The sequence below is a fragment of the Ictidomys tridecemlineatus genome, chromosome 12, assembly GCF_052094955.1.
Source record: "Ictidomys tridecemlineatus isolate mIctTri1 chromosome 12, mIctTri1.hap1, whole genome shotgun sequence".
NCBI lineage: Eukaryota > Metazoa > Chordata > Mammalia > Rodentia > Sciuridae > Ictidomys > Ictidomys tridecemlineatus.
The window spans coordinates 18,128,226-18,194,967 of record NC_135488.1 but is presented as its reverse complement, the minus strand read 5'-3'; the positions used below and the strand labels follow the sequence as shown (position 1 = coordinate 18,194,967).

Genomic DNA, 66,742 nt, shown 5'->3' with positions numbered 1-66,742 from the left:
CTCTATTCTGTACCATTGGTCCACCCGCCTGTTTTGGTACCAGTACCATGCTGTTTTTGTTACTATTGCTCTGTAGTATAGTTTGAAGTCTGGTATCGCTATACCGCATGATTCACTCTTCCTGCTTAGCATTGTTTTTGCTATTCTGGGTCTTTTATTATTCCATATGAATTTCATGATTCTTTTATCTATTTCTACAAGAAGTTCCATTGGGATTTTGATTGGCATTGCATTGAACTTATAGAGAACTTTTGGTAATATCGCCATTTTGATGATGTTAGTTCTACCTATCCATGAGCAGGGTATATTTTTCCATCTTCTAAGGTCTTCTTCTATATCTTTCTTTAGGGTTCTATAATTTTCATTATATAAATCTTTCACCTCTTTTGTTAGGTTGATTCCCAAGTATTTTATTTTTTTGGGGGATATTGTGAATGGAGTAGTTGTCCTCATTTCCGTTTCAGAGGATTTGTCACTGATATATAGGAATGCCTTTGATTTATGCGTGTTGATCTTATATCCTGCCACTTTGCTGAATTCATTTATTAGCTCTAATAGCTTCTTTGTAGACCCTTTTGGGTCTGCTAGGTATAGGATCATATCATCTGCAAATAGTGATAATTTAAGTTCTTCTTTTCCTATTTTTATGCCTTTAATTTCTTTTGTCTGTCTAATTGCTCTGGCCAGTGTTTCGAGGACTATGTTGAACAGAAGTGGTGAGAGAGGGCATCCCTGTCTTGTACCAGATCTTAGAGGGAATGCCTTCAATTTTTCTCCATTCAGAATGATGCTGGCCTGTGGCTTATCGTAGATTGCTTTTACAATGTTGAGGTATGTTCCAGTTATCCCTAATTTTTCTAGAGTTTTGAACATAAAGGGATGTTGTACTTTGTCGAATGCTTTTTCTGCATCTATCGAGATGATCATATGGTTCTTATTTTTAAGTCTATTGATGTGGTGAATAACATTTATTGATTTCCGTATATTGAACCAGCCTTGCATCCCAGGGATGAATCCTACTTGATCATGATGTATAATTTTTTTGATATGTATTTGAATCCGATTCGCCAGAATTTTATTGAGGATTTTTGCGTCAAGATTCATTAGAGATATTGGTCTGTAGTTTTCTTTCTTTGAAGTGTCTTTGTCTGGTTTCGGAATCAGGGTGATGTTGGCCTCGTAGAATGAATTTGGAAGTTCTCCCTCTTTTTCTATTTCCTGAAATAGCTTGAACAGTATTGGTGTTAGTTCCTCTTTAAAGGTTTTGTAAAACTCTGCTGAATACCCATCCGGTCCTGGGCTTTTCTTAGTTGGTAATCTTTTGATGGTTTCTTCTATTTCCTCTATTGTTATTGGTCTGTTTAGGTTGTCTATATCCTCCTGACTCAATCTGGGCAGGTCATAAGACTTAAGGAATTTATCTATGCCTTCACTATCTTCTATTTTATTGGAGTATAAAGATTCAAAATAATTTCCGATTATCTTCTGTATTTCTGAAGTGTCTGTTGTGATATTACCTTTTTCATCCCGTATGTTAGTAATTTGAGTTCTCTCTCTTCTTCTCTTCGTTAGCTTGGCTAAGGGTCTGTCAATTTTATTTATTTTTTCAAAGAACCAACTTTTAGTCCTGTCAATTTTTTCAATTGTTTCTTTTGTTTCAATTTCATTTATTTCAGCTCTGATTTTAATTATTTCTTGCCTTCTACTTCTTTTGCTGTTGTTTTGCTCTTCTTTTTCTAGGATTTTGAGATGAAGTATTAGATCATTTATTTGTTGGTTTTTTCTTTTTTTGAGGAATGAACTCCAAGCAATGAATTTTCCTCTTAGAACTGCTTTCAATGTGTCCCATAGATTCCGATATGTTGTGTCTGTGTTTTCATTTAACTCTAGGAATTTTTTAATTTCCTCCTTGATGTCTTCTAAAACCCATTGATCATTCAGCAACCTATTGTTCATTCTCCAAGTGATGCTTGATTTTTCCTTCATTCTTTTATCGTTGATTTTCAGTTTTATTCCATTATGATCAGATAAGATGCATGGTATTATCTCTACCCCTTTATATTGTCTAAGAGTTGCCCTGTGACATAATATATGGTCTATTTTTGAGAAGGTTCCATGTGCTGCTGAGAAAAAAGTGTAACTACTTGATTTGGGATGGTATAGTCTATATATGTCAATTAAGTCTAGGTTGTTAATTGTGTTATTGAGTTCTATAGTTTCTTTATTTAACTTTTGTTTGTAAGATCTGTCCAGTGGTGAGAGAGGTGTGTTGAAGTCTCCCATGATTATTGTATGGTGGTCTATTAGACTCTTGAACTTGAGGAGAGTTTGCTTGATAAACACAGCCGCACCATTATTTGGGGCATATATATTTATGATTGTTATGTCTTGTTGGTGTATGGTTCCCTTGAGCAGTATGAAGTGTCCTTCTTTATCCCTTTTGATTAACTTTGGTTTGAAATCTATTTTATTAGATATGAGTATGGACACTCCTGCTTGCTTCCGCATTCCATATGAGTGGTATGATTTTTCCCAACCTTTCACCTTCAGTCTATGAATATCTTTTTCTATCAGATGCGTCTCCTGTAGGCAGCATATTGTTGGGTCTTCTTTTGTGATCCATTCTACTAGCCTGTGTCTCTTAATTGGTGAATTTAAGCCATTAACATTTAGGGTTATTATTGAGATATGATTTGTTCTTCTAGCCATATTTGTTTATTGATGTTTCTAAACCTGATTTGTTATCCTCTTTGACTATTTTTCCCCCTTTACTGCCCTATCTCCCATTGTTGGTTTTCAGTGTTATTTTCCATTTCCTCTTCCTGTAATGTTTTGCCAAGGATTTTTTGAAGAGATGGTTTTCTAGCTGCAAATTCTTTTAACTTTTGTTTATCATGGAAGGTTTTAATTTCATCTTCTATCCTGAAGCTTAATTTCGCCGGATACACGATTCTTGGTTGGAACCCATTTTCTTTCAGTGTTTGAAATATGTTATTCCAGGATCTTCTAGCTTTCAGGGTCTGTGTTGAGAGATCAGCTGTTATCCTGATTGGTTTGCCCCTAAATGTAATCTGCTTTCTTTCTCTTGCAGCTTTTAAAATTCTCTCCTTATTCTGTATGTTGGACATCTTCATTATAATGTGTCTAGGTGTGGATCTCTTATGATTTTGCACATTCGGCGTCCTGTAGGCTTCTAGGATTTGTGATTCTGTCTCATTCTTCAAGTCTGGGAAGTTTTCTTGTATAATCTCACTGAATAGTCTGTTTATTCCTTTAGTTTGGAGCTCTGTGCCTTCCTGTATCCCAATGACTCTTAAATTTGGTCTTTTGATATTGTCCCATAATTCTTGGATGTTCTGCTCATGGTTTCTTAGCAGACTTGCTGAGCTGTCTATGTTCTTTTCCAGTTGAAATACTTTGTCTTCATTGTCTGATGTTCTCTCTTCTAAGTGATCTAATCTGCTGTTAGTATTCTCAATTGAGTTTTTAAGTTGGTTTAATGATTCCTGCATTTCCAGGATTTCAATTTGTTTGTTTTTTATTACCTCTATCTCCCTGTGAAATTGATCTTTTACTTCCTGGATTTGTTTGTCAATGTGATCTTTCATTGTCTGATTTTGCTGTCTCATGTCCTCCTTGAGACTCCAGATCATCTGAAGCATATATATCCTGTACTCTTTATCTGACATTCCATCTGTTGCAGCTATTACCTCTTCTAGAGTTGAGTTGACCTGCATTGCTTGTGGACCTTTCTTTCCTTGTCTTTTCATACTGCTCGCGTTTCTTCCTGCTTGGTGCAACTGTTGTGTTTTTGAAATTTACCTCCTATTTATTTATATTGCTCTTGTATAGTTGGGAAGTCTTCCTTGCAGGGCGGGTAGTGGCTGTGCTCCTCCCCTAATTAGGGTGGTCTGTCTACCACGCTAATTGGTCGCAGGTCTGCCCCCACTGCAGGCACTGGTGGCTGTTCTGCTCTGACCCCACTCCAATTGTGGTAACGTAACTACCACACCCTGGGGTCGTTGGTCCTGATCTGGATGTGGGTGGCGGCTCTGCTGTGCCCCCACTCCAATTGGTGTGACGTGTCTACCACGCTGGCAGACCTCTAGGCCGGTGGGTCGCAGTTCTGCACAGCCCCCACTCCCAATGGGGGTACCTGACTACCTCTCCAACGGGTCGCTGAGCCCCCTCCGGACCCGGGCGGCGACCCTGCTCCACCCCCACTCCAACCAGTGTGACGCGACTGCCTCAGTGTTACGTGTCCACCACGTTGGCAAGCTACCTGGCCTGTCTTGCCAGTGGGTCGCTGGTCCTATTCTAAGCGTGGGCGGCTTCTCTCTTCAGCACCAGCTGCATTTGGGGTTTCATGGTACCACGCCGGCGGGTCACTTGGCCTGCTCTGGGCGCAGGTGGAAGCTCCACTCTGCCCCCACAGCACCCAGCAGGACCCTGGCCGAGAAGCAGTCACCGCCGGTTCCCTAGCCTTGGGCCAAAGCAGCTTAGGTAGCAAGAACCCGCCTTTCCGATCCAGATACACTCTCTCCGCTGGGAGCTGGCCCCAGCGAGCAACCCCCGGGGTTCCCCAGCCCCAGGCCAAAACTGTCCCGGGAGTCAGAACCCAGTAGCCCCAAGCTCAGCGCACGCTCCACTCGGAGCTCGCCTTCACAGGCAGTCTCCGCAGAGTCCTCAGACCTGGGCCCGGTTAGCCCCGGGAACCCAAGTCCCGGGAACCCAAGTCCCGCTGCTCAGTGCCCGGCGCACGCCTTGCCAGGCACGAGCCTTCAAGGGTATTCTCCACAGGATCCCCAGTCCCGATCCTGAGCAAGAAATCTGTCTGCTAGACGAAGGCAAATACCAGCCTGAATTCACCTGTTCCGTAGCTGAATGAGCTGAGATCAGCAGAACAATGGTATGATTACATCATCTCTCCAAGATGGAGGCCGCCGTCCTCCGTGGTCAGACCGGTGACTGGAACCGCCGCTTCTCTCCTCTGTCTCAAGCCGGAACTCCGCACCAAGCGCTGCCGATGTATCGCTGGCAGGAGCCCTCCGAATCCGTATCGCTGTTCTCCCTCTCCTCGCTGTTCTCCTGCTCCGGCTCCCTGCCGATCCCCAGCGCGCGCCGCAGACAACCCGCCGCGGAGCTTTCAGGCTATGCGACCCTCCGTGCGGAGAAATGGAGCTCCCACTGCCGAACCTCGCACAATGGAAACCTGTCTATTAGATTCTGTAGCGCCTCAATTTCACTGGAAATTCCCAACAAGATATCTTTCAGCCGTTTCATATCTTCTTTCACTGGCTCAGTGATGCGGCGCATTGGGGTGATGCACTCCCTTCGCCGCCATCAATTTTTTAAAAATTGATATGTTCTGAATTTATTCTTCCATTGGGGAAAAAATGTTCAACTACTTGTAATTCCTGAACAGAGTTAAATAAGTTCTTTGTTAAGTTTAGAATACTACTGAACCTATTCTATGTGGTTAGTTTTCCATGTCAGGTGAGGGACATTTTTACAAATATGTTCTTGTTTTAAAATTGTACCAGCATGGGGAACACCTGTAAATCCCACCAACCCTAGGGGGCTGAGGCAGGAGGATTGCATGTTCAAGACCAGCCTCAGCAACTTAGAGCAAAATCCCTTCTCAAAATAAAAAATAAAAAGGGCTGGGGAATGTAACTTAGTGGTAAAGCACCTCTGGATTCAATTCCCAGTTAGTGTATTACATGGAAAAATGTTAAGTAATTTGAGTGAAGCTATTCACAACTTATGTGAAGGGTACAGAATGACCACTTTTGACCAGTAAAGGTCTTAATTTTCTAAAAATGTAAAATCTGTATATTCATGTGTGTTTTGCAATTATTTTATTACAGGTTTAACAAAAATAAAATTATATAATTGTAAATGGCCAATCAAATGCATTTATGTTTTTTCAGTATTGTAATTGTGTTAATTACCATTACTATCATATCATCTAAAATTGTTATTGGCCTTTTTCCTGATTTTCAAAAAATAACATTAAATCAGCACACATGCTACCTTCAGTAAACATTCATTATTTTTGTAATATGTAATAGTTCCTCAGCTTAAGGATGTTTTCTAGTTTGCTGTTTGCCTTTTAATTTTAATGTACTTTCTGACATTTAAGTTGTACATTTGTATGTTGTCAAAGCTATTTATTATGCTAGAAAACACTTAATCCACCCCAAATTAAATGTTCATGTCATTTATATTATAATTTATGATTTTGTTTTTAAAATTTTAATTCTTGTGGAAGTTATTTAAGTTTAAAAATGTGTCTTTATGATTTAATAACTTTTCCCCATATAATTAATTTTTCAAGCACCAATCTATTGGTTCATCTATTCACACCTCATTTGAGTTCCTTCCTTGAATATATACATATTTACAACATCTGTTTTATCAAATTAACTTAATATTACTGCCATTTACATAACCTCTAATTACTTTCACTGGGTAGTACATTTGAATAACCAGTAAGGCAGCTTCCCTTTTGTATTCATTTTTCTTTTTTTTCTAATCTTGGTTTCCTGATAAATTCTTGATAAAGCATAGACTTCATTTATTCACATTCCAAAAAAATTCAGGTGAGATATTGGTTGGGATTGCATTGTTTATAAACTAGTTTAATAAGAATTGGCCTCCTCCAGCTCAGTCTTTCCAACCCATTTATGTGAATCTTCACTTATAGTTAAGTCCTACAAGTTTTCTTTCAGGAATTAGAAGAAGAATCTCATCCAGTGTCTGACCCAATTGCTCTAAAGCCAGATCCCTATCTTGTTACAAAAGAAACCAACATGCAGAGACGGTGCATAAGGCCCAATAGTATTTATTTCCTCAAAATCAGCTCCTCTCTGCCCTTCCTCCAGAGTATATACTCTCCTCTTTTTTTGTGTTTTGTTTTGTTTTGTTACATCAAGTTGAGTTTTTGTCACTGGCAACCATAGTCCTGATTCAAATTATTAGTAGAGAAAGATACTCATGATTAAAATAAGCAACCAGAGGCTCAGGTAGAAGGATGACAAGTTCAAAGCCAACCTCAGCAGTTTAGTGAGACTTTCAACAACTTTATCTCAAAATAAGAAAAGATGGGATGTAGCTCAGTGGTAAAAAGTGCCCCAGGGTTCAATCCCCTATACTAAAAGCAAGGGAAAAAAATTTGCAATGTGTGTCAAATTCATCCCTTTTCCCTCACCATTTGGACTGCCCTACTTCTGGAAGGCTGATCAGTACTTATTAGGCTATTTCCTTGCTCTCTGGATTCCTATTGTGCCAAGTCAACAAGAGGAAGGTAAGAGGAAGCTAGAAAGAAAGGTCAAGGTATTTATTCCTCTGGTTCCCTTCCTGTAAATTTGGGCTGATGCCGAAGATTCCTCTCAATACATCCTCCCCCATACAGTCTCCTTTTGGAGACTGGTAACTACAGTTCTGTATCTGACAGTGTTTTTGCTACTAACTATACTTACTGCATGAGTCCTTGTTCCCCTATTCTGCCCACCTCTTTATAAATATCTTTGATTTACCTTAGTTTGAGTGTGCCATCTATTCCAGTCAATCCATGACTGGTATTTGTCACAGGTATCAGTAGAAAATAGAAAACTTAATTTTTATAAAAGTGGCAAATTAAACAAAACAGCAAATTTTTCAGTACAATAGCAAAAAAGTATTTTTCAATTACATTTATGTATTTTTTAATCTGGTAAAACTCCATTAGAGTATTTGATTAGCTGTACCACTCCAATTAAAGAATGAATGAATTATTCAATTCATGGATGAAAACAATAGGAATAGGAAGTAGAGGTGATAAGAAAAGGAAATGGTATAAAAAGAAAAAATATATGTTGGTGTGTAAAAATTATTCGCAAGAATGGGCCCCTTAAAATTGGTCAAAAAAAAGGGGGCCCAGATCTCTAAGAAAGAGATGCTGAATATTCAATTTTAAGGTGCATGCTGGGTCTTCCTTACTCCTTCCTTCAAATTGGCTACACAAGTTATGGGTCAGGAACGGAATTACTAAGTACAAGAAAGGGTAGATTTCATGCCGTAGTTTAAAAGCAGTGAAGAAATAAACAATTCAGCAAAGAGAAAAGCTGATTGAGTATGAGAAAAAGAAATTCATTAAGTACTTTTCAGAGATCCTTAATGGGACACTGGATAACACTCATACATGGAAGAGCTTCACTTAAACCTTACAGGTCAAGTTAATTTGAGGAAGCTAGAGGACTTAGAAAATGCAAAGGAAAAAAGTGCCTCTAGACAATTTTTGATAATAGGGATGGCAGAAATAAGAGGTAAAAGTTGGCAGCCAAAATGATTGACAGTGACCCTAATAAAAATTAATATTTAAAGTGATGTGTTCCTTAAAGATTATCAAATTCCATTTACTAATAATTTTACTATTTTCAAGGAAGCTTTAGTCTCCTAAAACTAGGGAATATACTATGGAACTAGATGGCAGGTGAATATATGCCTTGCTGTGACAAAATACCTAAGAAAAACAATTTTAAGGAAAGATGTATTTTTGCACATGGTTTCAGAGATTCAGTCCACAGTTGTTGGCCCCATCTCTGTGGGCTTACAGTGAAGCAGAACATCATGGTAAAGAGAGTATGCTGGAGCAAAGCTGCTCACCTCAATGACAGGAAGCAGAGGGAGGAAGGGACTGGGGCAAAGATGTAGAACACAAGGGCACACTCCCAAGGATCCATTCTGTTCAACTATGTCCCACTCCTACAGGTTCCACCACCTCCCAGTAGTCCATTCAGCTATGGATTAATCTATTGATGAGATTAGAGCTCTTGTGATCCAATCACTTCTGAAAAGTTCCACCACTGTAGTGGAGTGGGAAGCAAACTTTCAACACATGAGCCCTTGGAGAACATTTCGTATCTGAACTGTAATAATTGGTTATTTCTGTAGTTATTAACTTGCTAGAAATTAGAAAAGGGTAGAACCAGCCTGGTAGAAATTTTAAGAAACTCTTAGAGCCTAAAGAAACCTAGTCCAGAGAAAATACAAGCCAGGTGCAGTGATGCTTGCCTGGAATGGCTTGCCAGGAGGCTGAGGCAGAAAGATCAAAAAGCCAGCCTCAGCAACTTAGTTACACACTGTCTCAAAAAGGGCTGAGGATGTGCCTCAGTGGTAAAGTAACCCTGGGTTCAATCCCCAGAACCTAAAAAAAAAAAAAAAAGGTATTAAGAAAATACAAGAGGAAATTCTTCAAGTACAATTCCAGAGATTTCAAACTTAGAATAAGCAAATTCAAAGAGGTTGAGGGATCCTTAAGAGAACTTTAAATTTTTTTTATAATTTATATATGATAAAATTCACCATTTTTATAACTTTTATTTATTTGTTTTTATATGGTGCTGAGGATTGAACCCAGGACCTTGAATGTGGGAGGCGAGCGCTCTACTGCTGAGCCATAACCCCAGCCCCAAACTTATCATTTTAAGTGCACATTTAGATAAGTTGACAAATATTTCAGTCACAAAACCACTACCATTCAATTGTGATATAAAACATTTCAGTCATAGCAGAAAATTCCATCATGTCGCTTTAGAGTCTTCTCCATTCACCTCTGAACCCTGGCAACCACTGAGTACTTTGTCACTATGGATACAAATGGAATAATATGTAATCACTATGTCTGATGTCTTTCACTTAGCATAATACTTTTGAGGTTCATCCATATGCTCAGTGAATGTTTCACCAGTTTAAGGCTATCATGAATAAAGCTGCTATGGATATTCAAGTGTAAGTTTTTACTGTAAATGTAGGCTTTAAATTCTCTTGAATACTTTGGAGTAAGATTACCAAGTTGTATGGTGCAATTAACTTTAACTTTTGTAAGAAACTGCCAACCTGTGTTCTGAAGAGTCTGCCATTTTGTACTCCTATCAGAAATGTATAAGAGCCCATGCTTGTCAATACCTGCTTTTGCTAGCCATTTTAATTGTTACCATTCTGGTAGAGATAGTATTGTTATGGTGGTTTTAGTGTGAATTTTCCTAATGATTAACATATTAAGAGTCTTAAGCATATTTTGAATTCATGTATCTTTTTAAAAAATATTTCTATTAGTTGTTGGATGGACCTTTATTTTATTTATTCATTTACATGCAGTGCTGAGAACTGAACCCAGTGCCTCACAGGTGCTAGGCAAGTGCTCTACCACTGAGCCACAACCCCAGCCCAAATTCATGTATCTTTTTTGATGGGGTGTCTCTAAAACATTTTACCCATTTTTTGGTAGTGAGTTGTCATTTCAGCATTCTGGGTACAAGTCCTTCGTCACATTATGTTTTACAAATCTTTTTATCCCAATCTGCAGCTTGATTTTACCCTGACTTTTACACAAGAAAACAATTTTGATGAAGTCTAATTTATCATATTTTTCCTGTTATGCTTTTTGTATCATAAGAAAATATGGCTTGGGGCTGGGGTTATGGCTCAGCGGCAGAGTGCTCACCTTGCACTACAAAAAAATATTAAAAAGAAAAAAAAGAAAGAAAAGAAAATGTGGCTTAATGGGGCACTGTGGTGCATTCTGTAATCCCAGCCACTCAGGAGGCTGATGCAGGAGGATCAAGAGTTCAAAGCCAGTCTCAGCAAAAGTGAGGTGCTAAGCAACTCAGTGAGACTCTGTCTCTAAATAAAATACAAAATAGGGCTGGGGATGTGGCTCAGTGGTTGAGTGCACCTGGGATCAATCCCCGGTACCAAAAAAAACAAAAAAAACAAAAAAAACAAAAAAAAACGTGGATTACAAAAATTCACAGATTTTCTCTTATGCTTTCTCTACAAGTCTTATCATTTTAACTCTGAGATTTAGTTTATATTCCATTTTTAGAAATTTTTTCATGTAAGTCTTGAAATCAAATAGCTTAAGTTCTTCAGCTTTGTTCCTCTTGAAAACTGGCTATTTAAATTTCCACACATATTTTTGTCCATATACATTTTAGAATTAACTAAAATGTCAACCTTTGTTTAAAACCCCTCCTGAGTAGGGGATGAGGATATAGATCAGTGGTAGAGGGCCTGCCCAGCATGCCTGAGCCCCAGAGTTCAATCCCCAGTACCACCAAAACAAACAAAAATCCTTCTGGAGATTCAATTACATTGCATCATATCATTAAATCTATACTGAATTTTCCAATAATATGAAATTTCTCCACATGTTTAGGTCTTCTTTTTGCTCAGCAAAAAAAGTTTTCAGTATACAGATCTTTTTTTTTTTTTTCTTAAGGAAGAAAGTAGAGAAGAGAAAAAGGAAGGAACACATTTTTTTTGAGAGAGAGAGAATTTTAATATTTATTTTTCATTTTTTGTCGGACACAACATCGTTGTTTGTATGTGGTGCTGAGGATCGAACCCGGGCCGCATGCATGCCAGGCGAGTATGCTACCGCTTGAGCCACATCCCCAGCCCAGTATACAGATCTTGCATATTTTTTTGTTAAATTTGTCCCAAGTATTTCATAGTTTTTATGCACTTGTAAGAGGCATTGGTTTTCGTCTGTTTTGATTTTGTTTTTAAGACAGGGTCTCAATACGTTGCCCAGGCTAGCCTTGAACTCCTTGAACTCAAGTGATCCTTCTATCTCCGACCCTCAAGTAGCTAGAACAGCAGACACACCCCACCACACCTGACTTGATGTATTAAGTTCTTATTTCAATTTCCAATTCTTGATAACTAGTGTATCAAATATTAATTGGAAAAGCCCTAAGTTCAATCCCTAACCCTAAATAAATAGACCCTGTATCTTGTGAACTTGTTAAACGTAATATTAGTTCTAGTAGCTTTATTTGTAATCTTTGTTTTAGTATCAGGGTAATATACTAACTTCTTTTTACTTTGTTTTTTTTCTTTTTACCAAAATCATAACAGAAACCACTCAGATGGTGTCCTCTTCCTGTTATTCCCCCAAAGGGAGAACAATGGTCAGCAGTGGCAAATAGCAGCTGGAATAAAGCAAGGGCCAGCTTCACACTCAGGAAAGGACACTTCATCTCTTTCTTGTCATTTCCCATACTCTACACATTCAAATTTCTCTAGAAACAAACTGTAGAAATGATCCCTGAAAGTATTGTCTTTTAACCTCTTTTTAAAAATGAGATGTCCCTCCTCTTGTATTTTCCACAGTTTACGTTAGGATTCAGTTTTAGTGTTGTACTTTCTATGGATTTGTAACCATATATGACATTAAAATGTAAAATCTCTGTTCTGCAAAAAACACTGCCAAGAAAACAAAAAGACAAGTCACTGACTTGGAGAAAATATTTGCAAAAGACACATCTAATAAAAGGCTTGTTATTCAAAACATACAAAGAACTCTTAAAATTCAACAATAAGAAAACAACCAACCATATTAAGAAATGGCAAAAGACCTTAATAGATAGCTCACTAAAGAAGATATACAGATGATAGGTAAGCATAGCAAAAAATGCTTCACTACATATCTGATCAGAGAAATATAAAACAAGTTACCACTACATATCTATTGGAATGGCCAAAACCCCAAACACTGATACAACCAAATGATGGTGAAGATGTAAAACAACAGGAATTTTCATTCATTGCTTATGGGATATAAAATGGTAGAATCAAGTTGACAGTTTGGTGGTTTCTTGCAAATGAAACATACTTTTTCCATGTACTCTAAAAATCCTGCTTCTTGGTGAATACTGAGAAGCCCATATGAGTTGAAAATGTATATTCATCCACACAAACACAGACACATGAATGTTTACAGCAGTTGTACTAGTCCATTTGTGGGACTATAACAAAATACCACAGACTGGGTAATTTATAAAGAACAAAAATGTACTTCCTCACAGTTTTAAAAGCTGAGAGTCCAAGACCAAAGCATTTATGAGGGCTGCTCGATGCTTCCCTGATGGTGCTTTGTTGCTGCATGCTCCAGAGGGGAGGAGGGCTCTGTCCCCACATGGTGAAAGGCAGAAAGGTATGACAGGCTAATGCTGCATGAAACCTCTTTGTTAAGAGCCTTAATTGCATTCATGAGAGAGGAGCCCTCATTACCTTCATCACCTCTTAGAGGCTCCACCTCTTGGGGGTCATCACATTGGCCATTAAGTTTCAACATCTGAATTTTGGAAGGTACATGTTCAGATTAAAGTAGTATCATTATTCATAATTACCAAATCTTGGAAGCAACCACAATGTCCTTCAGTAGGTGAATGGATAAACCATTGTACATCCAGATAATTATTAATCAGTATTAAAAAAATGAGTGGACCAGGAATATAGCTCAGTGGCAGAATGCACACTTAGCCTGCATAAGGGCCTTTGTTGAATCCCGACCACCAAAAAAATTAAAAATCAAAGAAGAGAAATATTAAGACAGGAACAAATACAGAGTGAATGCAGATGTATATTACTAAGGAAAGAAGCCAATCTGAAAGAGACTAGGTACTGGATGTTCGACCATATGACCTGGAAAAGACATAACAAAAGACAAAGTTCAGTGGTTGCCAGGGGTTAGCAGAGAGGGAGGGATAAATAGGCAGAATACAGAGGATTTTAAGGGAAATTAAAACATTCCATATTTCAATTTTCAGGTGCTAATGTAAATTGTGTTGTATTTATTTTCACATTCCATTTGTTCATTGGGACAAGTGTATAAGAAAGTGACTTTATATGTGAACTTTATATGAAAAAACTGTTATAATCATTTATTAGTTCCAGTAGTTTTTTGACTCAAATTTTTCTATAGATAATCATCATCAGTGGAACAAAGACAGTTCTATTTCTTCCTTCCCAACACATATACCTGCTATTTCCTTTTTATGTCTTATTAGATTATCTAGGTCTTCCAGTACTATGCTGGAAAGCAGCAATGAGAAGGGACATTTTTGCCTTGCTCCTTCCTGATCTTGGTGGTAAAACTTCTCAACACTAAATATGATTTTAGCTATAGGAGCTTTTGTAGATATTCCGTATCAACTTATGGAAGTTCACCTCTAATCCTAGTTTACTGAGTTTTTGTTATGAATGAGTGTCAAATTAGATTTGTCAAATGCTTATTCTACATTTATTATCACATGATTTTTTTCTTTAGCCTGTTAAATGATGGATTGATTTCCAGTATTGAACTAGCCTTGCACACCTGGAATAAAGCCTACTTGGTTGGGGTCTGTAATTCTTTTTGTTCATTGTTGGAGTGTTTAATTTTATTTTTAGGGATTAGGGATTAAATCCAGGACCATTTTACCACTGTGCTATATCCCCATCCCTTTTTATTATTTTGAGACAGGGTGTCCCTAAATTGCAGAGGCTGGCCTCAAGCTTTATCCTTGACTATCTTTCTTTGCTTTGAAGTCTACTCTAACTGAAATTAATATAGCCTTACTTGCTTTCTTTTGATTAGAGTTAATATGGTGTAACTTGTTAAATTTTTTAATGTTTTTTTTTAACTTTTTGATAGACTGTTATTTATTTATTTATATGTGGTGCTGAGAATCGAACCCAGTGCCTCACACATGCCAGGCAAGTGGTGCTACCACTGAGCCACAGCCCCAGCCCAATATGTTTTTTTTTTTTTCCTGTCTCAGTCTGTTTATGTTGCTATTACAAAATATCATACATTGGATAATTTACAAAGAACACAATTTATCTCCTCACAGTTCTGGGAGCTAGGAAATCCAAGACAAAAGCACTAGTCAGTTTGGTATCTGGAGAGGATGATGGTTTCTATTTCCAAGATAGCTTCTTTATTTATTTATTTATTTTTAAAACCTGGCCGCATGCATGCCCAGTGAGCGCGCTACAGCTTGATCCACATCCCCAGCCCCAAGAGAGCTTCTTGAACACTGCCCTCACAAGAAGCTGTGAATGCTATTCCTTCCCATCCTTTTACAAGGTTACTAATTCTACTCATGAAGGCAGAGCCCTCATGATTTTAACAACCTCCTAATCCCATGTCTTAATACTATCATATCAGTAAATTTCAACATGGTGGGGGGACACAGACCATTTACTTGTAATCTATATTTGTTTTAACATAGCCATTTCTGTCTTTTAATTGGTGCATGTAGACCACTTATATTCAGTTTTTATTAATATCTACTACATGTGTCACTATTTTTATTCCTTTCTCTGTTCTTTATTCCTATTTTTGCTTTCCATTCTTTTCCCGCCCTTTGTGAACTGAGGATTTTACATGATTGTATTCTCTTAACATACCAGTTATACTTTTCTTCCCCACTTTTTTAAGTAGCTGCCCTGGAGTTGGCAATATATATTTACAACCAATACCAGGTGCCTTTCTTTCACTAGCTGTAAATGGAATAGGTAATCCCTACTAACTTCTAATTTGTCCGGTGGCAAAAAGACTGAGGGCGTTTAACGAGATCTAGGGGGACTGGGGTTATATGGCTCAGCGGTAGAGCACCCATTCAAGGCCCTGGGTTCGATCCTCAGCACCACATATAAATAAATAGTATTTTCTAGTCCACTACCCTTCTGGGGACGTGCTGTCTGGAGCGGGGCCGAGCCACTGGCCCACACCTGCTTCCAGGTCGCACTTGGTTTCTCCCTCTCGGACGCGGCTCCTGGCAAGTCCCTTCCCTTCCAGTCCAGGCGGGGCAGGTGTGCGCTGGGCTGCCCGTGGGACACGCACCTCCTTCTCCCCCAGGGGCCATCTAGACTGGGAGGGAACCCCGGCATAGGCCGCGCAGGCCAGCCTGAACCGCAAACTCCAAGAAAAGCGGGCGAATCCGGGGGAGCTGATTGCAGCGCCCGCGAGGCCAAGTCCACGTGCGCGGCAGCACCCCCCCCACGGGTGACCAATCAGCGCTCGCCTCTCCGCGAGGCTGCCTCGCCCCGCCGCTCTTCTGCGACTCTCGGCTTCGCGACCGCAGCGGAAGGCTCCCTGGCGCCGGCAACATGGCGCGCGGCAGGATCTCCGGCCTCTTGGTCTGGGACGTGCGCTTCCCCACGTCGCTCTGGGGGCCACGGCTCAGACGCCAAGGTAAGCGTGACCGACTGCCCTCAGGCACCGCCGGGACAACACCCAGGCCCGCGAGTCGCGGGCTTTACCTGGCTTCAGTACAGTGGGAACTGGAAGCGCGGGGAAGGTGGACGCTTTTTCTATCTCTGAGGAAGCAGCCAGAAACTCTCCACCTTTCCGGATTATTTTTTTTCCCCTTTATTTATCGTATTTTATTTGCCTGCGTTTGAAATGTCTTGGTTTTACTTTTTTGATTCACGTTTTCTTGGAAAGGGGAGAGTGCTTATTATGCAATAAGTGCACAAATGATATTATGATAAATGACTTTTTGTAAATCTAGTTGATGATCCCCTGTGGACCTCCAAATAAATATTTGAAATTTTACTGATTTGTAAAAGTGCAAACACTTAATTGAGTGCTACTGCATTTGCCCCTCTGAAGCTTGACAGCTGTGGGTAAACCACACATTCTAAGCCTAGGCTTTCTCATCTATAAAATGAGTACAGTGGTGTCTACTTCATGCATGTAAAGTGAGATACCTGAAAAGAGCTGACAGAGAGAAGGTCCTCAATAAGAATTGGCTATAATTACTATTTACATAAGAGGAAACTGAAAGCAGAAAGAACTCTGTCCTAGCCCTGAGCTTTGAATTTGTGAAGTGTTATGATAAACTATTTTATTATAGGAGGGTTTAAGAAATAGCATTTGTTTCTGGGACTGAGTGGTGTATGACCCCTAGGTGAGGAATAATTATCTGATACCTGTATTGCAATTTCATAAACACATAAGCATTTCTCCTCAGGAGATAGAGTGTATGTTATGTGCTGACTCTCAAGTGTTTAGCAGAACACGCTGCTTTGCAGTTCTCCACCGTGATTGCTTCATTTGCCCTCTGGCCATGCTGAACTCAGCACTTCAGCTTCTTTTCAGCATTTAGCAGAGCAAAACATCCTGATGAGAAATCTGATATTTTTATAAAGAAGTCCTGAAACTCTCTTCAAAATCTGTTAAAGCTGAAGTTCCTGATCATTTCTTTCTGCCCTTATTGGAAACATGGAGCACTCAGCCTGCATGTATTTACTAATTTCTTGCTTCCCAACACTCATCAAGCACCCAGAAAGCCCCACAGCTGTGAGCTTGCATCTCAGCTCAGCTGCCCACTGGCCACCTCCTTGCAGTATTTTCCCTCTTATTTGCTCCTTATCTGTGAGCTCCCTTAATCCCTAGTCCTGTCCTCCCAGCAGTTAGAAGATGTTGCCTACTGCATCACTGAGAAGACTGAAGACAGTCATACGCTTGGCCCCATCTCTGCACACCTGTGTCTAAACCAACCTCTTCTCCTCTTTCCCTTTATTCTTTATCATGTCCTGCTCCAAAGCTAATCCATTCTCCTTCCCTTATTTATTCTCAAGGCTCCCACTTATATCCCTTTTTCCTTCAGTACTTCCTTATTTCCTTTGGTTCTCGTCCATCCCACATGGACAGAGCTTTCCCTTTAGAAGAGTCTGAATTTGATCCTCACACCTTTCTAGCTCCCTTTGGTTTCTTCCTCTCATCCCCAAACTTCCTGCTCTAGGTATGTTGCCTTATCCTTTACATCTCCTTCCTTCTTAATCTGAAATTGACTACTCTTTCTTTCCTTCTCTTGGAATTGCCTTCAGTTTTTTTCTCCTTCCAGTGACCTTTATGCTCCATGCATTTCATACCATCTGCTGTCTCTTCCTTGTGAATCTGTCTAGCTCCCAGCCTCAGCCTTTCTGACTACTCCTTCTTCCTGCACTGGCCCCCTTCTTCTCTCTCCAAGGCTTTCCCATCTCACTGCACACTCCCATTAAGACTCTTCTCTAGCTAGGCTTGATGGCACCCACTTGTAATCCCAGTGACTTGGGAGGCCCAGGCAGGAGGATCAATTGCAAATTCAAGACCAGCTTTGGTGACTTAGTGAGACTTTGTCTCAAAATAAAAGAATAAAAGGGCTGGGTATGTAGTTCAGAGATAAAACACCCCTGGTTCAATCCCCAGTACCATAAAAAATAAAAACAATAGAAAACAACAACAACAAAATGGGTTAATTTGTCTTGAAGCTTTACTTCTTTTTCTGCCAGTGGTCTCTGAACTTGCACTGTTATATTTATTATCCCTGCTATAAACTATTGCAGTGAAGATCAGTCCAATTTTATGTAAGAGCTTTCTGAAACCTTGGCTTGTTCAATTTTAAGCTACTTGCCAACATAACTCTGTTCAGTGAGCTGTGATTGGAAATTCTTGGGTTTAAAATTGAACTGAGACCTGGAGACATTGCACAGTGGTAGAGCACTTTGGTAGCATGTATGAAGCCCTGGGTTTGATCACCAGCACCACAAATGAAAATAACGGTAATGTCAATGATAATAATATGAAATTGAGCAGATGACTTTTTTTTTCCTTGTACCCGGCGTTGAACCCAAGGGCACACAACCATTGAGCCATGTCTCCAGCCCTTTATTTAACCTTTTTTTTTTTATTTTGAGACAGGGTCTCATTAAGTTACTCAGAGCCTTGCCAAGTTGCTGAGGCTGACCTACGATCTTTCTGCCTCAGCCTCCCGAGCCACTGGGATTACAGGCATGCATCATCACACCCAGCTGAACACCAATTTTTTATATTGCAAATTGGCATTAAAAAATGTGTACATCTGGGGCTAGAGGTGTAGCTCAGTGGTACAGGGTATGCTTTAGTATGCTCCAGGACCTGTATTCTATCCCCAGCACCAAAGGAAAAAAATATACATTGTATTTGTTGAACGGATTCGAACCATTCAGGACTTTCCTTTGCTCCATTCAGATCTCCTGCATTTTCTTTGGGGTTCGTCAACTCTTCCATCAGATTGGATCTCTTCTTGACATGTCCCTTATTGCATTTTCTGTTTCAGGTGTCATTGTCATGGTTATTTCTGGGTTTCTTACATTTGCATTTGGGGGGTATGGGTCACCTTTCCTGCAGCATACAGACCCTGACTACTTGGCTGCCTATGTTGTCCTGGAGACTGATTCGGGAGATGGACTCAAGGGATATGGAATTACCTTCACTCTGGGAAAAGGCACTGAAGTTGGTGAGTTGATGATTCTCTTGAGATTCTAGAATGCTTCGTTTTTCACTTAGACTCCAGTTCTGACCTATTTTTTTTTCTGTATTTACACTTCTTAAAGGGATTAAAAACAATACTTATTTTGCTGGGAGAAATTAAAAGGTGCAGCATTTGGCCTCTCCTCTTACAGCCATCTATAGACTGTGGAAAAACCCTTGACTCTGGATCTGTTTCTCTGTATTGAATGGTGACTACCAGAATGCTATTCATCTGCTCTTAATTTTGGCTTCTGTAGATCTTTGAGGACCTATACTAGGAAAGTGACCAAGGGTGGTGGAGGGAGCAGATGTAAGTTCACACAGCTAGGTTTATTGTGGTGTGCACTGTGAGACTACCTAGTTTTCAAAATATTTTACCCAAAGTTGCTTTGAGGGGCCAGTTCTTTGTGGGGCATATTGAGCCATGTTTAAGTGATTCTTCTCCCCTCCCCCATTTTCCTAAACTGAAGGCACTGAACATAATGTAACTTTTCTCAGCAGGCCAAGATCTTAGAGACAATGTTGAGCCCCCTCATTTTTTTTAAGAGATGAGGAAACCGAGGCCCAGAGAGCTACTCAGCTGCTTCCTAAAGCACTTGTTCTCTAGAACATTTAAATGCAACTTTTTTGTATGCATACATGCACATGCTATAAAATTCAAGAAGTACAAAAAGGTGACCTTTGCCAGATCATTTTCAGTGGATCATTAGAGGCTGAAGCCAAATCATGATAGGGTGAAGAGAAACTATCAGGGAAAGGGGTAAAACAGGTTATCTAACTTTTGTGGCAATATGACTCTTCCCTCATGATTATTTACACCATTAGCATTCTAGGTAGCTGTAGGATAAAAGTCTTGCCCTACGGAAAGATTTTAATATTGTCAAGGAGATGAAGGAAGTGTGTGTGTGTGTGTGTGTGTGTGTGTGTGTGTGTGTGTGTGTGAATGACAAGAAGTGTACAGATTTATTGAGGAAACGGTCACAAAAGACAAAATCCAGCTGGGTGCAGTGGTACAGACCTGTGATCCCATCTACTCAGGAGACTGAGACAAAAGATCATAAATTCAAGGGCAGCTCAGGCAACTTAGTGAGACCTTGTCTCAAAATAAAAAGAGCTGGGGATGTAGCTTATGGGTAAGAGTGCTCCGGTTTTATTCCCCAGTTCTACAAAAAAAAATAGGATCATGGTACAGAGTGAGGATTGTTGCAAAGTGAAGGGGTTACTTTGCTCTGCTCAGGTGGCTTTGGGCAAGCTTCAGAGCAGAGGTGATGCTTTGAGGAAAGGCTCTGAGAATAAATAGGCACTTACTAGGCAGATGGAAGAGACCAGGCAATGATCTGCCTCCCTCCACACACACCATTAACAATTTAGTGTAAAAGTTTTCCCCAAGACAGTGACCACTGACCAGGGTGGTTTTTTGATTGGTTGGTTGGTTTTTCGTAACAGGGATTGAACCCAAGAGTGCTTAACTGAGCCACATCCCCAGCCCTTTTTATATTTTATTTTGAGGCTTAGGGCCTCACTAAGTTGCTGAGGCTGGCTTTGAACTTACAATCCTCCTGCCTCAGCCTCCTGAGTTGTTAGAATTACAGGTGTGTGCCACCAAACCCAGTTTCAGGGTAGATTTATAAGCTGTATTTTTACTCCTCTGAAACTTTAATCATCGCTATCTGTACATTGAGCGCTTTATGAAGCTACTGTCATTCTTCATACTACAAACTACAAAGCATGGCCCCTGAAGGTTTTGTAAAATGCACAGTAAACTTACAAAATAGGGACAGGCCCCTGGAACCATTCTCTGTTAACAGCTAAGACTTTGAGTTTTGCTACTGTGGGTAGGTGCACAATGGAAGGACCGTGAGCACAGGGATAATAAGAAGCTCTTTTCGGGTGTTGCTGAGCTCAGTGTTTGTTCCCTGACATCCCCCCATACTCTCAGCCCCACCCGCTGTCCTGAGGGACATCTTGGGCAGCGGCGAGTCAACTCTCCTGTCTTTATGGCATGGCTCTTATGTGCTAATGTTGTTGGCTTCCCCCTTTTTCAGACCACAGCCGGACAGAACCCATTTTAACTTTGACCTTGCTATATATTTCACATGACTGACTGCCGTCTCATTCGAAAAGCTACATGACCCTTGCACTAAAGATGCAAAATTCCATTAGCTCATCTCCGTTCCCCACAGCCTCTGTCAGTCAGCCTAATCATTCTTTTAGAATAGAGCAAAAAGGAAAAAATAGTATTTTTCTTGTTCCCATAAAGAGTGTTCATGTGTGTGAGAGGTAGGGAGGAAAGGTTGTATTATAATGTATAGAATAGATCAGTGTTGTTTTTCTTGGGTGGTTTTTAACTCATATTTTTATCAAATTTACTTAATTATTATTAATGTCTCCTGCTTTCTTTATATATATATATTTTTTTTTTAAATGACAATTTTTTTAGAGTGGTCTTAGGTTCACAGCAAAATCAAGCTGTGTGTACCCGCCCCACACACCCACAGCCTCCCTCTTATCATTGTGTGCTGCTGGAGTTATTGGTACCTTTGTTATGATTAGTGAACCCACATTGACACATGATGATCCCCAAAAGAATATAGTTTACATTGGGGTTCACACTGGGTATTGCACATTCTGTGGGTTTAGATAAGTGTGTAATGATGTGTATAATGTAATACCAAGCTATTAAAAAAATAGGAAAGGAAAGAGAGGTTAAAAAGGAGGAAATTTTTTTTAATATGTATTTTTTAGTTGTATGTGGACACAATACCTTTATTTTATTTTTATGTGGTGCTGAGGATTGAACTAGTGTCTCACGCGTGCCCTGCGTGTGCTCTACCACCGAGCCCCAGCCCAAAGCAGGAAAGTGTAAATAAACAAAAATACAGTCATGCTACCACTTGGGCTCAGACATCCATGGTCATCCACAAGCTTTGCTGAGTGAACTTCCAGTGCTGGAGGTTGCCACAGAATCAAGGTCTAGGAGAAAACCCTTGGGTTTAGTCAGCAAGAAGCTGCCTTTCAAAGGCCAATTTTTCCAGATGAATTTCCACCCTTCCCATTAGACACACAAACTTGAATTTCTCCATGCTGAAGTCAGACCACTACAATCCAAGTTTCTTTTTTTCCTCCTCTTGCCTTTTATTAGTGTTTTTGCCTGAGTACATCAGTATCAGTCACTACTGATGCTTCATAAAACTATAGTTTTTTTTAATCCTACAAATTTTAATTTCTTTTTTGTTCATTTTCTTTTTTCTGTTATTAGATACATACACTTTTTAAAAAATTTAGTTGTTGATGGACCTCTATTTTATTTATTTATTTTTTAATATTTATTTTTTAGTTGTAGTTGAATATAACACCTTTATTTTATTTATTTATTTTTATGTGGTGCTGAGGATCAAACCCAGGGCCTCACACGTACTAGGCAAGTGCTCTACCACTGAGCTACAACCCCAGCCCACAGATTTTAATTTCTAAGCAAGTAAATATCCATCTTCATAACCCACAGATACAAAAAGCTTCCAGACTCTTTTCTTATACTTCTTATGAAAGTCAAAAATGTCCTGGAGGTCAAAAAGTGAGATGCCCACTGGCAGTTATGTTCAATTGTGACTGCACCATTTCTTGTCCTGACTACCCAAGGAGCCATTTTAAGGGAATTTCAAGCATCAGTTATATAAGAGGCTGACTGTGGTGGGTTTTTGTCCACAAGTACAGAAAGTTTTTGGTGGTAATCTGTTGGACTCCCAGATAGTACCTTTGATGGTTTGTGATGGGTGGTTGTGGTCTTTTGAGATATATATATAAAGAGAGAGAGAGAGAGAGAGAGAGAGAGAGAGAGAGATTTTTTGTTTTGGTAGTTTTTTGTTTATTTTTTGGCTTGGTTTTGTTTTGTTTCAGCTAGTATCATTAGTTGGTGTTCCTGTTTGGGATGTGTAGTGAGAGCAGTCAGAGTAGTGTAGTACTACCGGGGTCCAGCTCCTGCTATAAAACCACCTTCATAGACTATTATCAGGTCCTGATGGACATCGGGCAGGGTGGCTTTGCCCAAATGAAACTAGTCCACCAGCTCCTCACCAGGACAGAGATGACGGTGAAAGTTCTGCCAAAGTTAGAGCAAAACATCCCATCCAAACTATATATGCTGATGGCCATGGAATGCCGAAGTGTGATCCACCTCTTTCAGATCATTGAGACCATTGAAAATATCCAGCTATGGCATACAGCTATGGCATACACCTCATCCTGGATGTTGATGGCATGCAGGAGGAGGCCAAGAGACCATTCAGGCAGATTGTGAGAGATTGAGAAGGGCATTGAGCACCTAGATCTGAATGCAGAGAACATGCTGGTGGGCGCCAGAGGCAACAGCAAACTCTTGAACTTCAGCCTGAGCACCAGATTCATGATGGGGCAGAAGCTGAACAAGTTCTGGGTCACTCTCTAATACCTTGCCGCTGAAGTCATCTAGAGGGAAAAAAATATGGGGGCCCCCTGGTGGACATCTGTAGCCTGGGTGTCTTTTGTACTTGATGGTGCCAGCAATGTGCCCATTTATGTATGGAGCTACTGCTAAGCAGCTGAAGGAGGTAATCATGCATGTAAGGTGCACCATTCCCCAGCATATTTCCACAGGAGCATGGAGCCTTGTCAACAAATACTGACAGTGGACTCCATGCAGAGGCCCACCGTAGAGCAAATAATGGGGCACCAATGACTGAGCCAGGGTGAAGAATATTCATCTAGTTGTTCTAGTGAGCCAATCCCCTAACACCCAGACTCTGCAATTGTAATCATCAGTTTTGACATGGATTATGACCCATAAAATACCTGAGTGTCCCTGGAAAATTGAAAATACGATGAGGTGATAGCTTCCTACCTGATACTCCAGCACCAGATAACCCAGGGCGCAGGCTGCATGTTCCTGGTGAAGCCTGTGCATCAACAGGATTGGGCCTTGCCTGGGCCTCAGGGAACTTTTCTTCCAGTGTCTTTCCAAAGAAGAATGCCAGTCAGCCTGCCCTTCCACCTTCACCTTACCTGTGAGCAGCAGCTGCCTACGCAGGCCAAGAAGGCAGGGCAGTAGGGCAATGGGAAAGCCAGCATGCCTGCTTCCTATATGCAAAGACCTCCTCTCCCAGCACAGCCTCCCTGGGCGACCCTGTGCGCCACATGCCTAACCCCTGGGTGATACTTAGTAGGTGGGTCACAGGGCAATCTTATAACAACAAGAACTGCACCTGCACTCAGCAACTGCCTTGTGGGCCAGCATTCAGAAAAAAAGTGGTTCCAATGTAAGAAGGGCAGAAATGGGCTAGATTCAGGAACAGAGTGGGCTCCAGTGAAAATGGAGAGCTGAGATAGACAAAGCCAACAGACAGCCAGAAGACCCTGTGCTCTGTGATCCTGACATCATGGCATTGGCATCTGTGTGGACTAAACAGCTGCAGGAGTGTGGTGTGCAAACTGGCTCAGGCTTCTCTGCACAGGTTCTAGACAGGAGCACATCTGGATCCACTAGAAGTCTCCTCTGCCCCCACCTGGGAGAGGCATCAGAGACTTTTTTTTTAGTTGTAGATGGACACAATATCTTTATTTATTTATATGTGGTGCTGAAGATTGAACCTAGTGCCTCTCACATGTAGCTCAGTGCTCTACCACTGAGCTACAGCCCTAGCCCCATCAGAGACTTTCCCTAGGACACTTCTTCCTGCCCTGCTCTTCTCTGTCCTTTCTCCCATACTTCTAGAACAGCAAAGATGCTTCTTGATAAATTTATGTTTCTTAAAAATTGTATAGTAAAATTGACATTTCAGAGATTTTTTTAAGGCAGATTAAAGAGAGGTAAAAAGGAGAGAAGCTTCAGGGCAAAGGCAGGAGCCCAGCAGCTGTCCTCTGCAAGGCCTGGACCACTGTGCCTCCCCTCTCCTGTTCAGTTGAGATACTTGCCTCAAGCCAGTATAGATGGGGACTGGCTCCTCTTGACCTAGTGTAGATAGAGATTCTTCCCTTGAGCTAGTATAGACTTGATACACTTTGAGCTGGTTGCTTTGGCCAGAAGGAATCCCTCTCCTGGTGTTTAGGCCCTTTCTTGAGGTGTGTGGAGAGGGCAGATGGCAACTAGGCTGCTGTTGGCTCTTGCAGGCTGCTTCTAGCAGCACTCCTCTCCAAAGTTTGCCGTCTCCTGCGACATTGCACTGTCAGGGAGCCAGCAGCAATATCACAACCCAAATTTCTACTGAATGCAGCAAGTTTGAGTTAACTTCTTACAGTGCCTTTATGTCAAACAAGAAAAATCCACATAGATAGCTGAATATTTCAGTGTGGCCTCATCTTTTAGAACCATAAAGGATGAGCTCATCCTTAGCTTTTGTTATATGCATCTTCTGTTTTGATGCAAACCACAGGCTCCTTTAGTCAGTGAATTATAGCAACAATAAAAAACATGAGGCCAAGGTTTGAGGTAGATAATAATATACCTCACTATGAGTCACTGTCTTACTCTTCAGATTTTTTAAAAATCCGAGAACCTCATCCATCAAGGAATGAGGAAGATTCTGTCTTCTTACAATTCTAGGGAAGGAATATCTGAACTGGAATGATTGTGGATCCCATTAACAAAAGCCCTAGAGAACCCAGAACGGCTAGTTCAGCCCTAAATGCTATATCCATTAGCAATGTGCAGTCATCTGAGAGCTGTCTCACACAGGCCAGGCACATCCTAAGAGCATGTGGTACTACTTTCAGAATGTCTTTCTCATAAGATCTGATTGATAGTAAACCCACATCCCTTCAACTATCCTATTAAATGACCTAATTTTTTTTTTCCATTGGAAGCAGAGCAATACCAAACTAACTGGTCAAAATGTTCTGTAATAAATTAATAGCTTTGGGGCTATGTTGATGACTTGAGTTGATTATCTTGGTTATGTACATATAAACTATGTTTTATAGAATGAGTAGAGGATAAGAAAGGTTTTTCTTATACAATTTGTTATTTATTCATCTTTTCTTTTTTTGGTGATGCTAGTAATCAAATACAAGGCCTCACACATGCTAGGCAGGCCCTATACCACTTATCTACTTTGTATGAAACCCCTCTTCAGCTTAAATAACATAACAAAGCTTTTTTCAATATTTATTTTTTAGTTTCTTAAAAGTAGACACAATATCTCTATTTTTATTTTTTTAAAGAGAGAGAGAGAGAGAGAATTTTAATATATTTTTTTTTTTTAGTTTTCAGCGGACACAACATCTTTGTTTGTATGTGGTGCTGAGGATCGAACCCAGGCTGCACGCATGCCAGCCGCTTGAGCCACATCCCCAGCCCTCTATTTTTATTTTTATGTGGTGCTGAGGATCAAACCCAGTGCCTCACGTGCTAGGCGAACACTGTACCATTGAGCCACAACCCCAACCCCACAACAAAGCTTTTTAAAGCACCAAGAGTAAATAATTGATGATACTATTGACCCAAATTAAGTCTAACCTTCAAACTGTGTATGAAAAATATAGTATATTCTAAATAAGCCAATATAAGAAGTTCAGTGTTTATGTATGTATAAATATTTTACTAGTTAAAAATTCATTTAATTTTTAAAAAATATTTTTAGTTGTAGATGGACACAATACCTTTATTTTGTTTATTTAGTTTTTTTTTATGTGGTGCTGGGGATCGAACCCAGTGCCTCACACATGCCAGGCAAGTACTCTACCACTGAGCCACAACCCCAGCCCTCATTTAATTTTTAGTAGTGTATTATGATTTTATAAATTGAAGATATTTTCAAAACTTGTCAATAATGAAGAGGCATTTCCTTTTTTTTCTCTCTTTTATTTCTGTAAATTAGGGTGTTCTTATTCCTTAGGAACAATAAAGTACTAGGGTTTGGTTTTGAATCTGATTGAACACCTTACAAAGTGAATAGGAAAATAATTTTTAGAACATCATTTAATATTACAGATCTGTGGGGTTTTTTTGCCCATGTCAATCAATCAAACATATTTACTGTATTCAGGAAATTTAACTCAATATGTAGATTCAGCTATTTTGCTTTGGGGGAATATTAGTTATGACAAGCACAGAATAAGACATGCACATTTTTGGAGCAATTTTACAAAACATTTACCTTTGGTACTTTAAATTTTTTTCATAAAATGTCTACATTAGTTTGTGGTATTTTCCTCTCAATTTATTGGATACACTAATATGTTTTAATAAACATCAATAAAAATGGAATTCTTTCAAAATAGTTGTCTGTGCTGTGAATGCCCTTGCCCACCATGTGCTTCACAAGTACCTCCAGGACATTGTCAGTGACTTCAGAGGCTTCTACAGGCAGCTCATCAGTGACGGGCAGCTCAGATGGGTAAGAGACCAATTTTGTAAAAAGCTTTTATAAATAAGTTACTATGGTCTAAGATGTCCTTTGATTGCAGCAAATGTGAAAATAGTAATGGCTGTACAATTTCTAAGTAAAGCATTTCATTCAAATAAATTAGGGCTTCAGTCATTTAGATAATCAGTATTTTGAGGCAATCAGTTCCTTTCTGTAAGGCTTAAAGCTTTTTGGCTCTTATCTACCTCAGTTTCCACGCCCTAGATTGGAAACAGTGGTCTAGAGGATAAAGAGCTGAATGGGCAACCTTTTTTTGGAAGAGAGAATGTGAACAGTTCTGGTATTGTGGCAGAGGTTATTAAGAAGTAAAATAAGAGCAAAGTTAAAAAAAATAGGGTGTGGTGGTGCACGCCTGTAATCTAAGCCTTAGCAATTTAGTAAGGCACTAAGCAATTTAATGAAACCCTATCTCAAAATAAAAAATAAAAATGGGCTGGGCCTCAGCCCATTTTTATTTACAGACCCTGTCTGTAAAATACAAAATAGGGCCAGGGATGTGGCTCAGTGGCTGAGTGCTTCTGAGTTCAATCCCCAGTACCAAAAAAAAAAAAAAGAAAAGAAAAAGAGAGGAGAGAGAGAGAAATAAAGAATACCATAGTACCTAGCCTGCTTAATGCTGTTGAAGCATGAAAAACTAAGTTTCTAGAGGAAGGTTTTTTTTTGTTTTGTTTTGTTTTTGTTTTGTTTTTTTTTTTTTTTTTTTTTTTTACTGTTTCGACACTTCTTATTGGTACATTATAGTTGTGATGGAATTTGTTGTTTCATATTCATTAAGGCATATGATATAACTATAATTTGGCCAGTAATCATTCCCCAGCAATTCCCACCTCTTTCCCTTTCTCCCACTTTCTGGTCCCTTTCCTCTCCCTTCGATTTTTATGAGATCCCACCTCTCCCCCATACCTTTCTCTTCCTTTTTCCTCTCTAACTTCCACATAGAAGAGAAAACATACAACTCTTTGCCTTCTGAGTCTGGCTTTAGAGTAAGGATTTTTAACACAGTAAGATAAAGCCAGTAATCTAGACTTTGCCCTTGTCTCCTGATGACTGGTTTGTCTTGTCCAAACTCTGCTAGTCTCCCATCCATGCACCAAGAAGGGCACAAGAGAATGCACTTTCCATATTGCCTTGGGTTTTATGTTTTACTTTCTGCAAAGCAAGTGTATCTTGCCTTGAAAGGTGTCATCTTGAAGAAGCTCCCACTGGCCAAATGTGGGACAACTGTAACATTAGAATAAATACTATAGCAATGTCATTTAAACTCACTGAGTGAAATAAGAATCTATGAATCTATTCAGATAATAAGCAAAGGAAAACTTATCATTAGAGTATAAACTAACGAGTGTGAGATGAATGATAACATTAGAAAATCACCATATTTCAACCATCATACCCACAGTTAATTGAAGCAAGAGTCACAAGTGTATGCTTAAATTTGGGGTCAATAGTAATCTTCTTATTTAGAAAAGGAAACTGGTATCTTCAGAGTAGAGAAACCAAATGAACACTATCTTACTCAAGTGGTGAAAGTTAATAACCCTAATAATAAAACAAAATGACATAATTACTTATGCAGCATTTACGCCAAAAAAAAAAAAGAATAAACTGAATTAATCATGAAGTTACTACAGACTGACACATATAGCGGGGTACTTGATAATATCAAATGGCCTCTACTCTAAAATGTCAATATCATCAAAAGAAAAAAAAATGTTCCAGACAAAAAGACATTAAAGAGCCATGACAACTGAATACAATACGTGGTCCAGGATTGGATATGGATCAAGGTAAAATAAGGTACTATTGGGAAAATTGATGATATTTGATTATGGATTATGAATTATGATTATGGACTATCTTTTAAATACCAATATCCCATCAATATTTTATTTCCTGAATATGACCCTTGTGCTGTGGTTATGAAGAAGAATGTCCTTGTTTTTTTGGAACTATACACCAAAGTATTTAGGAGTAAAAGAACAAGCTATCTGAAACTTTACTCTCAAATGGTTTAGTAAAGAGAGAGATGAAAAGACAAGTTTTTATACTTTCACGAATTTTCTGTTGGTTAAAAATTTCTTTTGGGGCTGGGGATTTGGTTCAGCAGTATAGCACTCTCCTTGCGCATGTGAGGCCCTGGGTTTGATCCTCAGCACCACATAAAAATAAATAATAAAGGTATTATGTCCAACTACAACTAAAAAATCAATACTAAGAAAAATTGTTTTCTATAAAGCATAACCTTTAAATGAATTTCCATTGCTGTCTTTTCATTCTTGAAATGTGTCCCTGGCCAAAGGACCTAAGTGTCTTTTTCATGTCTAGGAAATGCTGCCATGTTTTCCTTCCCAGATTGGTCCAGAGAAAGGGGTGGTGCACCTGGCAACAGCAGCCATTCTGAACGCGGTGTGGGACCTGTGGGCGAATCAGGAAGGAAAGGTAAGTCATCTCCGAAGCACATGTGTAACTCTGTGGCACAGGAGGACATGTGACTTTCTCTATAAGCAGCGTCAGAAGACCAAAGTCAAGTGCAACACAGGTGTCCAAAAGGAAATACTGAGATACTTGATTATTTTCTTCCCTGAGTGATATTGGCAATAGTTAGGAAATTATATGATTAGATTATAAAGGGCCAAGAAAGATGGAAAGGCACAGCAAAGAGAACAGGTTAAGAGGCAGCAGGAGATAAGGGTAGCATTAGAGGTGAGTCGGTGGCTGGGGGAACCGAAGCTCTGATAGTGGGAGTTTGCCACAAGCACATGGGACAAAAATGGGTACTTTATGAATGTGATTTACATATCTTTTCTTTTTTTTCTTCAAGCCTCTGTGGAAGTTACTTGTGGATATGGTAAGTAGTTTCTTTAATGTTGTAATCATTTCTAAATGAAATAGATTTTGTGGATTATTTGCCTTTTGATAATCAGTAAGTATGTTCAAAACTATGGATCTATAGTCTATAGATTACTGATGATAAAGCAAAAACCAGTAAAATATAATATTCCCTTTCTGATATGTGAAGTAGCAGTTCTGCTTATGTAGGTGGGGTGGTACGTCAGGAGGCAGGGAGTTAAGGTATTCCCCTGCTGGGGACATATAACACGGGATGCAAATCCTCTCCACCTCCACTGCCTGTGAGGACTATGAGAAGAAGATCATAGAGCCTCTGCAAAGTCCCTGAGTTAAAGACCAAATGAGAAGAGCACCTCCTAAACTCCTGAAAGCCAGGTACTACTGTTAAGACATCATCTGGTCACTTTGACCCCAAAAGCAAGATCATGGCAACCTGTGATGTGCATTTCCAGCAGGGAAGGACCTTCACACTGATTCTGAAGTTACACACTTGGTGTTTTCTTTCTCCTTGACCTGTTTATAGCAGGGTGAACACCTGGCTGCTGAGAAGGAAAACTCCATGCAGGTTAAAGGGGAGTGAACCTCTGACCCAGGCAGACCTAGCTCTGAGTGTGTTTTTCACTACTAACTAGCTGAGTGACCCTGAGTGTATTAATTAGCCACTGTGAGCTGCAGCTGCCTTAGTGTGATGTCTGGTGGTCCACAAATTATTATTTAGCAGGAAAATTAATGAAAAGCAAAGAACACAATGGCCTTGAAGACATTTGGGCCAGGAGACTTTGTTTCCCTCTGGAGGCAGGTGAAGAGAGGCGGCTGTCACATTCGTCTGATATGGTCAAGGGTGGCATGGGGGCCCTCTTAAGGGTCAGCCTTTCATCCAGGGTGTATTTAGTGACCACCAAAACAGAAGGATCTGAGGAGTACCAGAAAAGTGCCTGAGATCCCACCTGAGAACTTTCCATTTTTTGGAACCTGTTCTCCTTTTCAATGCTACTTCTCTGTTCAAAAGAGAATCTCAGGGAAAGAGCTTTAGATTTTTAGCAGCTCTGGAGGATTATTATGATTACTGTATGACATTAGTGGGAACAGAGCTGCTAGTTCCTTTTCCCCTGACTGTTCGGTGGGGTCGGGAGAAGACCCAGTGTGAGGCCTAAGTTGACCTGCGGCCAGAACGCTGAGCCGGCAGAGGAAGAAAAGCTGATCTGGAGCACAGTTGGCCATTGTCCAGGAAGGTCTTGCTGTCAGGGAAGAAAATTATCTCCACTTGGCAGGAGAGGAGATTGCCAAGGCTGCAGGAGCAGTGGGCCTCGGATAACCTTTGGAGACCCAGCTCTCAGAGCAGCTTTCTTTCCTCCATACCAACCTGCTCCAGGACCACCTTCATCCCCTCAGCAGAGTCAGCCTAGGGGTTGAACAGGTATATAGAGGGATGTCAGGTACCGTCTGTTTGTTTATGTTGTGCCAAGTGTTTATTTTGTGCCAGGGCCTCTTGCTGGGAAGCCATGTTTTTTGGAAAGAACAAGGCAGAAGCAGGGAAGGAAGGATCAGGGCGTGAGGGATTGAGGGCTTGCCAGGGCCAGCAGTGAGCCTCTGAAGGACTCCACATAAGGAGTGACAGGACCAACTTTACACAAATCCCAAAGGTCCCTTCCTGGAAAGGATGAGCCCGATAGATCAGAGTAAGCAGCATCTTAGAAACATAATCTGCCTGTGAATTGATTGAGGCCTTCCTCTTCCTGTCCCACTGCCAGGATCCCAGGGCGTTGTTATCCTGCATTGATTTAAGGTATATCACTGATGTCCTGACTGAGGAGGATGCCTATGGTGAGTCATGTGCAAGGAGTGGGCCTGGAAGCTTCCTGGTTTACTGAAATGTGTACACAGCAGCCATAGGCCCTGTTGGATGGATGAAGGAGTGAGTGATGATTTTTATTTTTTGCAGAAATACTGAAGAAAGGTCAAATTGGTAAAAAAAAAAAAAAGAGGTAGGTTATAAGAAAATTTCCTTCCTTGCTTGTTCTATCATTGTTCACTTTTGAGTGTCCCTGTCTTCTATGGGTACACATTATCCTCAGATGCACTGTGCCAACCTGGGTGACTCGGGGGATTAAGGCATGAGGATCACAAACTCTAGGCCAGCCAGATGCACTGTGCCTAGCAACCAAGGCCCCAATCAGAATTGTGGGTCTAGGTGAAGAAGCCACATAGGTATGACCTCTGGCTGCAGGGTTCACTTCAGCCACTGCTCACAGAAAGTTTGACTTTAGGGTTCTACTGTAGGTTAGGGGGACCCTTGGGGAGTAGGGCATTCAGAGAGGGTATTTTGATCACCTGGAATTGATACCCCAATTGGCTGAACTTGTGGCAGGGTGCATGTGAAGGGCACTCAGAAGAGCTGGACTCTCTGGGCAACAGTTTAGCTGCAGACAATTTGAACCCAAAGTTCCCTGAAGGTGCAAGATGTTGACAAGTGTTGTGTTTTCCAGAAGAGCAAATGCTGATGCATGGCTACCCTGCCTACACCACATCATGCGCTTGGCTGGGGTACTCAGATGACACACTAAAGCAGGTGGGCTTTTTAACCTGGTTTTGCAGGCAAGCTGAAGGGGGAAAAGTAAACTGGCTTTCAGTCTCCACTCGCACCTCTGCAGTCATACATCACCTCTGACACCAGATGTGGACAGTTTTCTTCTATACCAAGCAATTCTCTAATCTCGTGGGCACCATGGGTGGCCTACAACTTAATTCTAACTCTGGAGTTGGCATCAGAATCCACAGGTTATTGGCTCAGGCTCACAGGACTTCCCTACTTCAGATGCCAGTCATGCAAGTCTAGTTGTCACTTGAGCTTTTGACCAACCATCTAGAAAATGGAGGTTTCTATACAACCCAACCAACCCACCTCCTACTTCCACTGCCTTTGAATTTTATTATTTGCTAGAATGGCTCACAGAACTTAGGGAAACATTTGCGTACATTTACTGGTTTATTATAAAAGATATAATGCAGGAACAGCCAGGCAGAGGAGATATACAGAGCAGAATATGTGTCAGGGGCACCCAGACCAACTCTGAAGCTCTCTGGACCCGTTCCTTTTGGGTTCTTCTAGAGGATTCACTTAGTAGGCATGTTGATTACATAATTGGCTATTGGCAGTAAACTCAACTTTCATCCCTTCCCCTCTCTAGAGGTCTAGGGTGGGGGTTGGAAGTTCTAACACCTTATTAGGGCCTGGTCTTTCTGGTGATCAGCTCTGATGTTCATGTCATTAGCATACAAAAGACACTACTAAAGAGATCCCTTGTGTTTGGGGGAGCTGTATGCTCGAAAAATGGGGCAGGGAAGTGGAAGAGCCAGATACCAAATCACACAGGCTTCCCTGGGAGAGATTTACAATTTTATTATTAGGTTTTCCAAATCCTCAATCCAAGGCTTCCTTCAGAAAGTACTTAAATATGAATGAAAGTCAAGCCATTCACCTTGCAGACCCTGGGACTCTGACATAATCATCCTAGCTCAAATTCTAAAAGGTGAGAGACTAATATTGATAATAGAGACTAATAGAACCATGTACCATTGTGCAGGTGACTTACCTATTGCTGAGCCTCAGTTTTCTCACTGTGAAACAGGGAAATAACAGCCTGTGTCTCAGTGGGGCAGTTTTGAGGAAAGCTGTAGGTTAGCATCCAATGGCTGACGTGTGGTAAACAGATAGCACATTATTCATTTATTACTCTTTTGTTTTTTAAAAGATGGACACAATATATTTTATTTATTTATTTATTACATAGTGCTGAGGATGGAACCAGTACCTCACAAGTGTGAGTCAAACGCTCCACTGCTGAGCTACAACCCAGCCCCTACTCTTTCTTATTACATTGTACTCACCTAGAGTCGAGAGAGAGAGAAAGAGACAGAGCCTGCTTTTGTTTGTTGCTCTTTTTATCCATTAGTTCGATGGCCGTAACAGAAAATCCTGGCTAAAAAGAGGGTCATTCATACTATATTCCCCTTCCAGGATTGCTGTGACAGCTTGAGAAATAGAGACAAGGATCACTACCACTAGAAAGAATGATGCTCTGTTGGCCAAACTGCATCTCCTTTTAATTTTAACAATACATAATTGTTTTTCTGATTTATGCTATGACTGTTATGTTTATGAAACTCAGATCAGAAATGACTGAGGTGCCTAATGTCAGGTGAGGGGAGCTCAGTACCTTATTCCATCCTAACTAACTTTCTGCCACTGGTCTTGGTTCTTTTTTTTTTAATATTTATTTTTTTAGTTGTAGTTGGAAGCAACACCTTTATTTCACTTGTTTATTTTTGTATGTGGTGCTGGGGATCGAACCCAGGGTCTCACACGTGCAAGGTGAGCGCTCTACTGCTGAGCCACAACCCAGCCCAGGTCCTGGTTCTTCATGGCATTTCCAGGAGCCAGTACCAACAGGTACTCCTCTTTCCCCATAGCTCTGTGCCGCAGCGCTGAAGGACGGCTAGACCAGGTAAGTTATTTGTGTGGTAGTGGACTTGACCTTTTCATCAGCAGGAAGAGACTCATTGGAGAAGAGCCAGGGACTAAACAGCACCAACAAGGCCAAAAGCAATATGGCACATAGGCACACCAAAGCTCCAATGTAGACCAGGCTCATTCTCCAAAGATAAGTCCCGGTTAGAATGTTAGAACATCACATGAATAAAATAGAACTTGGAGACTGTGCACTATAAGCAGCTATTGAGAATAGAAATCCATTCTATTAGTTGAATCACAAGACTTGATTCAGCATTTCTGGACAGCTCCCAAGGCAGTCAGCTTAACTTTACAAAGCACTTTTCCATTGCTTGAGGCCATTAAGTATTAGAAAGGTCTTGAATATTGGCAACCCTTCACTTCCAACTAACTTTCTGCCACTGGTCCTGGTTCTTCATGGAGTTTCCAGGAGACAGGCTTCTCCTCTTCCACTGGAGTGACAACCTCCCTTCCCCAGACTGCCTCCTGATCAGATGGAACACCTGCACTTCTCCCTCCTTCATATATGACTATGGACCCCTGAGACTCCTATGATCTTCCTCTGAATGAATTGTGGTTGTAAATAACTCCAAATCCTCACATAGAGTAGGAAGCAGAGACTGTCTTCCCTCTTGATCCAGCCACTATAAGCCCATGAGTGTAGATCAAGGTGGCACCTTTTACCTGGCTTGTGATTGATGTGGCTACCAACTCTGCAGATTCTCAAAGTGTGGTTCATGGTGCATGAGCACCTGGGAGCTTGGGAGCTTGTCAGAAATGCAGAGTCCCGGCCTCTCCCCAGTCCTGCTACATTGAAAATGCATTATAACAAGATCCCTAAGTGATTGATGTGCACACTAATATGGATTCTTTTTAACTTCTCAGCTAAAGATATAAAGGAGTCAGCATAAAGCAATAGAAAGAGACTTTGGCATATCATAGAACTGGAATCAAATCTTGCCTTTTCCCCTCATTCCCTACAAACCTGTGTGATTCTGAGCAAATTGCTTACTCTTGCTCCACTGCATTTTCTCTCTGTATAAAATGGAAATAATATTAATTGATGGTTCTCAAAGTTGCCATATGTGACAAGGACCAGCATAAGGTAGATTCAGAGCAGGTGCTCAATGCAGGCTTCCTGCCCTCCTCCAGACTCAGGAGTCCAGAGCAGTGAATCTGGTGAGTCAGCCAGGCTCCAGGAAAATTTCATGGGCCTTCCAACACAAGAAGCCTGACATGCAGAGGCTGTGGCTAGCAGCCCTCTCTCAAGCACCACAGATCATGTAGTCAAGCTCCAACGTGTGTAGAAATGTCTTTAGAGAGTATAGTACTGCGCTCAGGAAGAAAAAGGCAATAAGTGCATGGGTGCATGTGAGCTGGGGATTTTTGTAGGCACTTAGGGAAGCAGAGGAAGGAGCTTGGGCAGTCCAGGCTCGGTCTGGAGCAACATCCAGCAGCCATTGCTGGCCCTGAGTGCAGCCTTGATGCCAGGATTGCACAGGAAGCAGAGGCTGATAAGCAAGAGAGCTTGCCAGTGGCCTGGCAATATGTCCCCTCCTCCATATGATAGTGCCCACATTCCGGTCAATGACACTTTTCTGACAGCAAAGTCATAGGGAACAAATGTAGAGGCTTTTATTTCAAGAGCATAATTGAACCTCAAGACAGATTAGGGAGCTCCCTGCAAATGTCAGATGTGGTGTGAAGGAGATCTCTGCAGGGAGCCTGAGGCCACACTCTGCTGCTCCTCAGTGCTGTGGCCTAGTCCTTTTTCCCCTCTGGGGCTTAGGCCCCTGCACCAGAGGGAACAGACTAGCCCGAAGGCCTTCCTCTCTTAAGATAAGACCCTCTGTGGGAAGGGCCAAGCAAATGTAGGTGCTTTATAAATCAGACTCTTGATTTGTGATTTCTCAGGGTGGTTGTCTTAGCAAACCATATCAGCCCCACTGTCCTCTTCAATTCCGACTGTGACATTTTGTAGTTCTAGGGGAAGGGTTGAGAGTGAAAGTGAGGCTGGGTAGGTCAGGAGGTGTGGTGTTGGGTCAACAATGTAGCAGGGAGGAGGGAGGTAGTAGTGGCGGTAAAGTTAGGGAGTGGAATGAGAGAGTAGGGCTGGGGCTGGGGCCCGGCCTTTAGCACATACACACACCCAGTTTTGTTCCTTTTTGCTCTTAATTTCTTTTCATGACACAGTAAAAACTCAGTTAATTATATTAGAGATTTAACTTCTCTCTCCAGTTCCTTAACTGCAGGTAACTGAAAATCATTGCCCTGATCCTGGGTACTGAGAGATGCAGTTTGCAGTTTTATTTTCAAGCCGCTTGTCTAAAGTTTGACTAGAAAATACCAAGAGGTTACTGGAAAATGTGGTCTGTGGATTATTGACATAGAGAGTCACTTCTGTAGAAAATCCAGGAGCTTTTGCCAAGTCAGAAGACAGATCCAAACTACCCAACCAAATGTACTTATAGGTTTAAAGTAAAGGTTGGGGCTAATCTCCAGGATGACATGCGTGGATGCCGCCTCATCAGAGACATGATTGGACCAGAGAAGACTTTGTAAATATCCTCTTACACCACTAAGAAGTGGCCACCTTGCCACTTTGTTCAGGGCCAAAACACATTTCAAGCAAGAACTCGTTTCAAGCAAGAATTAAAAACAGTGGGAATTTTAAAACTTACTGTCAGAGGAATTATGATTCTGTGGCCATGTAGTAGGTGAACTCTTTTTAAAAAATGGAGGCTGATACTTTTTCGTTTTTGAATTCTGCGGAACAAGCTAAATAATACCAGGGTGATAGATTGGTCATCTTGCTAATATGAATAAACTCAAGCAAATGGGTCTCCCATTGGCGCCCTGATGTGTCAGTCATTAATTCCCTACGTAGCTCATCAGCTAGGCGGCTCTCAGGGAACTAGTGTGAAGAAGTATTGAAACTCTGGCAGAAATAAATGTGAGGATTGGTCATTCCTGACTGCTTATTGTTATGAAACAGTTATCATGTGTAAAATATTTTCATGAAAGGAGGTCACCATTGAATCTCTTTTTAAATTTTTTTTTTTTAGTTATACATGGACACAGTATCTTTATTTTGTTTATTTACTTTATATGGTGCTGAGGATCAAACTCAGTGCCTCACAAATGGGAGGCAAGCGCTCTTCCGCTGAGCCACTCCCCAGCCACCTCGAATCTTTTTTTTATAAAGTTAAAAGGCTTGTTTCATACATTAAAATTGAAGTTTGGATTCCTTGAAGTGGCAGCAGAATCAGAAGTCCCATTATTTATACATGAGTTAATTTAGCTGCTTTTGTTTCATGAGGTCAATCTCGTCCAAATAATTTATGATGAAAATTGATCCTGAGTGTACTGTCTTCTGCTTCTCTCCTTGTTGTGAGGGAGCTCACACACTTAGCATGTTCTATAGATAGATTTCCTTTTCTGTCTTCTCCAAGCATGGGAAGGCTGGTGATAGTTGGGGTGGAAGGATCTTGCTCAAGTGCTGCACACCCAGCCCCTGGCTTCCAGGCAGGGTGGCAGCACACACTACAGAGATCCAGGGCTGGGAAAGTGAGGCCTGGATCTGAATTCACCCTTGACTTACCTTACTGTTCTTGAGTAAGTTACTTCTCTGCATTTCAGTTCTCTATTTATAATAGGTTAATATGAACTGCCTTGTAGGGTTTTTATAAGGATTAAATGAAACAAAATCCATGAAGTGCCCAGGGAAGCAGGTATTTCATTAAGTAGTTATTTATTAATGTGCCAGACACATGGTTGGTAGTAGTCAATAAATAACTCTTGAGCAAACTCAATATTGACTGTGCATATGATTCAGAATGATAAAATGGTTCCAACAATCTAACCAACACTGCAAAACACACCTATTTGTGGGGGTATGGGGGCATCTCAATGTAAACTGGGCCTGAGCTTCAGGGTCTAGCAAGTACTTCTTGTGACCCAGCCCAGGGCACTTTCAGACATTCCAGGGTCTTCATGAACAATTTGCATCTCCTCAAATAAGACAGTATCTAGAGCCAGAGTTCTAATTTCAGTGGCTACTCTTTGGTTCTTTTTGTTTGGGCTGCATGTGCTTATCCTCAAAAAAGGAAATGTCAGGTGAATCTTCCTCAGCAGTTGGTGGTACTGAGTGACAATGTCTCCTTGTTGGGAGTCACTCCTGCAGCAGAATGAATGCCCTTTCCTTACAGAAGATGGATGCCAACCAGCGTTGGGATGTGCCTGAGGCAGTGGAGTGGATGTCGAAGCTGGCTGAGTTCAAGCCATTGTGGATTGAAGAGCCAACGTCCCCTGATGACATCCTGGGGCACGCAGCCATTTCCAGGGTGGGTAATCTGATGCTTCTGCCACATTGGCCATTTAGTTTTTTTGTTTGGTTTTCCAGAAGGGTCATGGAAGATGCCAAAATTTCTTTGCATTTTCTCTTTTACATTTCCTCATGGAATATTTGAAATAATTGTAACATGTGACAAGTAAGTATGGGAGCTGCAGACTGTACTTCCATTTGTTTGAGAAACAAAGTTGCTGAAAGTTGAAAGGCTACCTGCCATCTGAAGATTAATAGATATGGTTCTCATACTTTATAAATATAGAAATATGACTGATATTTAGATATAGATGGTCATTGATTTAAAATGGCTCAACATATGATTTCCCCACTTTATGATGGTGCAAAAGTGATAGGCATTTAGTAGAAACTAGACTTCAAGTTTTGAATTTGCATCCTTTCCCAGGGTTCCAATATGCAGTACAACACTCCTGCGATGCTGAGCAGGAGCAAGCAGAATCAAGTAGCAGCTCCCACTCATCCACACGATCACTAGGGGAAATAACCAGTGCTCTGCAGTGTGCCGAGCTGCCAAGCTAGTATGTTCCATGGGTGGTGTTTGATGAGTTTTCTACTTAGTATCCTCTCCACTTACAATGGGGTTTTTCATTATCTTTATTGTAAGTGAGGAGCATCCTCACTCATTCACCCAGAATGAAACAAAAAGTGTAGACTTCTCTGGATGTCTCAGAAGGAAAGGTGTGCTTTGTTAATGTCAATGTCAAGCCTCCCTGAGAAGGTTTCCTGTGTTTTCCAAGAGCCCCTGAGAGAAATCCACTCTAATTGGGAGCCAGCCCCACTCCCTTTCAGGTTCTGAAAGAACCTCATATATTAAAAGAAAAGAAAGAAACAACAACTCATACATAAGGATATCCGAGAAGTTTTGTCTGTTTTGGAGGGCTTGCTCAGATTTATAGCATTGACCTTTGCGAGAATGCCAGTTGGTTAATTCATAAAGAGAACTAGAACTCTTAGGTTTTTCATCCTCAAACCAGCACAAACTCTGTCAGAAGCTGTATTAAGCCGGAGCTGCAGGATGAGTATGGAATACTGGCTAGGACTGGCTGTGGAATTTGTAGATGTGCTGGCTTCAGACCACAATGGCCCAGCATGGCTATCACCAAGCTGATATACTTGCTTCTGGCAGCAGAGACATTGAGACTCAAGCCTTGTCTCTTCCCCTGGGAACATTTGCCTCTGACTTGTGTTTTCATCGAATAACCCTTTTCCCCTGCACCCTGTGCTATTGAGTTATTACATTCATTTGGTTTCCAGCTAAGTCTTGCCCCCTTAGGAATCATTTTTCTCCCTGAGGTGACTTTGCATAACTCTGCTCTCCCCTATTAGGATTTGATCATTAAAAGTTAATTCTGAGCCAGGTGCAGTGGCGCACACATGTAATCTCAGTGGTTCGGGAGGCTGAGGCAGGAGGATCACAAATTCAAAGCCATCCTCAGAAAAAGTGAGGTGCTAAGCAACTTAGTGAGCCCCTCTCTCTAAATAAAATACAAAAATAGGGCTGGAGGTGTGGCTCAGTAGTCGAGTGCCCCCTGTGTTCAATCCCCAGTAACCTCTGCCCCCTGCAAAAAGCTAACTGTGATGGAGTAGTCTTAGTTCCAGGTTCTGGGAGGAACACTTCTACCTAAACTCACAGGTTTTACAAGTGTATGAAGTCAGAGGCTCAGAGACCTGTTCTTCCAGTTTTCTCACTAAATCAGCATATGATCTACTTTAGGTGGGACACTCATCAGAAACCTGTTTCAGGAATTCTCTCCTTTCCTTACTTACAGCCTCATGAAAGAGAAAAACCTGAGACATGAAGTAAAGTTGGATGGGATCCTGGGCCGAGTGCAGTAGAAAGAAGTGGGAGAAGGATGATGAGTGTGGTCTTATGTGAAAGAGGAAAAAAGAAAATCAACTCACCAGCTGGGGTGGATAGCAGAAGTGATAATGTAGGGAACACCACACTACAGGGGAGGGAATGAGAGCAAGAGTCATGGAGCAACTGGGGCCTCTTTGTTTAAAGAAAACCCAAACTTTCCAAGGAATAGTTCTGAAATGGGCAGCTCTGGATGAGAGGTCATGGGACAGCAAGACTTTTCACCTGAGTCCCACTTGCCTTTGCTTCTTAGAGTTCTTTAAGGGTTGCTGCACCCTAATGTATGCTGTACGCCCCAGCCCTCCAGCCCCCACCTCTGCCCACCTGGAGGGTCTCCTTAGAAGCTCTTCTGGAATTTGATCCTCCCAGGTTTTGCCTACACAGGTGTGGGGATGTCATTTCCTCAGTAGGCATCAGAGGAAGGGGGCAAATGAGCCAGCTACAAGGGAGGGGTGGTATGGAGATACCTAAGGGATTGCAGGATGCATGCTGGGGAGGTGCTGGGAAGGCAGTAGCTGGGGCCAGACAATGGGGTCCATTGCTCAGAGAATGCAGCCAGAGGGAGCCACTGGAGGATCTCGGTGATGGCTGGAGGAAAGGGCGAGTGGACTGGTATGGCAACAGAAGTGAATTGGGGGTGGATTTGTGGAAGGCGAAGGATGGGAAAAAGGAAATAGGATGGGAACTGGGAGGCTCTTGCTACATCCAGGGGAGATGTAGAGTAGAGCAGGTTGAAGAGAGCAGACTCAGGAATTAGTGACAAGGAGGTACAAAAACTTGGTACATAGTCAGTGCCACACATAGACCGTCTTAGAGTGGTAGAATGAGTAACTCAAATGGTTTTCTCTCCTTACCTTTCCTTTTCTCCCTCTCTTCTAAGATAAAAGAACCAAGCAATCTTAAATTAGAAACTTCAGGAAGCATAAAATATTGTGTGAAAAGGCTCTTGAGAACCCATCTGTTGAAACTGAGACCTGCTACAATTAGGAAGCCAAAGCTTCAGGTGACTTGTGCATAACTTGGCCAAGTTCACACATCCTGCTTAAGGCAGGACAAGTGCTAGAGTAAGGGACACTGCCTTCTAAAATAAGGGCTATTTCTTCTGAGAAGTTGGCTTAATCTAGTGATTCACACATAAAGTAAAGTTGGGTGAGATCTCAGGCCAAATGCAGTAGAAAGAGCCTCCTCTGACTCTGGAATTGGCCTAAAGTTCAAACCAGCTGTATCATTCTAGTTTTGTGATTGGGGCACAGTTCTTACCTTGCACCTCTTTTTCTTCACCTGTAAAATGGGGCTACTGATGGCTCCTCTCCCGCTGGGTTGTGACTAGGAGTGATTGACGTCAGTATTTTACATGGTGCCTGACAGGCAGTAAGAGCTCAGAAAGTATGGACTCTGGGTGTCAGTGATCAAGAGATGGGACCGGACAGGAGCCAAAGATGTCTGAGGTGGGCATCTGAAGAATCTTAGTTCAGTGCAGAGGAGCAGCTTAGGGCCCGGTGGCTGGTGAGTGAGGTAGCTTTCCAGGGCCAGGCAAGAGGATAGAGTAGCAGCATCATGTCTTGGAAGATTCCAGCAACTCACCAAGTGAAGAGTTCGCAGGTGAGCAACGGTCTCAGCCTTATCTGTGAAGTAGGATCTCAGTCATCCACATACCTGGAAGGGAGAGGATTTTGGAATTGACAGCGGCACAAGAGGGTTCTAGAATAACCACTGAAAAAAGGAGAAAGGGAGAGGTAACCTGCAGGAAGCAGAGGTTGGACCCTGTGTGTCCATGAAGAGCCACTGCTGAGTGACCAGGTCTTCTCCCAGTTCCACACCACAGCACAGGCCTTGGAGCAGGAGAGCCAGGAAGGGAACTGATAGCAACTGTGAGCAGTGCTTGCCTTTGCTCTCTGGACATGCGTTGGTCCCTCCACACACACATTCCCCTGGATATCTTCCTGCCAGTCTTTAAACTTCCCATGGTCCAACCCCAAGGATGTCTCCTTCTTCAGCTATAAATATTTTAAACACAAGGAGTTGTTTCAAATCTTATGAAAATGACACAAGACTGGCTTCTCTTGTAGGCACTGGTTCCATTAGGAATTGGCGTCGCCACTGGAGAGCAGGTGAGTGACATGTCCTTGACCACGGACTGAGGACCCCATTGTACATTAGGCTCCCATACCTATTGCATTGTGAGCTGGGAATTTTTGTTATTTTAAAAATCAACAGTTCCTTAGTGTCTGTAGTCAGATGTAGTCAAAAGGTTGCAGCTTTTTCTATAATTCATGGGACTAAGGTCATTGATTTTTTTCCACATCAGAATGGACAAGGCAGCAATTTAAAGTTATGATCACAAGGGCAAACAATGGCTTCAAGAAAGCCAGCTTCCAAATTGAAGAAACATGATGGTATTTGCTTTCTGTGCTTATAAACTAAGCTCAAGTGCCTGCCAACACCTGCTGCAGCCAGCCCACGAGCCAAGCAGTGTGAGGAACAGATTCTCAGTTCTCCCAGCAAAGGAGCAATTCTGCTCTGCCATGGTTCCATTTTGTCATTGTGCCACCTGCTCATAGCTATTACTGTACTTCATCCTGATGCTCCACTTCACTTCTACTTGCCAATCGACACAGCAGTTATTCCTTAATAAATGGCGGGCTGATGCGATCTGTACCTGACTCACACTGTCACATTCGCAGATTTGTAAAGAAGTGAGCCCAAAGTCCCTGCCTGCACTGTCAGGGCCACCACATGCCAAGTGAGAATAATACAGCCCAGGCTTGCTGAAGACCTCTGATGAGTCACAGCTGGCATGGAATCACCACGTTGCCAGGCTTAGGGATCCTGAGGGCTAAGGCTGACTCTTTGTGTTATTTTTAATTCTATTTCCAGTGCCACAATAGAGTGATATTTAAGCAACTCCTACAAGCGAATGCCCTGCAGTTTCTCCAGATTGATAGCTGCAGACTGGGAAGTGTCAATGAAAACCTCTCAGTATTACTGATGGCCAAGAAGTTTGGAAGTAAGGGCCCTGCAGAGGCTGCAGGCCAGACCTGTTTCTCCTGCCATCAGACCCCATGGTTCTCTTGGGGGTCTTTGCAATTCACATAAGCCTGTAGTTTACCTTGTTGGTTTCTTTCTAACTCTTGATTTAGCCCTAATCAAGGAATCTTTAATGATTTTCATCCTGGAATTTCATTCAGTATTAATGAATGGTTTAATCACCTTTGGGTATTAATAAAAACCACAGGGTTCTCTTTCATTCCTTCCTTTCTCTGTGCTACCTTTGGCATTAAATAGAAATTTCTTCTAGTTCCTGTTTGCCCCCATGCGGGTGGAGTTGGCCTCTGTGAACTGGTGCAGCACCTGATTATATTTGACTACATATCAGTCTCTGCAAGCCTTAAAAACAGGTCAGTAATGTGCCATTAACTCACTTTGCCCCTGAGTAGTGCCCCTTGGTTCAAGCCACATCTTCTATGATTCTGCTCTCAAGACCAGAAATACTCAGAACCTGGTGCAGTGTTACAAGGGCCTAAAATGGCTTTAAGAAAGCCAGCTTCCAAAGTGAACAAACATAGTAGCATTTACTTTTTGTGTTCATAAACTGAACACAAACTATAACACAAAGGCTTTTAGTCTTGCTTGACTTTCCACATGGGGCAATAACAATGGAGACCCACCAGTGCAGAGTCATTGTTCCTTCTTGAAAGGTAAGCTCTTGGTAGCTGACTCACTTTGCTAAGTGTGTTGGGAGTGGAGTTTGAATCCAGACCTCCTCTCTCAAAACCAGCTCCTTTTTCTGAAGCCAGCTCTCAGCACACATGCACTCTCCACTTCCATCCAGTCTCCTCTTCTGACCCTGGAGTCCTGTACCACCTGGCTGCAGCTTTGTGTAGTTAGTTCATCTTCTCGGCATGCCCAGGGGAACTTAATCATCTTGCCATGGTGAGTATCAAACCCCAAGCTTTGCACCTGCCAGACAAGTGCTCCACTGTAACCTCAGCCCCCAGGTGAAACTGGGATAGGATCCTTCCAGTAACTGCATCCATAAAGCTTTGCTTACTGTGCTTTTTGGTCTCCTAGAGTTAAAGGTGTCTTAAGAAAGCTCAATTAACATGATGCACAGAGAGGGCATGAAAACAGGCATTGGAAAGGTAAACACCAAAATGGAGCCAGCACAGTAGTGCACGCCTGTAATCCCAGCAGCTCAGGAGGCTGAGGCAGGAGGTTCAGAGTTTCAAAGCCACCCTCAGCAATGGCGAGGCACTAAGCAACTCTGTGAGACCCTGACTCATTTAAATAAAATACAAAATAGGGCTGGGGATGTGGCTCAGTGGCACCCAATCCTCAGTAACCCTCCCAGCCAAATAAAGGGATCTATCTGGGCACATAGCAGGGGTCCTTTATAATTGTAATGGTTTCTTTCTTTAATATTTAGAGTGAGTTCCAAAGGCTTTGTCACTTATATTGTTAGGCCAAATACCCAGGTGAAAATTGTTTTTTTCTTAAGAAAAAGGAACTAGGTCAAAAAAAGTCAGTTACTATTCATTAGCTTTTAAGTAAGTTTCCATTGGCAGATATAACTGTGCTGTTTGTTTTAGTGGTCACATTTTGTTGACTGAGGGAGCACAAAATGCTGAGCAAAGAAAGTGGGAATTTATATACTTATATACTCATCCCCGCCCACCTGCCCAGAACCCTTCCCTAAACACTGGAGCATGTCCTCTCCACTCCAACATGGCATCACACAGAGGGCCTGTCTGTCACATAGGAATGCTCCACCATCAACCTTTATCAAGAGAGTACCAAGCTTAAAAAGGGATACTAGATATCATTCTTACCTGAATTTTCAGTGGCTCAGTGTGACTCAGGTAAGCTCTTGGTAGCTGACTTGGGACACCTCAGTATCGCTCAGTGCATTTCCCAAAGAAATAAGTAATAAAGTAATGAGTACACAGGTACTTCCTATTAATATGCCTAAACAATTTTATACTAAACCCATCTGTTCATCTGGAAGATGGAGGTTGACACCAGGTCATCCCCACTCCAATGAATAGGCTGATTCTAGCATGCAGAAAAACCACCTTCTAGGTTATGTTTCTTTTGCTGCTCTCATTTCAGTTCCTGCCCTTGGGAACAAGGGCGGTCCAGACCAACCATGAGAAGTCCCAGGGGTCTTGAGGGATAGAATGAGTGCCACCAGTGCCTCAGTGCAGGAAGTTCCTGGTGAAATACTAGCAGTGCTGGAGGGAATGTCCATACACTACCACACCGACAGTGCCCGACAACCCCACATGCTTTGTCCTTCTTTGCAGGGAACAACTATTCCCTGCTTATCTTTCAAGGCCCAACTGTGCTGTCTCATGTGGCTGTCTTCCTCCACAACCTGTTCTTAACACATGACACAGCACAGTCAGTGGCTTAGTGCTTGTGTCCACCAAAACCATGAGACTCATTTGCTAATTTCTTTATGCAGTCCCAGCACCAGGCTGCACACTGCCTGCCTGCCACAGCTATTAATGATCAGGAGACTAAAGCAGCTTAGGTTACCTATCCCCCTCCACCCCAAACTAAACACATCCCACCCTCCCACCACAAAACTAGAAAGTGCCTGACAGACTGACCCACACCTATACTCTTCTAAAGTAGTTACATAGCTGGAAAGAGACTCACTTGGTGATTTAATCTATTCATCTAACTTTGGGATATAGGCACCCAGGTGATTCCAGATACTTCATGGAATCTAAACTGATGCTTTTAGGGCATCACAGAACTTTTAGTTACCAGGGGCTTTGTGATTCACCTCAGCCCCTACATTTTACAGATAAAAGGCTGTTTTACAGATAAAAAGCATCCAGGGCACAGAAGGGCTTTGCATAGAAGCCTTTGAAATCAGCTAAGCCATGATGGAGTCCATTTTTTAAGGGCAGTCCCCCCTCTGCCTTAAGAAAAGCATTATATGGGGCTGGGGATGTGGCTCAAGCGGTAGCGCGCTTGCCTGGCATGCATGCGGCCTGGGTTCGATCCTCAGCACCACATACCAACAAAGATGTTGTGTCTGCCGAGAACTAAAAACTAAATATTAAAACATTCTTCTCTCTCTCCTTTCTCACTCTCTCTTTAAAAAAAAAAAGAAAAGAAAAGCATTATCTGATTTCTGGCATTATTGTCCCAATTTGATTCCCTCTTCTAGGATGTGTGAATATGTGGACCATCTGCATTAACATTTCAAGTATCCTGTGGTAATCAAGCAGGCTTTCTACATGCCTCCTAAGGTAAGCTGGGACTTGGGACACCTTAGATGCTGCTAGCCACTAATGTGCCCATGAACATAGGGCACAAAGCTCTAACTCCCCAGAGTTTATTTTCATATCTAGAAACAAATGGCTCCTTAAGAGGTCAGAATCAAATTCCTAAGACCGGAAGGTCAGCATGGAGGTTAAATAGCTTGACAAGGATTCTTTAAAAAAACAAAAATTGGTACCATCTACAAGTTAGTGACCTAAAAGTTTCTGACTACGATGGTATTACCTGGGCCATTTGTCCTGGTCAGGTTCAGATTGTGGCTTATTTTCACCAATAGGGGTTGTGCTATCAAAGGAAATTTGATTAGTTTCTGTAACTAATCCTACTGAGTACCCAATAAAGTATGCCCCCCAACCCCCAGTCTGAAAACTTTTTAAAATATTGAATTGCTTCTGACTTACTGGCACTATTAGGAACAGTAGGCATAAGTAACATATATATTTTTGTTCCTGGTGGTTATCCACACAAGTGACTCTGTCGTCTTTGCTAGGACACTGGCTACTCAACAGAAATGAAGGAGGACTCTGTAAGGAAACACCAATATCCAGATGGCCATGTCTGGAAGAAGCTCCTCGCTGCTCAAGAAAACTAAGTGTTCATTTAGCCCTAACACCATTTTTTCTTAAGTGAAAAGACTTAAAATTTCCTGGGTAGTTTTATAAAAATAGAGAAGAAAAAAAATCTTATCCTACTAATCAAGACAAGTTTCACTCAAGAATTAGCCCAGTCATCATTTCAATTTGATTATTTTAACAAGCCAATATATATTCTATTTAATCCTTAAGTAGATTTAGATTTACCTAACCCAAAGCCCAGGAAGATATTCTTACCAAAATTTCCATCAAGCGCCAGTCTGCAGACATTAAATCATACTTTGAAAATAAGCAACACATTGCATAATTTGTTGGAACAATCCCTTATTTGTTCTAACACTTGTCATAAACTAGCAGAATAAAAATAGTTCTCCAGGACTCCAGGGGATCTGTTATTGCATCAAAGGAAAAACTATTAGCCCTGATGTGATCTAGCCTTTTCCTGATCAGTAAACATATTAGATAATCCATACCACACTAACATAAATGGGAGCCAAATGGTATTTCATGAATTATTTTTGTAATCCTTAAAAAAAAAAAAACCTCTGTCCTAAGTGGTGTTTATCTTTTTATTTATTTATTTTGGACAGCATGCCTTTATTTGTTATGTGATGTCAAACACTCTGCCACTGAGTTACAGCCCCAGCCCCCTAAGTGGTAATTATCTTTTAATGTAAAATGCGTCTAGGATGAGATGAATCATGAAAAAAAAGGGCAAAATATAGTTTAGTCAGAATTTCTAATATATATTCTCACCCTCTAAGCAGCATCTAAACCAGAATCCAGCACATGCTTGCTTGGCTTAGGTGGGTTTGTTTGGGTGAATCTCTTTTAGGCAGGCACTGAGCAGATAAATGACAATACAGAATGAAAAAAAAAAGTGGACAAATGCAAACAGTTCTTTATTATAAAAACATAAAACAAATAAGCATTCATAATGCACATATATTATGATGGATGGGTTACTTCAAAATTGAAGGGAATAAATAGCTTGTACAAACAATGAAATTCACAAGTCTTAATGAAGCCAAGAGACTGAAATGCTATGTATTTTTGCTAAAAGTATATAAACTCCCACTTTCTTTGCTCAGCATTTTGTGCTCCCTCAGTCAACAAAATGTGACTGCTAAAACATACAGCACAGTTATATCTGCCAATGGAAACATACTTGAAAGCTAATGAATAGTAACTGATTTTTTTGACCTAGTTTCTTTTTCTTTAGAAAAAAAACAATTTTCACCTGAGCATTCAGCCTACCCCTACAAGTGACAAAACCTTTCCAACTCCTTTGAAAGCACTCTAAACAGCCATTTCTATTTTAATAGTTGGATGTGGATTGTACCCCTCAATTTGAAAGTCTTCAACTTTGAAGTCATCGATTTTCTCAACCTTTCGAAGGATTTTGAGCTTTGGGAAAGGTCTTGGTTCTCGCTGAAGCTAAAAAAAAAAGTCAGATCATTATTTTGCCATATTTATGCAACCTGCTTTTAATTCTGCTTCCCATGGAACAAGAACACAGTATTTGGGCTGGGATTGTGGCTCAGTGGTACAGCGCTTTTCTAGCATGTGCGAGGCCCTGGGTTTGATCCTCAGCACCACATAAAATAAATAAATAAAATAAAGATATTGTGTCCAACTACAACTTAAAAAATAAATAAATACTTTAAATACTGTGTTCTTTTTTTTATCAACAAAATATTATTTTACAAGTGTCTAGTACTGTGGGTGCCCTAACCCTGGTTATACACTACTACTGCAACATGCCCAATTGTTTCTGTTGCACAGATCAAGTGTAAAGGGTATCTTGTACCAATACAAAGCACCAGGTGCCTGGTAGCCCATCAGGTGTGAGTTATGGTAATTCATGGTAATTATTAACACTATGACACAGTCTTTTATTTTACTTTTCCATCTATACCTCATAGTAACATGCAGTATAGTTTCTTGAGTTTCACTGTCCCTAACCCAAATGTCCCTGGCAGAAAGGGGAACAAAAGATGGCATCTCTTGACAAGTTACAGAAAAAGGCAAGCACAGACTCCAGTATGAGTACTTGTGGCAGTGAGGATGTAGAGGTCATGACCTTTTGTATCTGTGTCCAACACAAGTGCAGACAGCAGAGAGAAGCAGCTGAATAAACCTGTGGTCACCCTCTATTTAGGCCAAGATCCGAAAAAGCAGTAACTTACAATCTAATCTAGAATAGGATAAGAGTAAAAGTTTTGGGTTCTAAAATTATTTTTTTCTTGGGGCTCATGAAGGCACAGTCACATTTTTATTCCATTTCAAGTCATCTGTTGGTCAGTAATAGGGATTTGAACAGACTAGGCTTTTGAGAGTTCAGATCTAAGCATTATATTTAGCATAAAATAAAGAGAAAACATGCACTTCAATTCCCCTTCAAGTAAAAATGAATTGGGGAGGTTGGGATTGTGGCTCAGTGTACAACACTTGCCTAGCATGTGTGAAGCACTGGGTTCGAGTCTCAGCATTGCATATAAATAAATAAAATAAAGGTCCATCGACAACTAAAAAAATGAGTTAAGAAGGCCCCAAATTCCCTGCCCAGAGTGTGGCTCTTCCTTTCTGTTACAGGTGCTTAGTGCCTCACAGCTCCTATCACATCAAGTATCACATCATCCCTGCCCACATAAACACTGGAGCATGTCCTCTTTACTTCAGCATGACATCACACAGAGGGCCTGTCATATAGGAATGCTCCACAAATCAACCTTTGAGTACCAAGTTTTGAAAAGTATACTAGATATAATTCTTACCTGAATTTTCAGTGGTTCAATGTGATTCAGGTAAATATGTGCATCTCCCAAAGTATGTACAAAGTCACCTGGCTAAATAAATCCCTCAGAACAATCAATGATTTTATTTCAATTCCTTTAAACACATCACTTAAAAACACATTATAGAATATGTAGCTATCCCAAGGCTTTTGAAAAAAATAAAGAATTTAACCAGTACAGCTTTTGAGAAAAGTTAATTTAGGAAAGTTACAATATAGACAACCTGCGTGAACTTAAGTTTACATAGACAACAAAGGCAGGAAAGCCCGATGAAGGCTCACGAGGCAAGCCAGTTTATATCTGTCTTACGTATATCAGATTTTAATACTAATCAGAGACTGAATTCTCCTGCTAGTTTTTCCAAATTAAAGAATCAAAGAGCTCAGTGCAATAGGCTGGCTATAAGAGCGCTTTCCTAGGGCAGCTCACCTGCAGGCCCGTGATGTGTGCAATCATGTAGGTAAGCAGGGAATAGCTGGCGATGTTGAAGGGCATGCCCAGGCCCATGTCACCTGATCTCTGGTACAGCTGGCAGGACAGCTCCCCATTCACCACGTAGAACTGGCAGAGGGCATGGCATGGAGGCAGTGCCATCAGAGGAAGATCTGAGGAACCAGCGCAGAGGAGAACAAGGAGGGGTATATGGTTTTAAAGAGCACAGCTAAAAGCATGGTAAACCATTGGAGATCATAAAAAAAGCCATCAGGCCCCAGGGAAGTCTGCAACCCAGACCTTTTCATCATACAAAAATCAGACCATTGTCCTACCCCTTGCAGCAGTGGCCTGAAGCTGAAGATTTGTGCAGATTTATCTATGCTGAAGCAATGTTCTCCTATTCGAGCTGAAATTAAGGATCTATGCTATTTTTATGGCACCAGACTGCAAATACAGGAGGAATGAATTACTTCATTTGCAGGGACCACAGGATATTGGTGCCTTCAGCAGACCCTACTGTCTTCATTATAGATCCAAAATCCCATTCTGGGTAGACTTTATTTTTAACAATTGTGTTGTAAAATTATTAGTGAGAGTGGAGTAGTGGTGACCGGAAATGTCATCTGCTCCAAATAAAACGTTAAGATTTTATGTGTATTTTCATAGGCAATTTAAAACTCTTTTTTTGAAAAAAGTACAAGTATAAATGCACAAATTAAGATGCTCTGCTTTCAACCTGATGATCCGAGAATGAAAATGAATTGTGATTTGCTGAGGTTAACAACAAACCCCATGGTTGGGACGAGCTCCCAGGGTCCCACCTCTCCGGGTCCCACCTCCCCGTGGTGCCTCAGCAGTGTCACATGTCTTTGTTTTGTGCTGACCATACACTTAACAGAAAAGAGGATGACCAGGATGGTTTCACCTTTTGGGTTCCAGGCACACATGATGATCCTTCTGTCATCAGGGTTGGTTTTGATGGTGTCAAGCACTTTTTGCAGTTGGTCTACTCCTTGACCAGAATAATCTATAGAATTGTTAAAGACACATACACAAATTAATCAGAGCCTCTCATGGGATGGCCCTGCCATCATCTATTACACCCTTCACTCAATGTCCATTCTTGACCCATGGTCACAGAACTCTGTGCAAATTTCTCATCTCTCTCTGGGTTGAGTTTGAGGTCTTAAGCTTCTAGTCCTCTGGAGTCATAGTAAAGTCTGTTTTCTATACATGAATTCCTTAAATATTTGTCCTATCACAGTGTCACCTCCTCCTCCTCCTCCTCCCTTCCTCCACTGCTAAGTGCTATGGTTTAAACATGGTTTGAGTGTGTCACTCAAAGGTTCATGTGTTGGGCTGGGGATGTGGCTCGAGCAGTGGCGAGCTTGCTGGGCATTCGCGGAGCGCTGGGTTTGATCCTCAGTACCACATAAAAAATGAAGATGTGTCCACCGAAAACTAAAATGTCACAGGGCACAGTCCCCACGATTAAATCTTGGTGGCTTATTTTATAAGAGGGAGAGAAACCAAAAGGGACACGTATGTGCTCTTCTCATCTCTTGCCATGCAATTCCCAGCTACCTCAGAACTCAGACTGTACGAAGGCCATCACCAGATGTGGGTCCTTGAGCCTCCAGGACCAGGAGCTAAATAAACCTTTATAATATTATCCATTTTTGGGTGTGTTGTTCATAGTTAAAACAAAAACAAACAAACAAAACCCTCACAGACATATACACTTATCTCAGTAATCTTAGATTTTTCCAATGTTTCCCATGGACTCAGCTTCTAACCCACCAACCCTTCTTGTCACACTTTAACTGACACAACCTGGTTTATCCTTGTCCCACAGAACATATTGAGTCTGAAGTAGAATATAGCATTGCATACACATTCCAACTAAAAAGGGACTATGGATTCCTTTCCACGACCTTGACACTAACTTAGCCACATTTCTACCCCAAACTATACTCGAGACTGAGCAGCTAAACAGGTATTTCCTATAAATATAGGAAAACTCTATAATGATTACATCATCTTTCTTTTCTCCCAATCCTGTTTTCTGGAGTTTGATTCCCTGCTTTCTTTCTGAGATGGAACTGGAAGCTGAGAAGTGATTTGTTAATGGAGACAGAGAGCTTCGGACTGTCCTCTAGTTAAAATTCCAACAGATGAGAAATGTTCCAGACCAACAGTTCTGACATCTTGTGGGATAAAGGCCTCTAACTGATCAACTCTGGATTGTACTAATGTTAATTTAAGTAAGAGTATTAACAGCAGCTATCACTATGGGCGGGGACAGGGTGAATGGTACAGAGGAATTCTCTCTACCTTTTTTCCCCCCAATTTTCTGTGAATCTAATTATTTCAAAATGAAAACTCAGAATCAAAGATGACAAACTCCTCTGCTGACATCTAGCAGCCTGTACTCATCCAACTAAGTCAATACTTTTATGACTTGGCCCCTTAAGCAACAAGAAACACCAGGCAGGATGTAAAACCCCTAGCCAGGGGAGAAGCCTGACATCTTCAGGAAGGAGCCCTAGGTCAGCAATCACATACCAAGAAGCCACTGATAATTCACCTGCAGAAAGTCTGGCCTTGCGCATGCTAGACAAGCCCTTGTTGTAACCATTTTTAAGTATGCAATTCATCAGCATTAAGTAATTCCTATTGTTGTACAACCACACAGTATCCACTTCTAGAACATTTTCATCTTTCCAAACTAAAATTGCGTACCCAAACACTAACTTCCCATTTTCCCCACAACCCAAGCCACCATTCTACCTTCTCCCTCTTCAAATTCACCCATTCCTAGTCCTCCAGCATTTTTTTTTAATTCTTGAAACTGCCAACATCAAAAAAGGCCTTATGACTGCACATAAATGCAGACTTAGTCTTTCACTGAGGAATTAACACCAGGCCCAAATCCCTCCAGCCAGGAAATTGTTACTCCTGCATGTGTGCACACACACACACAAATACACCCTCAGGTGGTGTTTGCTTTGGCCACCCCTATCCTAAGAACAGGTGAGCTAGAAAGAAAGAGCCAAAGGCAGGAGTGGGAGGGGGGTTGGGCTCTGTGACTCAAGCAAATGGTGCCACTAACAGGACAGGAAATCCTGGAGTGAAATGTTTCATCCTTCCTCTATTCCAGCAGAGTGTGGGGGAGGGGGACCCCAATGCTATGCTGGATCACACCAACACCACCTACTGCACGCTAGAGGTTTAGTCTCTAGCTGAAGAAATAAGCTCCCACAGATGAACTTTCTTCCTACCCTATTCCCCAACATGGACAACAATCCTGCAGCTATCTGCCAACAAACGACACAGGATGGCACAGATAAGGAAAATTCCAAGAATTCATAAGAACCCCATAAATGCAAATCACCAAGAGTGTGATCTGACCTTCATGGGGCACTGTCTCTCAAAATGTCAAAGTTCTATATCAGCTCCTGGGACAGAACCCAGGACCTCACACATGCTAAGCAAGCACTCTACCACAGAGCTACACCCCGGCCCCGACGCTGATGCTGATTCATTATGCCCTAGACTTTATCCAAAACAATGGAGCAAACTCACGCTAGGAAGAACATTTGAGAAATCTGAGGAATTGCTCTGTCTCCTCACCTAAATCCATATCTTTGTATTCTGCCCCAAAATGTCTCCACTGGAAGCCATAGACTGGGCCCAGGTCCCCTTCTTGTCTGGTGGATAATCCTAGGCCATCCAAAAAGCCTCGAGATCCATTGGCATCCCAGATTTTCACTCCCTTGGAAGACAGTTCTTTCGCATTTGTGGATCCCTAAAGAGATGAGAGTATAACAGGCACACAAGTGAATTCTGAGCCATCTGGGTTGAGGCCCCCAAAGTCACCCACTGCTCAGCCTCTAGCCCATGTTGACATGCTGGAGGGCGGGCACTTGATCCTGTCCATGTGAAGCCTGAACTATCTGTAAGCAGACTGGACCCAGTCCTAACTTTTGGAGGGTGGTGATAGGGTGGTCTGACCCCTTCTTTGGATCCATCTCTCCAATCTTTTCCTATAGGGCTGGGGGTGTTGTTCAGTAGTAGACTGCCCCTGAGTTCAATTCTCGGTACTGTTTAAAAAAAAAAAAAAAAAGACCTGAGATTTCTGAAGTTGCATTTTAGAAGTTCACTGACATTTAAAAACCAACACAGAACCCACCCCAAGAACACAGAACTGAGAAAGACTGAACTGAAGCCAAATGTCAACCCTTTCTAGGTCTGCCTGGATGGCCCAAGATCATATAAGCCACATCAAGAGCTTTATAGATGGGATCCAAATGTCTAGCTTGTCCTAGAACCAAGCCCATCTCTTCAGAGGGTTCTGGTCAGTACTAGACAGAATATCACTGGTTCTGGACCAGGACACTATACAAGGAGGAGCCTGGTGTCACTGCCACCCATCTCATGGCTCTCGAGCTCTTTTCCAAACTACCTACTACCTTTTGCTCTCTTCAGCATTCAAAACATGTTGAGTGACTAGCACATGGCAGTCTATGCTCCAGGTCCTGGGGGAACAACAGCAAAAAAGTGACTAATTCTTTGCTCTTGTGGAGCTTATTTATTTGTCTGTTATCCCCCTACCCACAATGGGGGCAGGGTGGAGAGGAAAGACTGTGGCATTACACATCAGATGTTCCCTCTCGAGAAAAATACAGGAGTCAGGGGAGAATTATAGTCTTTGACTGGGAGGCTGAGACTCACTGAGCAAAGACTTAAGGAGGTGAAGGAGTCACACTCCACGGGGGTGGAGGAGAAGGTTCTAGAGAGTGGGAAGCAAGTCCCAGAGGCCTCTGTGGGAATGTCCTAGTGTGCTCAAAGATAAGCAAGAGGGTTAGGATGGATGGTACAGAGATGCAGATTTCCCAGAGCTGGAAGGCGCTCTGATAAGGACTCTGCTTTTTACTGAGTAAAATGAGAACTACTAGGGATAATGTCTAAGGGCTGTGGGCCGAAGAGTTACATGATCGGACTCTTAAAAACCCTCTCTATGTTGAAAACAGACCGTCAACTTTCAACAGAAGCAGCTTCTTTACCTTGATAAACCACGGCAACTCCTCCAAAACACCCTTCCAGAACACACGTTTGGTTGTCAGCAGAGGAAATTCATCTGAAAAACAGTTGGCCATACAGTTTGAACATGGGAACAGAGAACACATCTTCCAACCTTTCCTGTGGAGGAAAACTGTCCTGGGACGTAAATTCCTAGAGTGACCTTAGGAACATCCAGAAAACTGCAACTCCTGGGATCAGGGAGGAGCTCCAGGCTGCAAGGCAAGTCAGTGACACAAGTCACACAGGCACAGCCCCTCCTGAGCCCTGGCGACTACCCGACACAGCAGTTCCACACAAAGACATGGAGGATGCCCCTGTAGAAAAGGGAAAGAGCTATCACCCACTACCCAGTCCTTGTGAATCCTGTCACACAGGTGTGAAGGCAACACTCAAAATGTTTCCCAGGAAACAAGCAATTCCACCACTGTCAAGAATAAACTTAACTCAGTGCAGGGGAACAGATGTCACACGGGTGAAAACTTCAGAATAGTTTTTCAATATTTGTAAAGCAAATAAACATCAATTATTTTAGTGTACCAAAGCCAGCAACTGTTCTCAGAATGGGTGTCACGAGCAGCTTCCCGCAGCAATAATAACCTAGAACTCCAGTGAGACTCAGGTGGACGAGGAATAGAGAGCTGCTTGGCCTCATCTGCTTTTCTCCACCAAAGTTGACCCCATTTAAAGCTGTCCTGGAGGAGCAGGCCAGTCCTGGACAGAGGTGGCTGCCAGGCATCCCCAGAAGGCCAGCTGCCCTAAATCAAAAAGTGAGGCTAGGCCAGGTGTGCTGGTGCAGGCCTGGAATCCCAGCTACTCAGGAGGCTGAGGCAGGAGGATCACAAGTTTGAGGCCAGCCTGGGCAATTTAGAAAGCCCCTTACTGAAATGTTATTAAAAATCGCATTTTAGGGCTGGGGTTGGGGCTCAGTGGTAGACTGCTTGCTTAGCACACATGAGGCACTGGGTTCATTCCCAGAACCTGATAAAAAATACTAAATACTAAATATTGTCCTTCTACAACTAAGAAAAAGTTTTTAAAAAATAGCATTTTTAAAAAGGGGGTGTGGATGTAACTTAGTGTAACATGTGTAGGGATCTGGGTTCCACCCCCAGTATAAAAAATAATAATAATAACTGAGGTTGGGGTTTATCTAGGGCTTTGGGGTCCAACTCCTGGGTATGCACCTTGGTTGTGCATCACTGGAAGAGTGACTTAACTTCTCTATGCTTCAACTCACCACCTATAAATTAGGGATAGAGATAGCTCCTACATCAAGGATTGTGGGTGGGATTTAATAAGGAATGGTTAACACACTTGGGTTAGCATTAGCCACCAGCAGGACGACTCTCACGCTGTCACATGCAGGGCTAGGCTCAGGGATGAAAGTGGCTCATGAGTCCCCAGGGAGCTGACGGCCGAGTGCTCTTAACCCAGCCTCTGGCTCCTCTCTGCTTCCCTCCTCCTCAGTTCCCAGAGAAACCCACACCCTTCACATGAGTTATATCCCTGGTTCCAGGTTGGGAGTGTTTGAAGCTCCCACGTAAGACGGCTTTCCATCGGCTTGACCTGGGGAACCACCCAAGTGCAGCCACCTCATGCCACGGCCCCCTTACCTCTGAATGCTGATGATGACCCTTAGGAGCCAGAGGATGCTCGGTATCAAGACAATATCCAGGATCTGCTGACTGTTGTATTTTCTTGCTGGTAAGAGACACAACCCTTTAATAATGCGCTTCCTCAGTCTCTGCCCTGGGGGGACTGGGACTGTGGGTCCCTGGGCAGTGATGCAACTTCCTGTCAAGATGGGAAAGGGGGCTGGGAGTGGGGCTTAGTGGTGAGCGCTTGCCTAGCATGTGGGTGGCCCTAGGTTCTAGACCCAGCACTGAAAAGAGAAGAGAGCAATGGTCTGAGCACCAACGAAGAAGTGCTGCCTTGAATCCGGAACCATCCCTACAAGTTTGCATCCAAAGTAATTACTGATAGGTAAAATGTTACTATTATCACTTTGTTAACTGTTTACTAAATGCCCATTAAAAATGAATAGATAAAGAAAATGTGGTATATATACACATGGAATACAAGACGGCCTTAAATAGAAGGAAATTTTGTCATTTGTGATAACATGGATGGAACTGGAGGACATTATGACAAGTGAAATAAACCAGGCACAGAAAAACAAATACTGTCTGATCTCATATGTGGAATCCATAAAAGTTAATCTCATAAGATAGTAAAATGATGGAAAACAGGAGCTGGAGATGGGGGAAAGCATTAGTGGGGAAATGTAAAATGTTAATCCAAATGGACAAAATTTCAGTTAGGCCAAAGGAATAAATTCTATTGAACTGAAAGATGACCACAGTTTGTAATAATGTATATATAATTCAAAATGGCTAAAAGAATAGATTTTTAACATTCTCAACACACACACAAAATAATTTGGTGAGGTAATAAGTTTCAATTAGCTTGATAGACTCTTTGTATCACATATACAAAATATCACATTGTACATCCTAAATATGCACAATTATTATTTGTTAATTAAAATAAATTACCTCTTCAATGACATGTCTTTATGTTTGCCAATCTTTTTTTCTGCTCCATTTTGTTAATGCTTTCTTCTGCCTGACCTAGTTTTTGGTTGAACCCCTCGGTTGGATTTTTTAGTCCAATTGTTGGTCCCACTGCTCACTGATATTTTCTGTCTCTTTGCTGAAGTTCTCACTTTTCTTATGGGTCACACCTCTTACCTCAGGGAATACCTTTATGCCTATCTTTTTGAATCCTGGGGCAGATAAGTTATCTTTTCCTTTTCATTAGGCTTGGTTTTTGGAGATTTATTATGCTTGCTTATTTTGAATGTATTTTTCTGTTTTGTTTTTTTTAATTTCCCTTGACTTTCTCTGTTTTTCCATGCATTGGATGAAAGAACCCCCTATTCCAGTTTTATTGATTTCCTGTATGAAATATTCCTCCTCAATTAGTCTGGCCACAGATGCTAGGAGCCACTGAATGCCATGCTTGTCTATTTGACCATCTTTGTTTATACTGCCCCCTGCAAAAGTAGACAGTATCAAGTAATGCTATCACCAAGAAAGAAGAAAGATAGAAGTCAGTCCCTTTGAGGTATACTTAGGGAGAGGTTGGTTTATTAGGGGTGTGTTCTAGCTTCTTTCCTTACAAAGAAACTGAAAGCCATAGTTATTACCCACATAGTCTCCTTTACAGGAAGGTAAAGGTCTGAAGAAGTTGCCTGCATTCTTGATCCAATCTGCACACTTTGAATCTCAGGACAGAGGTACTGAATGTTTGCAAGTTTAAAAGTTACCTTTCTATTCTTTGTGTTCTTAGAGGTTTACAAAAGTAAATCTCCATCCACTCCCACAACCTGGAGATTCAGGAGCCAGTTCCACGTGTGAAAACCTGCAAAACCTGTGACGCTGGCTATGTGCAGAAACAACTTCAAAGGAGAGACTGGACATCTGGAGTTATTAATTTCTGGAGCAAGCCAGGAACAAAGTTGAGGGGTGTATCCAGTTTTCTGCTGGGCAAGGGTCTAGCAGTTTTCTGCTAGAGAGACTGTGCTCTGGAGTTGTGGCTAAAGCAAGCCAGGGAGAAAAGCACAGGAGTGCCCACTTCCACTTCCAAGCATATTGCTTCCTTCCAGTGAAGTCCTTTCCTAGGACTTCATGCCTAGGAAAGCTGTGGAAGAGGGTGCAGGGAATGTTGTCTCTTCTGACTTGGATGGCAGAGGCTTGGAACCTCTTTCCATGGACAGATTGCAATGCTGGGACTATGGCTGTAGCAATGTGGGAAGGAGCCACAGAAGTGCCCGCTCTCCTGTTCAAGCCAGGAGAAGTCTTGGACCTTCTTTGCTGAGGGAGCCTTCTGGTCTGTAGTTCCATCTGGAACAAACCAGAGAAGGAGGTACAGGAGTGCCTGTTTTGCCCTTCAAGCACAGAGAGGGTGCTAGCCTCCCTCTAATGAGGAATTGCAGAAATTTATCTCTGAAAAAAGATGGCGGAGAGGTCTAAAGAGTCCCATTCCTCCCATTCTTGCTGACAAAGACTTCCAACCCCTTCTCTCAGAGAAAATATAGAGCTGGAATTGTGGCCCAAGCAAGCCAGAGAAAAAAGAAAGCAGGTGGAATGCTTCCCATGAGCTTCAGGGAGTTCATTCGTTATTTTCTAAATAGGCTCCCAGATACTCACTTGTTGGAGGTCAGAAGTCAAGGAGCTACTGGGAAAGCTAGTGGCCAAACTGCTTCCAGAGTGTTGGAAGGTAGGCTGGCCCCAGGCCTGCAGCTGCTGCAGTTGGGATTTCCTTTCTGATAATAAACTGCTGTGCTCAGGGTGGGATTAGTGCATGAGTTTATCTCACTTCCCCTGTTTTTTGTTTGTTTGTTTGTTTGTTTGTTTTTTTTGTGTGTGTGTATGTGTGTACTGGGGATTTAGTCCAGGAGCACTCATCCCCACCCTACCCCTTTTTAAAAAATTTTATTTAGAGACAAGGTCTTGCTAAATTGCTTAGTGCCTTTGCAGAGGCTGGCTTTGAACTGGCTCCTGCCTAGCCTCCAGACCCGTTGAGATTACATTCTCCACCATGCCTGGATCCCTATCTGTTTTGGTATGGGTGTTTTCTCAGTTGCTGGATGAGTTGGTGTCTTTTTACTGAATTAAAGTTCTCTCTTGGAGAGAACTGATCCACGTGTTTACTCCAGGTGTCTGAGGGAGGAGGATGCTTGGGGGCCTCCTATCTCACCGTGTGGCTCATGTCACCCAAAAAAAATCAGCTTAAAAGCTCCTGCTAATTAATTGATATTCCTTCAGGGAGCTGAGAGGTGGCTAAGATTTATATCCTTTTCCATTTCTCAGTGTCTGTGTGATACCAATTGGCACCTCAGGATTTTTGTCTGTAAGTGAAACTAATAAGGGTGCCTAGCTCAGGGTGTAAAATACAGATAATGGATATGAAGTACTTAGCCCAGCATTCACATAGATGCCCAGTATTTATTTACAGATTGTCTTATCTGTTCAGGCTGCCCTAACAAACTGCAATAGACGGGGTGGTTCAAATCATCAAATCCTGTTATTCATGGTTCTGAAGGCTAAAAAGCCAGAGATCAGGGTACAGGCAGATTCAGTGCCACGTCTGGTTCATAGTAAGCCATCTTCTGTGTCCTCACATGGGGGAAGGGATGAGGAAGCTCTCTGGGTTCTCTTTTAAAGATTTTAATCCCCTACTACCTAATTACCTCTCAAAGACTCCTCTTCCTAAGACTAGCATCTCAAGGGCTAGGATTTCAACACATGCATTGGGGGAGATGCAAACATTTCAGTCCTTTGCAGGAATCATTATAATTACCCTTGCATAAATAACTGTCAGTGCTCCTGGGGTGCATGCATGTTTTTGATTTCTCTAGTACTTTGACAAGTTGAAATTAGTCCAATGCTTTGTAGGTATCAATATTGTTTACTAGGTGCCTGTGATGTCAAATGTTGATAGATGTGTCTGAGAATGACAGTTGGTTTCGATTTCAGGACACCTTAGTATTTTGTCCAAGGATGCAAACTTTGGAATACATAAGACACATTCTTGGAGATCATTGACATTATCACTTCAGCAGAGTCTCCTGCTTTCTCCCTTTGTCTCGTTCCTTCCAATTGCTCCTTTATGGTCACCTTCCTCATGGAACTTTCTCTTTTTGCCAAGCCCGGATAGATAGCTTTCAGGAAATGTTACCTGTGACATTTGACTTATTTTTTCTCTAAGGCTTTACCTGTACTAATTATCTCTTTCCAAATAGATTTTAAGCTGTCTTAGGGCAAGGGATCACACCCAAACCATTCTTTATCTAGGACAGCAGTTAGCATACTGCTGGGTTTATAAGAGGCTCTGACAAAAGACTGGGTGGGTTGGTTCCCTAATGAAATCACATTGCAATTCTACATTTGTAGTTCAATTTACTTGTTTACTTGTAGTTCAGTACCCAAGTCAGTAGTTTTCTTTTTCAACTATACCACTGGCCTTTAAAACCTGACAATTATGTTTCAGAATGTCAGTTGCAGTGTGGAGTCTCTGAAACATTCCTTTAGTGGGATGAAAGAGTAAACAAAGCCAATGACTTCCTTTAATTGGAAATCTTTTGAAATTACAGTACATGAATCACCAGGTTGCCCTTAAGAAATACTGGATTTTTTGCGGTTTAAATGCTCTAAAACCAATACTTCATTAGCCTGACTGTCACTTCCATGTGTCTGTTTACACTGAAGAGTACAATGATAACACCAGTGACCTGAAATAATTGCCATGTAAGTTTGCTTCTGATGAAAGTTCAATTTTTGCTGGGAGCCGCCTGGAGCTCAACCCACTTCACTGACAGCAGCCTACAAGTTTATTTTTCTGGCCTAGTAAAGAGGAATCGGGAGCAGTTCAGGCAGACAACACTGTGAATTCCCTCCCTTCCTTCTGACTGCTTCCCTCAGGCATGAAGCAACGGTTCTGATTTAAGGAAAAAATAAATCATGGTTTTACTTTCCTGGTAAGGCATAAGATGCTGATGAGAAACTGCTGATGGGCTGCGCTGGTCGCTGGTCATAGCTGGTCATGGCAGGTCAGGGAGCAGAACTGGGGAGACAGCCCTTCTGTGGAGAGATGCAGCAAGAGGGCAACACAGGACTTCACAAGCAGAAGAGAGCCACTGAACTAGAAATCTCTCAATAAAAAATTCAAACTCCCAAGTAATGACTATTGAACGCAAGAAACACATGGGGAACAGGGAAACGAAAAAGCATTGCAAAAATATACATATGACATGTTTTCTCTTGAGGGAGGCTTCTTCTTTCTGTTCTGAAATTCTTTGCAACTGAGTCTTTCTCATGTGTGGCTTATTTGTTTGCACCTTCAGCAGGCCAGCCCTGGGCAAAATTCCTAGAGTAGAAATCACAGCCTCCAGTGTCCTTCCCAGCTCCCTTATGTGGGTTCATGTTAGGCTTCCTCAGTGACCTCCTGCTGCTAGCTGGACACCCAAGTGCTGCTGTGTCAGTATGCTTCCAGATGTGCTAGTGCCTTTGCCCTTGGCTACCTCCTGACCCTTTCCAACCACGTCTACCCCATTCACTTTTGTTCCTTTTGAACCTATCTAAATTAGTTTAGAATTCTCCCAATTGCTACTATCAGAAAAATACATGAACTAGCTAACTCAAAAGGAGAATTCGTCATAAGGATGCAAGGCTGTTTCATGCACTTCAAGGGCTTAATGCTGCTTAGCTTCAAACACAGGCTGGAATTGCATATGATCACATCTCTTGCAGCTTTCTTTGCTGCTTTTCAGGATATTTGGTTCCTCCTCCTCCTCTTCCTCCTCTTCCTCCTTCTCCTCCTCCTCCTTCTCTTCCTCCTTCTCCTCCTCTTCTTCTTCTTTCTCTGTTTCTATGAAATATCTTCCTCTGTGGGGGTCCATGTGGCAAAGAAACAAACAGAAAGAAAAAACAAAAGCAACTAAGCATGACTGAAAGCAAAGTCCACCCAGACAGAAATCTGGGTGATATTTGTTGACTTGAAACTTCAACTTCATGAGAAAAATTGTGGCTTGGACAAGCCACCTCTGCTTCAACAACTGTTGAAGCTGCTACCTTGTGAAAAGGTGGAAGGACCAATTGGTTACTTCAGAGTGAAAAAAAAAATACAGCAAGGTTTCTACTTTTCAACCCTGTGCTATTCTCCCCATTCATGAACTGGCTGAGTGGACTGGGGCTTCCTTCCTGTCAATATATTATGTCTCAGAAAGTACTCAATGGTTTTGTCATTTTTTAGTGCAGAGTAATACTCCATTATGTATAGATGCCACATTTTTTTTTATCCACTCGTCTATTGAAGGGCATCTGGGTTGGTTCCACAGTCTAGCTATTGTAAATTGTGCTGCTATGAATATCGTTGTAGCAGTATCCCTATAATACGCTATTTTAAGGTCTTTAGGGAATAGTCCAAGAAGGGGAATAGCTGGGTCAAATGGTGGTTCCATTCCCAGCTTTCCCAGGAATCTCCATACTGCTTTCCAAATTGGCCACACCAATTTGCAGCCCCACCAGCAATGTACAAGTGTACCCTTTTCCCCACATCCTCGCCAGCACTTGTTGTTATTTGACTTCATAATGGCTGCCAATCTTACTGGAGTGAGATGGTATCTTAGGGTGGTTTTGATTTGCATTTCTCTGACTGCTAGAGATGGTGAGCATTTTTTCATGTATTTGTTGATTATGTGTCCTCCTCTGAGAAGTGTCTGTTCAGGTCCTTGGCCCATTTGTTGATTGGGTTATTTGTTATCTTATTGTTTAATTTTTTGAGTTCTTTGTATATTCTGGATATTAGGGCTCTATCTGAAGTGTGAGGAGTAAAAAATTGTTTCCAGGATGTAGGCTCCCTATTTTCCTCTCTCATTGTTTCTCTTGCTGAGAAAAAACTTTTTAGTTTAAGTAAGTCTCATTTGTTGATTCTTGTATTTAACTCTTGTGCTATGGGTGTCCTATTAAGGAATTTGGAGCCCGACCCCACAATATGTAGATCGGAGCCAACTTTTTCTTCTATCACACACAGAATCTCTGATTTGATATCAAGCTCCTTGATCCATTTTGAGTTAACGTTCGTGAATGGCGAGAGAAGGGGATTCAGTTTCATTTTGTTGCATATGGATTTCCAGTTTTCCCAGCACCATTTGTTGAAGATGCTATCCTTCCTCCATTGCATGCTTTTAGCCCCTTTATCAAATATAAGATAGTTGATCATGGAATTTGCAGGGAAATGGATGGCATTAGAGCAGATTATGCTAAGTGAAGCTAGCCAATCCCTAAAAAACAAATGTCAAATGTCATCTTTGATATAAGGAGAGCAACTAAGAACAGAATAGGGAGGAAAAGCATGAGAAGAAGATCACCATTAAACAGGGACAAGAGGGGGGAGGGAAAGAGAGAGAGAAGGGAAATTGCATGGTAAAGGAAAGAGACCCTCATTGTTATACAAAATTACATATAAGAGGAAGTGAGGAGAAAGGGGAAAAAAACAAGAGATAGAAATGAATTACAGTAGATGGGGTAGAGAGAGAAGATGGGAGTGGAAGGGAAGGGAGGAGAAGGGGGATAGTAGAAGATAGGAAAGGCAGCAGAATACAATATACACTAATATGGCAATATGTAAAAAGTGGATGTATAACCGATGTGAATCTGCAATATGTATACGGGGTAAAAATGGGAGTTCATAATCCATTTGAATCAAATGTATGAAATATGATGTGTCAAGAGCTTTGTAATGTTTTGAACAACTAATTAAAAAAAGAAAATCTTACAATACAAAAAAATAAATAAAGATAATCATAGGGTTAAAAAAAAAAGGTACTCAATGGAGATCAGAGCTGGTGGAAGAGGAAACCCAGGTCATGGAAATCATAACAGGTACTAGAGAGTTAGTCTGATGACCTGGTTTTAACTTGTTCTGCACGTAAAATGGTTGATTTTAAGGAATTAATAGCCGCAAGCACATCGTAGTCCTCTCCTTGGTCAAATCTGATTACTGGTGCCTCCAGTTATATAACCCCATAAGTGTTTCTTTTCTCCATGAACTGTGTTGCTATCTATTCATAATCTCTAATTTCAAATGTGAGGTCTAAGTGAATGTTTTATTTATACTTATAAAAATATATATTTTAACTTGGCAGGGCACAGTGCACCTACAATATGTATATGTCTACTTCCCTAGGTATTAACCAAGTTTGTTATTCAAATCCATATGTTTTTCCTCTGTTGTGTGTGCTTAATTTATCAGTTTCTGACACTCTCACTATGAAATTAGCCAATTGGTTTGTCAAAACTGCTGGACTGTTCCTTCCTACTTTTTTTCTCCCACCCTCAGCCTCTCTCTTTCTCATCAATTTGTAGAGTTACATGCAAATTCTTTTATTATCATATGTGCCTGGTGAATATTTCCTTTTATTCCTGTATGATGTGTCTTTTTATCTCCATTGGTACTTTTTGCTGAAATTCTGTGTTAGCTGAGAATAACATGGCTTCATCTGGTCATTATATATTGTTGTTACTCTTAAGTATTTCTCTTGTAAATCTTTTTAGTTACTTTTGGTATTTTCATATAACTTTTTTTAATATATGTATCTTCTAAACAGTATATGCAGAATAATATCTCACTTATTTATCTATTCATAATTTCTGCTTTCAAATGTGAGCCTAATCTGATCTTATTTTTTGTCTTTGTAGCTATAGATTGACCTACTTCAAAAACTTATCTACTGTCATCTGTTTCCCATCACTTTACAGACAATAATTAATTTAATTTAGCAAATTGAGCTTGTATGTTCATCTTTTTATTAATATTTTTGTTTTTAGAAAGCATCTGTAAGATAGTACTGCCTTTCTAAGGTTTCCTTTATTTTGACTTTGTCTTAAGCAGAGTTTA

At 41.5% G+C, this 66,742-nt stretch overlaps 1 protein-coding gene and 2 pseudogenes across 2 annotated transcripts; 1 reads left to right on the top strand and 2 right to left on the bottom strand.

Annotated features, from left to right (window-relative positions):
- Positions 1-11,909: 11,909 nt before the first annotated feature.
- On the bottom strand, positions 11,910-12,113 carry LOC144369634 (small nucleolar RNA U3; annotated as a pseudogene).
- Positions 12,114-15,794: 3,681 nt separating this feature from the next.
- LOC144369087 (mitochondrial enolase superfamily member 1-like) lies at positions 15,795-49,631 on the top strand (annotated as a pseudogene). The gene is made up of 16 exons (XR_013428544.1): positions 15,795-16,012; positions 18,974-19,082; positions 27,347-27,462; positions 29,845-29,931; positions 30,314-30,340; positions 32,094-32,166; positions 32,285-32,331; positions 32,834-32,911; positions 34,813-34,847; positions 37,324-37,410; positions 39,039-39,195; positions 43,146-43,187; positions 43,954-44,083; positions 44,375-44,474; positions 47,258-47,339; positions 47,861-49,631. The product of XR_013428544.1 is annotated as a mitochondrial enolase superfamily member 1-like (transcript).
- LOC144369520 (thymidylate synthase-like) lies at positions 49,014-62,879 on the bottom strand. The gene is made up of 7 exons (XM_078029791.1): positions 62,816-62,879; positions 57,895-57,915; positions 56,263-56,336; positions 54,830-55,004; positions 52,122-52,223; positions 51,191-51,366; positions 49,014-50,812 (listed from the first exon to the last, which is right to left on the bottom strand). Exons 1-7 carry the CDS (start codon positions 62,877-62,879, stop codon positions 50,669-50,671), a joined length of 756 nt encoding a protein of 251 aa, XP_077885917.1. The 3' UTR covers positions 49,014-50,668.
- Between the last annotated feature and the right edge of the window lie 3,863 nt (positions 62,880-66,742).

Bases quoted from the DNA above. Each gene is read 5' to 3' on its own strand.
- LOC144369520 (XM_078029791.1), bottom strand. From the start codon at position 62,879: ATGACCAGCGACCAGCGCAGCCCATCAGCAGTTTCTCATCAGCATCTT. The intron at 51,367-52,121 runs GTGAAACCATCC...CTGGTTCCTCAG, and splicing joins GTGTGCCTGGAACCCAAAAG to ATCTTCCTCTGATGGCACTG. The intron at 50,813-51,190 runs GTGAGCTGCCCT...GGATTTATTTAG, and splicing joins CACACATCACGGGCCTGCAG to CCAGGTGACTTTGTACATAC.